Source organism: Dromiciops gliroides, chromosome 3 (genome assembly GCF_019393635.1).
Source record: "Dromiciops gliroides isolate mDroGli1 chromosome 3, mDroGli1.pri, whole genome shotgun sequence".
Taxonomy (NCBI): domain Eukaryota; kingdom Metazoa; phylum Chordata; class Mammalia; order Microbiotheria; family Microbiotheriidae; genus Dromiciops; species Dromiciops gliroides.
Window position 1 is genome coordinate 589,519,007 of NC_057863.1, and position 51,784 is coordinate 589,570,790.

A 51,784-nucleotide genomic window follows, 5' to 3' on the forward strand; every position below is an offset into this window, starting at 1 on the left:
ACAAATCTCCCCCTGCTAACCTTAAATAATTTGTCCCCAGGTTGGGAGTTTAATGTGCTGAAGAGTGTGAGAAAAGAGAATCTAACCCCAATCTTATTGGAGGCCCAACTTCCCTAGGACTTAACCCAGTCTAGACCATATGCCTGCCTCCAAAGCAGAGGGACCTTTTAGTAGAGAAGAGGGTGAGCAGAGCACCACTTCCCAATATATATCTATTTGGCCCCTACTCCTAATACACCCACTATATATCTAGCCCCTTCCAAGTAACAGTAAAATGCCAAGGTACTGGGCATAAACTGCAGGAAGAGCTCCATAAATAAAGAGAAAGATACCTGCCAGCTTTCATTTTGGACAAATGCAAGATCCCATTTAATTTATATTGTCTTTGGAAAATAAACAGAGGAGGAATATACCTATATAACCCAGCTAAAAACCAGGAAGACTCAGGAGGAATAAAGCACATGCATGTGTGTAGGCATACATTTCCCAAAGTTATTGGTTTTCACTTCCTTAGGGCTTGAAGAGACTTTGGGACTCGAATAGAGAGAAAGAAAATGGTAAAGAGGAGTCACCCCTCTGGAACTGTTATGTGACAAGGAATGAGGAGCTGCATCCTGAACTGCATCCTGGGCTGCAAGCAGGAGAAAGTGGAGAAAAGAAAAATACTGAGAACATGCACAAAAGTAGTGGGAGACACAAATTACATGAAAGTATCAATATAGCTATGTCACTCAGGTTTTGAAGCCTAGTACATCTTGTGCCGATGGTACCATGTAGAAAGAAGGAAACTCCCAATTGGAGAAGAGAATGCTGGGGCAGCTAGGTGGTGCAGCGGATAGAGCACAGGCCTTGGATTCAGGAGGACCTGAGTTCAAATCTGGCTTCAGACACTTGACACTTACTAGTTGTGTGACCCTGGGCAAGTCACTTAACCCCCATTGCCCCGAAAAAACAACAACAACAAAAAAGAAGAAGAAGAGAATGCCGATGTGATACTGCACACCTGCCATAGGGGTATAAGTGATTTGAAGGAGGAGACACATTTTTTTGAGCTACATGTGGCTTCAGACATTCTTTGGGACTGGCTCCAATGGGAAGAGAGAAAGACTGGAAACTGTCACCATGTAGGGAAATCCAAATCCCCAACACGTCCCTTATTTCCAGCTTGCCAACTATAAAAATTGGATTGACACCCCCTGCTGGAGAGATACTGTAGGAAAGCTCCGCCATGAGGAGAAGGCATCTGAGGGTAAGCCATGTGGCTTGGAAGGTCAGTTCCTTGGCATCAGGAAGTGACATTTGCTTGTGGGTACTGTTGATCAAAGCTACCAACCAATTAGATTGGAGCTGTGTGTGTGTGTGTGTACAGGATGTTTCTGGTTTTGATAGGAGGCTTCTGGGACAAAGAAGGAGCTCTCTCTCTCTCTCTCTCTCTCTCTCTCTCTCTCTCCCTTTTTCTCTCTCTCTCTTGCTAGCTTGCTCACTCACTCTCGCTCTTTCACCAGGACCTCGGGAGAAGTGAAGCAAAAATGCTGGCTCCCTGAGATAGATAGATGAAGGCATCTAATCCTCCTTCTCTCTCCTCACCAAATTCTTATGCTCCTTAATAAATGCTTAAAAGGGGGCAGCTAGATGGAGCAGTGGATAGAGCACTGGCCCTGGAGTCAGGAGTACCTGAGTTCAAATCCGGCCTCAGACACTTAATACTTAACTAGCTGTGTGACCCTGGGCAAGTCACTTAACCCCAATTGCCTCACTAAAAAAAAAAAAGAAAGAAAAATAAATAAATAAATAAATGCTTAAAAGTCTAAACTCTTGCTAAAGCTTCTAATTTACGGCAACCACTCATTAGATTTTTAGACAGTTCAGCTAGAATTTGAGCCACTTTACAGACAGCAACTATTCACCTCCTTGTAGACTTTGGAGAGAGAATTTCCCCTTGGATGAGATCAGAATCTCTCTTGGTTCAACCTGAGGTCCTATCCCATGCTCATCAGCTCTCATTAACTCCTGTGTAATTTCTGTTATATTTTATTCTGTATAGTTTCTCTATTTCTGTTTGCTTTTTTGTTTGGATAAGTGGTATTACTTGATATTTCCTGTTTGCGATGACCTTTTGTATAAATGGTATTTAGTGGGAAAAGGTCAAACTAGTGAGAATAAGCTAGGATTTAGAGACCAGAGAAGTGGTTCTTGCTTCAGACCTACTGTATCCCTAGATCGGCAATATTTAGGGTACTCAGATAGATATCATTCTAGTCCCCTATTCTCAGAGACTAGAAAAAAAGAATGACCAGTCCTGTGGCCCTTCTCGTGTTCTCCTCAAGGCAGGAATAGCACTCTCCCTTGCAAAAGAAGTGGGCAAGATTCCAGAGATATTTATCAATGCCTCTCATGAGCTACATTTAGACAGCCCATGGATAAATACATATCCTACATTGATACACACATGCACACACACTCCTTAAGCCCAGATGACATCACTATAGTTAGAAAAACACTAGAAGAGTATGAGGAGAGATTGATAAAAATGTTGGGTTGGCTAAAGGATCTGTCAGTTAACAAGTCTGTTCTCCAAAGCTTCTATCAAATGTGGGGGTCATATCATATATCTCAGCAGCATGTGAGTACCACCCCCTCCCCAGAGAAGGCAGAAGCATCCTTTAATTGGCCCAAACCACACAATCTAAGGATTTTCTAGGATTTGGTATCACAAATTGGTAAAGAAGTATGCTGCTAAATTGCTAAATGAGTAAATGATCTCATCTGTGGTTATGTGATAGAAGAGAACAATATGTATGAGGGCAAGAAAGATTTTTTTTCCCCTCCTGAATATTCTGAAGCTATTCAAAGATTGTTGGATGGACCAGTGTGGCAGGCTTTCAAAGATTTGAACATCTACCAGAGTTGGCCCATGCAGATCTAAGAAAGTCTTATATGTTGCATATCTCTTCCAACCTGGAGGAACAGTCCCTGTACCAAGAGAGAATGAGGGGGCAGCTAGGTGGCGCAGTGGATAGAGCACTGGCCCTGGATTCAGGAGGACCTGAGTTCAAATCCAGCCTCAGACACTTAACACTTACTAGCTGTGTGACCCTGGGCAAGTCACTTAACCCCACTTGCCTCACTAAAAAAAAAAAAAAAAGAGAGAGAGAATGAGGCTCACCAAAACTCAGTTGCATTCATTAGCAGAGGATTTGTTGATCATGAAAGCATCATCTCATACACAACCTGGAGTTCTTGGCTTTGATGCAGGTTGTCACTGAATAGTTCAAAGTCTATGCATATGAAGCTAAATTTGGACTAAAACCAATAGACTGACATGTTTTGACTAGTGCCAAGATTGATCCTGCTTTCCAGAACTGGACTGTAGCACGAGCTGAGTATAATTTCAGCCTCCACTTAGGCTTAGGAAAGACTAATGTGGACACACAGACATAGATGCTCTCCCTTGAAGATCGTGTAATACAAAAACATGATAATACCTAAGGAAGTGATGAAGGCTATATGTGATGCCCAGAGAGTCAGGCCTAAATTGCGTGGAAGTCCAGCCAAGATTTTTGGACTTTTGCCAGACAACATTTCAGTGGTACACAGGAACTTTATTTCAGTTGTCCATAGGTGACTGAGCAAATGCAAGCAAATGGCTGATGAAGGTCTATAAGAATAGACACAAGACAAGAAGCAAAAGAAGAGGAGCAGCTACGTGGTGCAGTGGATAAAGCACCAGCCCTGGATTCAGGAGGACCTGAGTTCAAGTCCAGCCTCAGACACTTGACACTTACTAGCTGTGTGACCCTGGACAAGTCACTTAACCCCGATTGCCCCACTAAAAAAAAAAAGAAAGAAAAAGAGTTGTCCTATTCCCCCTAACTGTCTATAAACAATCAAAGGAACATGGAAACAATAACTTATTGATCAATATGAGAGGAAGAAAGAGAGAGATTAAGCTTTTATTTATATAGCACCTATTATGTGCCAGCCACTATGCTAAGTGCTTTACAAATATTATCTAATCTTATCCTCACAGTCTTGTAAGTAGGTGCTGTTATTATCCCATTTTATACTTGAGGAAAAGGCAAACAGAGGTACATGTTTGAACCTGGTACAAACCTGGTACATGTCTGAAGCTGGATTTGAACTCAGGGTTTCCTGACTCCAGGTTCAACTGTCTATCTATCCATTGAACTACCTGGCTATAGTCAGAGAACAAGCCCTATCTTAGTGGCACACCAGAAACTTCCATGAACTAGAAGAGGGACTCAATAAAAGGAGTTTGGAAACATCAAAAACCTAGCGTAGAAACATAGGAAGAAACTCATGTCTATACATTTTCTGATGCATATATACTTTCTCTGACTCTCTCTCTCTCTCTCTCTCTCTCTCTCTCTCTCTCTCTCTCTCTCTCTCTCTCTCTCCTCTGCAAAAAAAGCAAAGCAGATGATAAATTTTGACTGGTTTTGATAACATAATCATCCATCAAAGGGCATAGGAATTGACAAGGGAAATGGATATTCTGGGACCTAATTCTGTCAAAGAGAAAACTGGTTGCAGAAGTTGAAAGGACCACTCCATCATAGAACTGGTAATAGAGAATGAGAGGAGAGTCATACATAAATTGGCATGAACCCTAGTTTGGGGGAATGTAGATATCAAAGGGTTCTGAGAAAGAATAGTAAGAGCCAATGGACTAATATTTTGAAGGGGAAGCCATTCAGTAGAGAGGAGAATCTCCCCCAAACATGAAAATTTGAAAACACAAATGATTTCAGTGAGGGAAAAGAAAAAAGGGGAAATTGTGGAAGAACAATGAGGGTGCCTTCATCAACAAGCTCAGATTTTTAAAAGACGTAGATACTAAGCTGGTAATGGACAACACCAAGAGGTGGACCTAGTTCTAACCAGTCTGGGGCTTCCAGCATTATAAAAACTGTATAAATTTCTAGGACCCCAAGAAGTCGGAGGAAGCAGAGACAAAAGTGACCCTCAGGACCTACAGTGCAGCAGGACTCAAACTTGGCTTCTATCACTGTCTCCCTCTGCCCACCCATCACCACCATGGCCAAGAGAAGAACTAAAGAAAATCCCCATGGGAGATAAGACCAAGGTGAAGGATGAAACAATGAAGAAGATCAGCAGGGTTATCTACTAAACCTGCCTCATCTGAAGCCAGGACTGAAACCCAAAAAGGTGACTGAAAAGAAGGGAGAGAAGTTAACCAAATTGGGGTGGGGGTGGGGGTGATGCATGTAAAAATGGGAACAACACTTCAGAAAATATAGGTGCCAAAACAGACCAGGCACATTAGCATGGAATGATCTGAACCCATTCTCTCAGGACCAGATCGGGGTTCTAAGATACCCCAAGGGGGTTGGGTCATCTCTCTTCTCTAAATGCCATTGGTTCAAGCCTCCACCAATTGTCTCACTGGTAAGGGGCTAATGACCAGGGCCCCAGTTCCTTTTAACCATTTATATCATTCGCTTTTTTTTTGAGGGGGCAATGAGGGTTAAGTGACTTTCTCAGGATCACACAGCTAGTAAGTGTCAAGTGTCTGAGTCCAAATTTGAACTCAGGTCCTCCTGAATCCAGGGCCAGTGCTTTATCCACTGCCCCACCTAGCTGCCCCCAATATCATTCACTTTTACCAAAGGATATTTATTTCAAAGATATAGCCAGAAAAAACATACAAACATTTTCCCTTGCACCTCCAGGACATCAAGTAGACTCACCTTAGCTTAATTCCTTCATAGCTCTCATCCTACCTAGTTCACATCCAAAGGCAGCATCCTTCTATGTAAGTCCTCTTCTCAGCTTCTGCTAGGTTGGGAACTCAAAGGTCTTACTAAAGATTATTCCTAGCTCCTCTGAGCTTCTGCATTGGATTGGATGTGATACCAGGCCTGAGCTCCAACTTCTGGATCTCTGTGGCTTGCACTCCTGACCCTCTGAAACTTCCAAGGTCAGAGACTTCACTCCCTTTACCAAAAGAGTCTCCAGGATCCCACAGAAGGGAATAAGACAAAGAGATCATAGAATGAAGCCAAAAGGCCTTTTTGAATTCTTCTGCGGTCAATCAATGAGGTTCTTCAAAACATGATCAGCCAACCAGAATTAGTTACAGAATGTCTACGTGTGCTCCACAGTATGTCTCTCTCCAAGGCACTTCCTTTACATTTCATCACCATTTCCCAGAAACAGGCTTCCTGAGTTTTCCACATGGAGAGAGTCTGTCCTAGGCCTTTGGTTCATGTGCCAGCCCCCTGTTACACACAGAAAGCTGAAGATGCAGGCAATGCCAAGGACTTTGTGTGAATTTTTTATAAACATGCACTTCTGGTGACTGTACAGTTTAAAATACTATTTTTATCAAGTTTTCTAAAAACACAGAATTTGATTTTCCCTTTTTAAAAAGTCATGTTGTTAGCCCATGAAATGCTTTGTTGTTTTGGTGGAAGGGGCAGGTATCACTAATAGGAATTCTCAGAAGCTGGGCTGAAATGAAAGGGGATTTCTTCTCTCTATAGTTTTTGAGAGTGCCCTTCTTGAATTGCAGGGGGAGGTTCCCTGATATTATCACATCTACACATCAGATGCATTGATATAAACACTAATGCTTCCAGCCTTTCTGGTGGGGGTAGGAGAAAAAAATTTTACAAATTTGTACTTCTTCTTTATCTGCTGTCAGCACCACCTTTGGTCACATACATGAGGCCTACCTGGGCCTGTCCCCCCTCCCCCATTCCTCCCTCTCCTCTCACCTACTAAATCAATTATTTTGGATACCAACCTTTTAAATGAGAATGTTTCAAATGAAATAATATTTGTAAGGCACTTAGCACAATGACTGGCATATAGTAGATGCTATATAAATGCTTATTCCTTTGCCTTCCCCTTTCAGGCAATCTAGACTTCAAGGGTGGCCTTGAGATGGCCATCCCCAAGGAAGACACAATTCCTTTTATGGTGGAGATCTTTTTGTCTAAGGGAGACTTCTGTACTCTTCATTTTTCCCCCTCAAAGTCAGGGGTAGTCTTGTGAAAAGTTGGGAAACAACATATTTTCCCTGTGAAAGCATTCACCTTCACTCTAAACCTTTCCCATTTAAATATAAAATAAGGACTCTTCGTTGAGTTTTAGAACAGCTTTGCGTTTTGGGTAGTCCATGAAGAAGAGTTTGAAAGTTATTGTATACTGTTGCCAATTGTAACCCAGGTCCTGCCTGAATTACTGTGTGTATAAAAAGTATCTTTAATAAGGAGGATACAGTCTGGCTTGAGGAATAAAAAGACATTGTTGCCCTTTTCCCCACCTCAAAGCAGGTGCAGCTGCCATTCTGGTCAACAAGGAGGGAACTTTGAGAGCTGACTTCCAATCATTATCCACTCATCCACTGAGTCCCTTAACTGGTTACTGGAAGAACTTATGGCTGAGGGTACCACAAATGATGGAAGAAGATTGGGCTTCTGATTGACAGCCTCTTGGATGAACACAACATAGAAACAGTAGGCACCATACTCCCTTTATGAGACGTAGATGCCATCATCATCACCAGCAGCAGCAGCATTTTTACAAGGTGTTCCTTAAAGCATACACCTTCGTTTACAAAGTGCTTTATATATTCATTCATTTCATCCTCACAATGATCCTGGGAGGTGAGTGCTCTATTGTCATCCCCATTTAACAACTGAGGACACAGGCACAGAGAATTTAAGTGTCTTGCCCAGGATGGCACAAATAATAATTGTCTGAGGTAGGGTTTGAACTCAGATCTTCCTGAATAAGTTCTGCACTCAGCCCACTGTGTCACCTACATGTCCACAGCTAGCTAGGCTTATATCAGGGCCTTTGACTGCCTATGCCTTTCTTTTTGGGGGGGGGGGGTTTGCAGGGCAATGAGGGTTAAGTGACTTGCTCAGGGTCACACAGCTAGTATGTGTCAAGTGTCTGAGGCCAGATTTGAACTCAGGTGCTCCTGAATCCAGGGCTGGTGCTTTATCCACTGTGCCACCTAGCTGCCCCCAATGCCTTTCTAGTGTTATTTCTTTTCTGTAACATCTGTAGACCCTAGGCAAGTGAAATGAGTTAATGTATAAATTAGAAAGCTTGCAAAAACTGTTTTATGTCCCAACAAAACTTGAATAATAGCCTCCCAGCTTGCTGTACTAGTAGCAATAGGTTAAGACATTGAATCCTGTTTAAATATTCCTATTAGGGTACATTATGATTACCTTTGCTTACCATTGCTTTCTGTGTGGGGAATAAATGACAGTCTCTGCTTCATTCATGCTATATATTGGGTACTTCTTTTATTTACATTCTTTTGGGGGGAAACCCTAGAATAGAGATGAAATTAGTAATTTTTTTCAGTAAGAAAGCTGGAGTGGGATTGATGAGCCAATAAATGTGAGAATGGGAAGCCTATTTTGCCTATTAAGAAGTCACTCTCCCCCAGCAATGAATCTAGGCAAATTGTAATGACTAGAGAACAGACAGGTACTGGTGCAGGTCACTAGGCCTGGAGCCTCAGGTGAGTGGTGTTTTCAGCTTCTATATATGGAAGATGGAATCTATAGAAGGTGGAAACAATCATGAGTAACAGCATGAATTCCAAAGAAAGTGCAGACATGACCCTTTATAGATTGTGTCAGGAGTGCAGAAATCCCATAATGAGCTGATGCTGGTGATGAAAACAACAAAAAATTTCAAAATGCTTTTTCAAAAGCAGAGTTGTTTTTGTTTTGTAGCATGCTGGAGGCAAAAGAAAGGGGGAAAAGATGGTCTACAACAGCTGCTCAGAATAGATGGGATGATGTTATCAGATGATGGTGAGATATGGCTGAACTACAGAACTCTGATTTTATGTCCGTTTTCTCTGCCAAAGAGAATCTTTGAATTTCAAAGAACAAGACAAGAAAGATTAGCAAAGAGTAGAAATGTAAGGTAAGTGAGGAAATGATCAGTATCTAGGTGTTCACAATTTGTTTGTCACAAGGCCTAGATAAATGACATCTGGGAGTACTGAAAATATTAGCAGATGTGGTTTCTGAATAGTATCATTGGTGAATTTTCAAGGATCTTGGAGAATGGGGAAAGTACTGGAGAACTGGAAGAGGGCAAATGTCCAGTTTTTAAAGAGGTAAGAGGATGGAGTCTGTAAACTACAGATCAGTTAGTGTCACTTCCATTTCTGGTATGTTTATAGAATATATATATTTTGAGAAAGAAAATTTTTATTTTTATTCATTATTTGCGTTTTACAATGGAATGATAGCCTGGGGGTATGTCTAAACAATCAAACATTTTTTAAAAAATAAAAATTACTATCCTATGCTGGAAACAGCCTTAATTTGATATTAACCATTGCAGCTCCTTGTGTAAGGATTCCTATAGATTTTTCTTAAAAATAGAACCAAAACTAAACAAAGCACTTTTTATTTATTTTCTTCTTCTGGAGATTGTGTATGTCAAATGCAATCATTTCCTTTTTTTCCCTTTTTTAAAATAATGAACATTTTTATTTAAAGTTTTGAATTTCAAATTCTATCCTTCTTTCCCTCCTCCCCTCCCCCACCCCCAGGCAGTAAGCAATCAGATATAGGTTATACTGTGCAATTATGTAAAAAAACTACCATATTATTAATTTTGTACAAGAAAACTCAAATAAAAGATAAAAAATGAAAGAAAGTGAAAAAGAGCATGCTTCAGTCTGTCTCCAATCAATATCAGTTCTTTCTTTAGAGATGGATAGTTTGTTTCATCATTAGTCCTTTGGGATTGTCTTGGATCATTGTATTGCCAAGAATAGCTAACTCTTCATCATACAATATAGCTGTTACTGTGTACAACATTTTCCTGGTTCTGTTGACGTCACTATACATTAGTTCATGGAAGTCTTTCCAGATTTTTCTGAAATCATCCTGCTTGTCATTTCTTATAGCACAACAACATTCCATTACAATCATATACCATAGTTTGTTCAGCTATTCCCCAACTGATAGGCATTACTTTGATTTCCAATTCTTAGCCACCACAAAAAGAGCTGCTATAAATTTAGACTATATTATTAAGGGAATGGTATGTGAGCCCTTAGAAAGTAAAGCAAAGCCCATTAAAAACTAGGTAGGCTGTTCATGAAGAAAAGGTGTTGCACTAGTGCAGTGTAAAGAAAGCAGATCTACAAGAACATTATGCACAGTGACCACAACTAGATACACAATGACCACAACAAAGCCAAGGAGGAAAACCTACTAAAATACAATAGAATTTAGATGCATGTAATGACCAATCTTAACTGCAAGGGACTGATGGTAAATCATACAATCCCTCCTCTCTGTAGATAGGTGGCACAGTGGATAGAGTGCTGAATCTGTGGTCAGGAAGACCTTAGTTTGAATCCAGTCTCAAACACTTACCAGCTATGACTCTGAGCAAGTTACTTAACCTCTGACTGTCTTAATTTTCTCATCTACAAAATGGGAATAATAATAATAATAATAACAATAATTCCTATATCTTAGGGTTGTTACAAGGATCAAATGAGATTTTATATATATATATATATATATATATAAAATGCTTTATAGACCTCAAGGCACCACTAGATGTTATTATCAATGGAGAGTTGTATTTTTTACCAGTGAAAAATACTGCATGTGCTATCAGAAATGGTTCCTGACTTGATTTGTTTTGCTTAACAGTTTTTGTTGTTTTTGTTGTTGTTACAAGGGATAGTTCTATAGGGGAAGGGGTTATTGAGAAATGACAAGAATATTTTAAAATGAAGTATCTCAATAACACTTAAAAAGAAAAAACAGGTCATAGCAGAATAACATCAGTTCATTTTATCAAATGTATATATGTATGTATGTGTATGTATATATATATATATATATAATATGTATATCTTTCTTATCCTGTTTAACCATCATAGACATTTCCAGATACATATAACAGTAAAGAGATTTTTTTTTAGTGAGGCAATTGCGGTTAAGTGACTTGCCCAAGGTCACACAACTAGTAAGTGTCAAGCATCTGAGGCCAGATTTGAACTCAAGTACTCCTGACTCCAGGTCTGGTGCTCTATCCACTGCACCACCTAGCTGCCCCAGTAAAGAGAATTTTTAAAAAATACATTTTATTGAAATATTTTGTTTTCACATCACCTAAATTTCTGCTGCTTTCCATCCCAGAAAACTATTTAATATAACAAATAATATTTTTAAAAGGAAAAAGAAGGGGGAAAACTCAGCAAAATTATTTGATACATTGAAAAAGTCTGAAAATATATGCAATGTTCCACACCCATGAACCTCTCACCTCTGCAAAGGAGAGGAGGGAGCACTAGAAGTCTTTTCCTATCTCTTCTTTGGAGTCAGGTTTGTTTTTGCTATTTTGCAACATTTACCATTGATTGATATGAGGCTGTTTTACTTTCAAGGTACATTGTGGTCCTCACGTGTGTTGTTTTGGTTTTTTTATCTGCTTACTTTACTCCACATCAGTTCTTGTAAGTCCTTTTCTCTGTATCCATCATATCATTAGGCATCCAAGTCAGGCAGTGGATACAGTAATAGAGTTGGAGTTAGGAAGACTCAAATACAAATTCTGCCTCAGATACTTAGTAGATGCATGTTTGGTTTTGTTTAGTAATTTTCAATCATGTCTGACTCACTGTGACCCCATTTGGAGTTTTCTTGACTGAGATACTGGAGTGATTTGCTGTATTCTTCTGTAGCTCATTTTACAGATGAAAAAACTGAGGCAAACAGGGTTAAGTGATTTGCCCAGACTTACACAGGTAGTAAGTGCCTGAGGCCAGATTTGAACTCTGGAAGAAAAGAGTCTTCCTGACTTCAGGTCTAGGGCATTCTATCCACTGTGTCAATTAGCTACCCTGGAAGATAGGTGCTATTATTATCCTCATTTACAGATGAGGAAATTGAGGCAGACAGAAGTTAAGTGACTTGCCTAGGGGCACACAGCTAGTAAGTGTGTGAGTCCAGATTTGAACTCAGGGAGAAGAGTCTTCCTGACTCTAGGCCCAGCATCCTAGATGTTTACCCCTGGGCAAGTCACTAATCTCTTTGTTTTCGTTTTCTCATCTGTAAAATGGGAATAATAGGGGCAGCTAGGTGGCACAGTGGATAGAGCACTGGCCCTGGATTCAGGAGGACCTGAGTTCAAATCCAGCCTCAGACACTTGACACTTACTAGCTGTGTGACCCTGGGCAAGTCACTTAACCCCAATTGCCTCACCAAAAAAGAAAGAAAGAAAGAAAAGGAAAAAAAGTTTTTAAAAATGGGAATAATAATAACACTTACCTCCTGGGTTGTTATGAGGATCAAATGAGTTATATATGTAAAGTGCTTTGTGAACCTTAGAATACTACATAAATGTAGTTTTATATAGCACAGTAATAAGGAAAGAAGATTGTATAAGAAACCATGAGCTGTTTAAAAAAAAACAAAGAAGTATAGATATGTTAAATTAAATCAAGTAATAATAAAATTGTTCTATTTGTGATCCTTTCTGCATTTCTTTTTATTTTTTAAATTTTGATTTTCAGTTCCAAATTCTCTCCTTTCTTCCACTTTCTCTCTCACATACTGAGAAGGCAAGAAATACAATGCCCCTTATGCATATGAAGTCATCTGCATTTTTCTTAGTATAACATAATTTCCTTTTAAAACAAATTTTTTTGTATTGACATATTTTGATTCAACATATCTTATAAATAATTTCCCTTTTGGATAGGCCAACTAAACCTTCAGGTCAAGTATACTTTAGCAAAGGATAGAAGAGGTCTGCGGTGTATTGCATCACTGTGGGAGCTGGAGGGACACCAAAGATTTTCACCGGGGAAGTAAAGTCTGAAAGACACTGGAAAGGATAGTGCCCAAGTGTATGCGGGGAGGGGGGGGGGAGTGGGGGGGCAAGGATGAAGCTATGTAAGAGGTCAGGAAGACAGGGGATTTTGTATACTTATCAAATTTGCATGCTAGTGGGTACGTTGGCCTTTTGCCTTTGCCTTTGCCTTCGCCTTCATTAGCCTTTAAGAAGCCCTTCCAGTCCGCTATTCAGTTCCGTTGTCAGGAGAAGAGGAGAGATAGACGGCTTCCCTGGCTCAGGTAGCTAGCTGCTGGCAGGCTGCTGTTTGGGGCTGTTGCTGTAACTGCTGCAGCCTGAGCTGAGTGTCGGGAGAGCTGGGGCTGTTCCTGGAGAGCAGTGCTGTAGGGGTTCCTCGGCCAGAGATGAGAAGACATCTTGGAAGTGAGCTAGACCGACTGGCCCGCAGAGGTGAGCACATAGGAGAAATAGACTGGGATCTGCTATGAAACCTTATTGGCTGGTGGGAAGGCCAGGCGACCAATCCTAATCCAAGGCTCCCCACTCCCCTCTGCTTCCCTGCTCTCCCCGTTCCAGTTTAGAACCTGGAGAGAGGGCCTAGACAACAGCATCCCAATGCACCCTCATTCCTTCTCCACAACCTGTGGCTGAGGGCTGAGGGCTGAAGATACAAATGGGCCAAATGCTTCCCTTTAATGGTTTCCCTTTGCAATTTTCTAAATATTTCCTATATCATGTAGCCACATGAAACTGTTTTCTTGTGTAATATAAATATAAAGGTTAGAAACTGAGCTATGAAATTTCCCAGCTGCCAGGTGTGTAGTGGTGAGTCATCAGTCTCTCTACAATTTTCCAATAATATGTAGCTATGGTTCATCAATCCCTGGTCTACATTCAGAACCCAGTCAATGAAGGTTTCCTTCTTGTTCAGCCCCATGAAACATGGTTTGCTTGGCAGGGTGGGTAGTTGGCATATACTAAAAGAGATATTAGTATACATGTCTCTTCTTTGGTGCATGGATTAGAGATACCTTGAAAGGATCACTGGGCTGGTGGTTTGGTATAGTACCAAGTGGTTGGGAAATTATGAACTCTTCTCCCTTATTTTATAGTTAATAGCAAACTGGTACTTTGTTTTCCCTGAGGGCTCAAGGCAGGCAGGCCACAGCTGATGTGGGCTGCTATGGCAACAGTAGAATCTCAAGCCTCATCTGGGATACCCATTAAAAGCACACAAAGCCCACACCACTGTTACAAAAGCATTTGATAAAATCTCCCATGCTATGCTTACAGATAAGATGGAGAGATTTGGGTTGGATGGCATTATGGTTGGGAGCATTTGAGACTAGCCAAATGATTGAACCCAAAGGATAGTCACCAATGGCTTGAAGTTGACTTGGAGAAAGGTCTCTAATAGAATGCTTCAGGCAGATATGTGATACACACACACACAAACACACACACATATATATCACATATATATCTCACACACATATATACACACATGCACACACGCACACACATATATATACATATATATAATGGGGGAAAGGTGGGGACACTTAGGTATTGCTCAATAAAGAATTACACTCTCAAACACAGTCCATTTAGAATTAAAATGGTCTTTTATTTGGCGCTAGAGAAAGTGACCAAGTGGGAAGTCAAAGACTTCATCCCTTGGGAAGAAGGGCTTAGAAACACCCTCCTCAGAGAACAGAAAGAAGGCAAAAGCTTTTATAGAGGATAGATGGAGTATCCACTTGAAAACTGACAAGTTCCCTTTTGGGGTGGGGTGGGGAAAGCTTGGATGCTTGTCATATTCCTGAGAGTTGAGGGGGAATTTTTTTTAAATGATGGTCCTAGTTATCTCTGTCTCCTAGCTCCAGTCAAGTGGTAGCCATGCCTAACTGACTTTCCTGCTATAGAATTTTATCTCCCCTTACTTAGGTGTGTCTGTCTGGATATTTAGTTGGTCAATCTAAACTTGAACAGTCCTTTGATTCCTCTATATCTCTGTTCTGTTATCTGGTCATCTTTGGTTTTGCTTCTCGTTGGAGAAACTTCTGGTCTATCCTGAGCCCCATATCAATATATATTATATATAATATTCCATATTGCTCAACATTTTTATCAGTGTCTTGGAAGAAAGCATAGATGGCAGGCTTATCAAATTTGCAGATGAGAGGAAGCTTTGCAGACCAGCCAACATAGTGGATGACAGACTACCAATCCTAAATCTCTGTACAGGTTAGACCAAGGGTCTGTATCAAACAAGCTAAAACTTAATAGGGATAAACATAAAGTTCTGTACTTGGGTTCAAAAAATCAACTTCACAAATACAGGAAGGGAAAGGTATGACTAGATAATAATTTCTATGAAAAACTTCTGGGAGTTTTCATTTCAATTTCAATGTGAGCCAAAATAGTTAATACATAGTGTTTGGGATAAAGGAAGGAATAGTTATCCTATATGCTAGTCAGGTCATACTAGGAGTACTTTGTTTGGGATAAAGGAAGGAATAGTTATCCTATATGCTAGTCAGGTCATACTAGGAGTACTTTGTTTCAAGACACCAAATTTTAGAAAAGATAGACAGGAAGGAGTATGACCAAAAGAAGGTGGCAGTCTGGTGAGAAGTCTGGCAAACATGTCATATAACAATGTAGAACTGGGGGAAAGGAAATAGATAAAAGCTGAATTCAAGCATCTGAAGGGCTGTTACCTGGAAGATGCACATTTAGGTTTAATGTAGGAAGAAGTTTCCTAATAATTAAAAATGAACTTCTTTGGGAGATAAAGGATTTTATCTCTCTTCAAGAGAAGTCTAGGCAGCCATTTGTTGGCCATGTTATAAGTGATTTCTTCCAGATATCTGTTGGACTAGATAGACTCTGAAATCCCTTTGCAGACTGGGATTCTAATCACTCAGACCTAGAAGGGGTTAAGTCACTTGTTCATCATGGAAGTGACTGTGCCAGTTAATAGAAGAACCTTGACCCAGGTCTTTTGACTTTTAAGGACCAAACAAACAAACATGGTTTATTTGGTTGTTGTGGTTGGTTTTTTTGTTTTTTTATGTTGATGTTAAAAAAATAAAATGAAATTCTGCCAAATAAAAAGCAATGGGTGAAGGATTCAGAGAAGCATGAGAAGACATATGAACATATGAAGCAAGAGGAGTTAGGAAAGCAATATGCATAATGATTGAAGCATCAATGGAAGGAAAAACAAAATGAAATGGAAGTGTGATTGTTCTTGCCTTCTTTATAGATGGGGAGGACTCAGTGCAGAACTTTGCATATACTCTCGGACTTGGTGATTATGATGGTTAGTTTTGCTGAACTGTTTTCCCCCCCTGGATTTCTTTATTTCTTTTTTACAAGGGACAACTTCCTGGGGAGGCAAGAGGAGAGGGATAAAATATATTTTGAAGCAAAGGTGATATAAAAAAAGATATCAAAAATGTTCAAGGTTCTGCTAAAGTTTGAGATATGCTCAAACTGGGCTAAGAATTCCTTTCCTAGGTCATTTTGTTCCCTGTAGTGTGTTTATTTCACATTTCATGTAGCCTGGGACAGCTACCTTTTCACAGGCTACTGCTGTTGGTCTAATACCTATATACCTTCTGGCATTTTTGCATCAATATTTTTTCATCTATAACATTTTATTCATTCTGTTAGTTTTTATTTTGTTTGCCCATCTCGTTGATTTTACCTTTTTCTGAAAAATAATTTTCTTCTGAGTGAAGCCATGAGTTAGCCATAAATGCTGAGGCAAACATCAAAAAACATGCCTTGACGTCAGCCTTTTGGACACAAAGGTAAGTGGTGGCTGGCAGTCAAAAACCCTAGGACAAAGCTCTAGGATATGGCAAGGAGGCTCTACCACAGGTTGAGCTTGCCATCTGGTAGCTTTACATTTTAATTAATTCTTGTTAACTAGGTGCTAAACTAAGTAATTTGTAGCTGCTAAAGTAATGTAAGTGCTGTTAGCAACCGGGACTAAGTTCCAGCCACTCCACCCTAGTTATAGCTTTGCTTTTCTGCTAATCCTGCCTTTTCTTTTTTTTTTTACTGGCATTTCTATTGCTGTTTCTAAGGGGACGTTTAAGAGCTGGGCTCTCTCTTGTATGATCTATCATTTTGCTATCTTCAGAGAAGTCCTGATTGCCTTTCTCATTTTGCTTCTTGGGCTCTGCAGAAATCCAATTCTTCTGCAAAGAGCCTTAGTGAGTATGTAGTCTAACCCTCTTTACTTTTACAGATAGGGGGAAAGACTGAGAGAGGTGATTTGCCTAAAGTACAGCTAATTAGAAGCCATTTGAACCATTTCACTTCCTGCTCAAGAAACTTCAATGGCTTACTATTGCGGATGAGATAAAATAGATGGACCTATTTGATACTTAAAGTCATCTGGCTGCAGCCTACCTTTCTATCCTGCCTTCATGCATTCTACATTCCAGCCAGAGTGGCCCACTGGATGTTCCTCCTACGGGACATTTCCATTTCCCCTGCCCCTGCCTTTGCAGAGGATCACCCCCATGCTTAGAATGTACTTCTTCCCCTCTGCCTCTGGGAATCCCTCTCTCCCTCCAAGGCTCAGCTCAAGTACCACCTGCTCCAAGAGATCTTGCCTACTTTTCCCAGTTGTTAGTTTCACTGTCTAAATTACTTTGTATTCATTTTTATTTATTTTGTATTCACTCATGTGTGTATATGTTTCACAACCGATAACGATAAGCCTCTAGAGGGTAAGAATGATGACTTTTTGCTTTTGTATCCCTACACCTATGAATATAACAGGTGCTCAATAAAAACACTGAATTAAATTGATTTAGTAGAACTCAGCTCTCCTTGCTCCATGGTTTCGTGCTCATTTCACTCCATTACATTGTATGGCATTGTAATAATAATAATTGATCATCATAATAATGATCTTATGCATTTCTTTTGTGCTTTAAGGTTAAAAAGTGCTTTTCTCACAACAAAACAACCATAGGTAATAAGAGGTAGTGTCAATATTATCTCCCTTTTGCAGATCAAAGGACTGAGGCTCAGAGACTAGGTGACTTGCCAAAGACCCCAAAGGTAGTGGCGGAACTGGGACTCATTTAATAAAGTTCCCCTTAAGATCAGGTCCGATGCAACTACGCACATCTCTTTTATCCCTTGGGTGGGTGGGAGAGCTGTAGGGTACAGTTGCCCCAGGCTGCTTCTGTCAGACAAAAGATTCTGGGCTACGGAGCCTGAGAGAATCCTGGCCCCGGGCCAGTGTTACGCTCTCGGCTTCCAGACTCCCCCTCCCCCATGCTAGTCTGGCAGGGCCCCTCCCTCGGTGGGAGAGCCCTGGGGTGCAGATGCAATCCCACCTGCTCGGCTTCGGAGTCTGAAGCCCAGAGCACTAAGCCCGGAGCCCGGCAGTAGGCTAGGCGGTGCAGTGCCACCGACTGGACAGTAGGGGGCGCGGCCACTCGGAGAGCCTTCGCTCCCTCCCTGCTCCGCTGGCCTTTGTTGCTGTAGGAGAGACGGGCTTGACTTGTTCCCGTCCACCCTCTCGGCCCCGGGGCGGGCGCGCCTGCGCACTAAGGGCTGGCCGGCTGCTTGCAGGGAGAGCTTGCAGCAGCGGCGGCGGCGGGCGGGAGCAGCCGGGGTGGGGGGGGAGCGGAGCCCGGCCCGGGAGCGGGAACCACGGGAGCGACGGGGGCCCGGGCCCCCCCACGCCGTGCACCAAACTCTCTCCCGGCCGCCTGACCTACACACGGGTATATGGGATGGAAGCGGGACCCTCGGGAGCAGGTAATGGCCTGTTTGGGGGGAGGCCTGGGTGTCACGGGGGGGGGGGCGCTGTATGTGGGTGGGGGGGTCTATGTCACTAAAGAAGGGGAGAGGAACTTGCGGGCTTGGATGTGTGCATGGGGGGCACAGGGGAGAAAGGCCTGTGCACCTGCGTGGGGGGCTGTGTGCATGGGGGGGCGGTACGTGTGCAATCTGAGGAGGGGGTCTTGTGTTTCTGGAGGAGGCGGGGGTGGGGGGGCCTCCGTGCACCTGCGGGGGAAGGGAGAGGTCTGGGTGTATGAGGAAGGGGTTTCTTGAAGTCCTGGGGCTTATGTGTTCGTGGGGGGCGGCGGGGGATCGAGGCCCGGGGTTCCTGAGATGAGGGTATCTCCTGGCTGCTGGGGAAACCTTGTGTGCACAGCATGAGGAGGGTTACGAGTATGGGTTCTGGTGGTACCTGAGCGTTGTTGGGCTTCCCAGGCCCCGAGGAATGGGGGGCGCCGAGGTGGGATGGGGGGCATCACTAGGGCTTAGGAAAATGCGTTCGTAGTGCTGGGGCGGGGGACCAGAGAACTAGGGGCCCAGTCTTAGCAAAGGGATGAGCCTTCGGGGAGGGGATGCTCCTGGTGTTTGGGCTGCGGTGGGGGAGGGGAAAGGAGGCCGCGATTGAGGCTGGGGGTTTGGATGGAGAGTGGACTAGAGGATCAGGCTCTGGATCCTGGGAGAGAAGGCGGCTCTTGTATTCCACAGCTGAAAAAAAAAATAGAATTGGGGGAAGGGGCCCGAGGTCTGGGGGCGGTGGGGAGAAGTGGTGAGGGGTGAGGGGGGGGGCAGGCCCCGAGCATGCGCAGAGTCAGGCTGCGTTGAGTCGGTTTGGGGTCCGGGTGGGGTGGGGGCGGGGGCGGCAGGGGGAGGAGACCCTTTCTCTGAGATTCCATAGGCTGTGGGATTTGGGGGAGTTTCCCCCTTCCCGGATCCTGGGGACGCCTTACGTTTGGGGTGGCCAGCATAGCTCCTTTCTCTGCTGCATAGGAGGAATTGGAGGGGCTGAAATGTAAGATTTTCAAGGCCTAGAAACTGATGTTGATTTCAGTTCGTGGAGACAGATGTGAGGGTTCAGCGGCCTGGAAACTGACATTGATTGGGTGGGGGTGAGCACTAATAGATGCTGACAGTGGTTTGGGGAGGGGCCCCTGAGATAGAAGGAGCCTAGCACTGGAATATTGGTAGGGAGGTGGAGTGTGAGGTTGGGAACCCAGGAGAAAGCCTGTCTGGCCCCGGGTTTGCCTCCAGCATCGGGACTGATTTTGTCTGCTGGGTTTTGGTTGTTGGAAGGTTTGGAAAATGCCCAGGTCCATCCGCCTCCCCTCCTATTGAGGTGTGTGAGGTTTTGGATTCCCTCTCCCTTTCGGTATGTGGAGGAGAATCAGGAATTTAAATCCATCCACAAAGGCTGGTTCCTTTGGAACGTCTTTGGGTGTCAAGATTTAAGGACATTAAAAAAAAATCCCTTTCCCAGCCCTGCCTTCACTAAGGGTCTATGGAGTGAGCCAGCCGGCGTTCTCCCCTCCCCCACCCTGAGCAGCTGTCAGGGGCCTGGACACAAAACAATCCAGGCCCCTGCTGCCTGCTGCCTCCCACCATATACACTTGGGGGGACTGGGGGAGGATGGGGCTGAGGGCCAGAGATGGGGAGTATTGCTACTAAGTTAACCCTATTGTGGTACAGCTTTTGTTGGGATGATGGTGATCAGCTTCACCAGCCCATTTTCCATGATTAAAAGGAAATGGAGGAGACAATAGAGGGAAACTGAGGCAAATCAATTCAGAAGTTGAAAATGCTGGAGTCTAGGTTCTCAGTGAGGTTTGGAGGCTATTCTGTTTTTTTCTGTTCCTTAATCTAGGTAGCCATCAGGGAATTGATGCCACAGGGTTTCTTCCACCCACCCACTAGGCAGGAGAGGCTGACATTTCTTCTTCAGGTGGGGGAGCATGAATTAGTGGACCAGGTCCAGGCAGGACTAGACTTAAAGAGAGTGTCAGTGCTAGTTAATGGGTACATTAATAGTTCACATCTATGTAAGGCTTTGAAGAGGGAAGGCTGGAAAGATGAAGTGCCTTACCCTGATGTCACAACTTGTGAGGGTTGGAGGTGGGATTTGAGCCCAGGTCACTCTTGACTCCAAGTCCAGTGCTCTTTCCAGTACATTTTGGTGCCTTTATATATTCATTCACATTTATGTAGTGTTTTATGGTCCACAAAGCCCCTGACATACAATATTTTATTTAGTCCTCACAACCATCCTACCTGTTGAGGTAGGTGCTACTGTTATCCCCATTTTATAGATGAGGAAATTGAGGTTGAGAGAGGTTAAGTGACTTCCCTAGAATCACCCATAGGACTAGTAGATAGTAACTCCATCTCTTTATCCCCAAAGTACTTTCCTAACAACAGCCTTGTAGAGCAGGACAAATCATTTCTTACCACAACCCCCTACAATTTCTCTAGCAGCTCCCATGTAAGGAGGCTAGAAATGATGATTCCTGCCACCCTGGCTCCTTAGATGCCTGTTTGCAAGGTTGTTTTAAGCAGATACCTGGCAGGCTGGGCTGTAGGCTGTTACTGGAGAATTCTTTAAGGGGGATCTTTCCTCTTCCAGCCTCATTTTCCCCATATAATAAATAATAGGTGATATTTATGTAGCACTTTTATTCCTGTCATCATAATAATAATAATAGTTGACGTTTATGTTAATGCTTTAAATTATACTACACAAATGATCTCATCTGAGATTCATGACAACCCATGAGTTCCATGTTAAAGTATCATTACCCTATTTTGCAGATGAGGAAAGTGAGGCTCATAGAAGGCTGAAGTGACTTGCCTGTTATCACAGGGCTATTAAGTACCTGAGGCAGTAATTTGAACATAGGTCTCTCCTAATTCCAGCGTCATTGCAGGACTGCCTGTATTACTAAGCTTTAAGTAATTTTCATTTTTGTAGTAACACTGTCAGTTTCCATTTAAGTAGCTATTTTTGGGGGGGAGAGTATAAGTATTGTACTCATTTTGCAGATGAAGAAGTTGAGGTTCAAAGGAGTTGTGACTTGCTCACGGCCATATAGCTAGAACTATTGTGTGGGGTTTTTTTTGTTTGTTTGTTTTTTGGGGGGTTTTTTTGGTGAGGCAGTTGGGATTAAGTGACTTACCCAGGGTCACACAGCTAGTAAGTGTGAAGGGTCTGAGACCGGATTTGAACTCAGGTCCTCCTGAATCTAGGGCCAGTGCTCTATCTGCTGTGCCACCTAGCTGCCCCTAGCTAGAACTATTAAGTGGCAAAGGCCAATATTTACTCTAGGTCATAGTGTGCTCCCACTGCCTTTACCCCAGTGAACCATGGCTCTTAGTTGGTCCTAGTGGGCACCTGATTTGCAGCAGGCTAAATGATGTACACAGCAGGTGCTTAATGTTTGCCACATGGAATTGAAGAGGGGACCAGGAGCAAAGGGCCAGTGACCCAGACCCCTTTATTCTCTTGGTGTAAAATATTTGTTTTTTTCACCTGGCTGGCAAAAGGGGGTTGGGTTACCCTTTGGAGGTGGCTGGACCTGGAAATGGGTATCTCTTAGAATAGTATTGAAATCGGGGCAGCTAGGTGGTGCAGTGGATAGAGCACCGGCCCTGGAGTCAGGAGTACCTGAGTTCAAATCCGGCCTCAGACACTTAACACTTACTAGCTGTGTGACCCTGGGCAAGTCACTTAACCCCAATTGCCTCACTAAAAAACAAAACAAAACAACAAAAAAAGAATAGTATTGAAATCAATTGACATCCAAGCTGGGTAGGGCTTCTGATTCCTCCCCCCTCTAGCTATTACTTGGAAAAGCCCCCCAGACAAGTTGTCAACTAGCTTCTGTTTGAAGACTCCCCAACCTAAGAGGGAGCCACTTAATCTAGATGGTCCGGGTTGGGGAGAACTAGAGCTACTTTCCTTCATCCTCACCCATTCAGCCCCAAGGACTTTCCTTATAGTATGTGGGGAAAGGAGGGGTAACTGAAGAGTCCCTTGGGGCCCAAATGTGCTTTGTCTCCTTACCCCAGGTCTTCTTTCCTTTCTGGGAGAGAGAGAGAGAGAGGATTGAGGCTTTCAGGTTCTGGGGCCTCTGCATGTGCCCATACATGTCTGAGTCTTTATACATGTGTGTACACGTCTGTGTTTATGGGGGCGTGTCTGTTGGGGGAGGTGTCTCATAGTAGGCATTTGATTTAGCATTGTTGGTTGGTTGATCAATTTGTGAAAGGTGATCCTTCTTCAGGCTTCAGTATGATCTTGTTCAAACTGTCATTCCCAAGAAACCCATGCCTAACACATGCCTCTACTGTCCATAGCCAACCTTTGATTTTCTTTCTTCTCCAAATCTCCAAGCACTAATTGCAGCCCCCTATCTCCACTTAGAACTATTGCTCATATAAGGAGGCAGGACTAGGGTGGGAGAATGAAATTCTGGGGCTTTCAGAGATCTGGGAAGTGGCCCCTGAGCCAGGCTTCTGCCCACCCAGGAGCAGGTGGGTAGAAGGAGCACCACAAGAGAAGAGAAAACAGGTGTTGGGGGGGTTGTATCCCCCCCTGATCCTGTCTGCTACGCCACCACCCCCCTTTGTGGGACTGGCCATTCCCCCTCCTCCCCGCTCTGAGTCCCAGGGTTCCAGTCCCTCATCTGCATCACAAAGTCCCGTCTGTCGGCCCCAGGGAGAAAAGAGAAGGTGGGGGTGGAGGGCACCCCTTGGAGTCAGCCTGCTTGCTCCTCCTCTGTCTCCCAGGCTGATGCGACTCCCCCCACCCCAGATACTCGGGTGAACTCTAGGAGTTTGAACTGCATTTTGGGGGTGTTTAGTTTTGGGGGGTTTGGGAGGTGGAACGAAGCTTGTGGTTGTTTTGTCCCAGACTAAGATTGAAGCAAGATGGCTGCTCTAGCCACCCCTGGGAGCTGGATTCTTCCCCAAGGACTGAATGCCTTGAGGTTCCTCAACCTGGACAGCCCCTCCTTACCCCAGAAGTCAGCCTGTAGGGGAAAAAAATCTTTGTGCCTGTATTCTGAGGCCCACCATCCATAGTCCCTGCAGGTCCTATGCCTGGGATTCTTCATTTTTTAGGGGGGCCACGGGCCCCTCGGGCAGGCAGGTAAAACCTATGGACCCTTTCCCAGAAAAAAAATTTGAATGCAGAAAATCAATAAGGACAACCAATTCTGCTGGCATACAGTTATCAAAATATTAGAAAGCAAATTCAGGGCCCCAGGTTATGAGGCCCTGTGCTAGATCCTGCCCTGAGAGGTAGGGAGGAGGGCCCTGTGCTGGGAGAGGGCTTTGCAAGCCGCTGTGTTCTGTGGATGTTGAAAGAGAAAGGAGGGTGTCTATCTCTCCTTTGAGGAGGGGACAGTGAGGATGTGAAGCTGTAGTGTCCTTCCTTTGCTCTGAACTCTCCCTGACCTACCCTGCCCTGTTGGAAGGGATAGGACAGTTGTTTCTGGTGTTGGGGTTGGGGGGAAGGGCCCTGCTCTCCTCTCCTTAGAGGGTGGGCTGTATCGGGAGGGGGGAACACTCTCCCACTTAGGCTACTGGGAAAAGTGGCAGATTATGAAACCTCTAGGTGGTTGTAGAAGGACCAGGGCCTTCCCTGGGCATTTTTGTCTGCAGTGCCCATGTGCCGCCGCTGCTGCTGTGTGTGCATGTATGTGTATGCATGCACACACATGTGCATGCGTGAGCATACAGGTGTTCTATGCATTGTGTTAATTGCATTCGTGGGCGTGCATGCACTGCATTGTATGTATGTGCCTGCATGTGCATCTGCTTGCATTTGTGTGTTTTTTACATTTGCATCTGTCTAGCCTGGTGTAGTGGAGAGAGCAGGTCAGAAGCCCAGGGCTGAGTGGCAGCTTTGCGGTTGTGTAACCTTGGGCCCTTCTCCTTTCCTGAGCTGGGCTTTCTTCATCCATCAAATGAAAGGGGTTGGGCTAGATGTTCTCTGAGGCCCCTTCCAGCTCCAACAGTCTGTGATTCTGTGTCTGAATCCACAGAGCTTTATGCAGACCCAGGTTTATGTGGCTCTTTGTCATTGTTCATTCACATAGTCAACAAACATTTATTGATTGTCTACTGTGTGTCAGGCACCATGTCTGCTTCTGTGTGTGGCTGTCAACTTCTGCAGCTGGGGCTCTAGCATTTGCTATCTTGTGCACGTCTGCATGTGTGTCTGGCCTGGCCTGTGCTTGGCAGGAAAAGCTCAGGGTAGGGGCACCAAGGCAGGAGGGAGAGGGAGCAAACCTCTCCCTATCTGGGGAGGTAGGGAGGTGGCACCTGGAAGCTGGGCTCTGGCTTCCCTAAGGGAGCCTTGGGGATTAAGGGGATTGAGGGAAGTAAGGGCCTAGCACTGGGGGCCTTCCCAGTTTTCAGAATGGTATTGAGTTGAGAAACTAATGGGAGAGAGCTTTGCAAGCAGGTGGATGTTGGAGGAGGAAGGAGGGTGTCTTTCTTTTGGTCTCTAAGACTAGGAGGGGTTGGGGAGAGTGTGGGAGTTGTAGGGCCCCCATTATCCCTCCTTTACTCTGAACTCTCCCTGACCTACCCCCCCTAAGCTCCCCCCATAGGACGGTAGTTTTTGGTGTTGGGGCTGGGGGGAGGGGCCCTGCTGTCCAGACAGTGAAAGCTGAGCCTGGGGGGAGGTGTCTTGTCTGTCTCCCTGAGTCAATCTGGGCTGGTTTTATTACCCCACCCTCCCCCAGGCCCTGGGACCCCAGTGAGATTAAACAATGACAGAAGGAAGACAAAGCAGGCTCAGAGCCTGACAGTGACCCCCTTCCCCCCAGCTGGAGAATGGGGCTGGAGGGGGGCGGGTTGTTCTGTGGAAGGGAGAAAGAAAGGCAGACCAAACCAGCCGCCTTGGAAACCCAGGGGGATGGAAGAGGCCAAAGCTGGCCCCGCCCCCAGGGCCCCTTCTGTCTGTCTGCAGGAATCGATTCTGGAGGGAGGGAGAGCAATGGAAGGAAAGAGGAGAAGGGGGGGAGGGGGAAGGGGAGGGGGAGGCAGAGGCAGACTTTAGGCCCTGATTGAAGTAGGGAAAATGAGACATCTAACTGGGGGGTGGGGGTGGAAGAGGGGGATGCCGGTTAAAGCATCTCACAAAGAATATCTTTCTCTCCTACCTCCCAGACTCCCTTGTGCTCTCTTCCTTTGAAAGACCCAGGGGCTCCTCTGGCCAGCTAGTCCTCTGAGGCTCCAAGGTCAGGTTAAGGGGTGGGCTGGGTCTGTGGCTACAGTAGGAGGTAAAGCATTTGAATTTGCACTGATTTTAAGTGGTAGGAAGGCCTTTCCCCAATGGTCAGACATATAAAACCCTTCAAATAGGCAATTGAGGGAAACCTGGTCTGTCTGGAGAAGACTGGGCTTCCTGCACCAGTGGAGGCTTGGTTAGAGGAGGCCAGGCCATAGTAACTCCAGTCACCTCCTCTGTACAAACTGGGCAAGGTTCCCCCAGGATACACGGTTGCTTGGGGAGAGCCCCTTTCTTCAAGGTCCAATTTAAGTATCCACTTACACAAAGCCCCTCCTAACAAATTCTGCTCCCTCAAGCGCAAAGGGATTTCTCCCATATCTGGTCCTTAGTTTGATGCACTGAATTGAGTTGACAAGATGGTGGTGGCTTCTTTGCCTGAATTCCTTTGCTTTGTTCCCCTGTAGCTGCAGGCACCTACCTGCCCCCCCTGCAGCAGGTGTTCCAGGCCCCGAGACGGCCTGGGATAGGCACTGTAGGCAAGCCCATCAAGCTCTTGGCCAACTATTTCGAGGTAGACATCCCCAAGATCGACGTCTACCACTATGAGGTGGACATCAAACCGGACAAGTGTCCCCGCAGAGTCAACAGGTAAGGCAAGTATTGCAGCCCCTTCAAACCCCAACTCTTATCCTACAAGATCTCCTTTTTCTAATTTGGAACCCCATCCTCTCCTCCCTGACTTAGAACCTGTGAGAATATTATTAATATATTTTAATAAATGTTTAATTCCTAAACTGTTCAACTGTTGTCCTAGTTAGCTTTCCCCACAAGGGGACAGATAGGGTAACCACACACATTTAGTTTTACCCATCACAAACCCCATGTCCCTCCCATCTCCAACTTAGAACTCAGTCCTTTCCCTCCCTGACTCAAAACCCTTTGTCCCTCTCCTCTCTTACTCAGAACCCCCTGTCATTTCCTTCCCTAACTTGGAACCCCCTATTCTTCTCTTTTTTAACTTGGAACTCCTCTGCCTCTTCTTTCTGACTTGGAACTCCCTGTCCCTCCTCTCCCTGACTAACATGAGACATTGAGGTCCATATTCCTTCTCCTTAACCTCCTGCCTTCTTCTTCCTCTCCCTGCCACATTGTGGGCAGCCCGTCTATTGTTTCTACCTCACCTCCTCTGCCCCTGACCAATTCTAAGGAATCAGATGAGAAAGCATAGGCACTAAGGAGCAGTCCCCAGGGATGGAGGGGGTGGGTCTGCTATCTTACTATGACCCTCTTGGGATTACAAAAGGTCCTTCTAGCTAGGCCAAATTCTGACCTCTAGAAGGAATTGTGGGGTGGAATCCCCAAATATCAATACTAACGGGTATATTCATATCCCACATGCTTTTCCAGTTGAAGGAACCTCACAGAATTGAGAGTTAAAGGAAAAGTTGGAGTGGCTACGTGGTCTAGAACAGGACTTCTTAAACTTTTTCCTCTTGCAACCTCTTTTTTTGGAATTTTTGGGGGAAATTTTGGGAAAATTTTTACATAACACTGTGTATATAGGTATATAAAATAGATATATATAACCTTTTACTGCTGCCAAAGTTTTCATGATCCTATATGGGGCCATGACCCCCAGTTTCAGAAACTAGGATCTAGAGGGACAGAGCGTCCACAGCTCTTGGAAGGAGAAGACCTGAATTTGGAATCCAGCGCTGACACGGTCTAGCTGTGTGATCCTGAGAAAGTCACTGGACTTCCTTAACCTCAGTTTCCTCATCTATAAAATGGGGATAATAATTCCTGGATAGTAATTGTTTCTCACAAGGTCATTAAGGAGGTGGAAGTGCTTTGTAAATTGTCAAGCACTCTATCATTATTGTTAAGTGCATTTGTGGCCCTGGAGGGATGTTTGCCCCTTGAGTACTAGAGATTGAGGGACAGTGGTGGGTGGTTTCTCAAGACTTTCTGTAACTAAGGATTCTATGAGCTTTTCTCTTTTCCTCCCCTACAGAGAGGTGGTGGAGTATATGGTTCAGCACTTCAAGCCACAGATTTTTGGTGACCGAAAACCTGTTTATGATGGGAAGAAGAACATCTACACAGTTACTGCCTTGCCTATTGGCAATGAGAGGGTAAGAGACCAAAAATTATAGGGGATTGATGTTTCCAGGGCATGATGGTGGGGAGGGAAGATATGTAGCCCACAGCATGGGGTTAGGTCTAAACACAAAGCATTCTTTCCTCCTACTTTGACTCAGCCCAATGCACATTGCCTAAAACAAGGAGGCTCTTGGTTCCCAGAGGATAGGACTAAGATTAGATCTAAAGAACTTCCTTCTGGAGAGTGTTGGGCAACTTCCTCAGGTCCCAAAGATTGGCTGAGCTAGGACTACAGGCCAGACTGAATAGGAAAACCTGTTCCTATAGACACCTGCTAGCTGAAGGAGTTGTTTTTCAGGATGAATTTGGGATCTGGGAGTGGGAGGGCATCGAGTCATTCTTTAAGCATGATTATCATGTTTCTACTGTGTGCATAATCCTGTGTTGGGCTCTAGGGAGATAGAAAGTTTAGGTAAAATGTGACTCCTGTCCTCATGAACTTTACAGTCTGGTAGGGGCGAGTGGGAACAGGGATATGAGTGTTAGCTAGCTCTGTTCCCTTCCTTTACCCTATTTCCTCCCAAAGGTGGACTTTGAGGTGACAATCCCTGGTGAAGGGAAGGATCGGATCTTCAAGGTTTCCATCAAATGGATGGCCATTGTCAGTTGGCGTATGCTCCATGAGGCCCTGGTCAGTGGCCAGATCCCTGTCCCCTTGGAGTCTGTGCAGGCATTGGATGTGGCCATGAGGCACCTTGCATCTATGAGGTACTTGGGCAGATGACCTCTGCTCAGTTTGTGGAGAAGGTCATAGTGGGATAGGGAAAGGAGATACCCCAGTTGGGCCGGAAGGATATTTTGGATGTTGTGGTAACAAGTAGTAGGGGCCTTGAATGAGAATTATTAGCCCTCTGCCTAACTCCCAGGGCTCTATTTTTATTCTCTAGACCTAGGAGGGTGAGTGCAAATGAGACATTCTATCTCCATCATCTCTCCCTTCCAAAGGGTTCTAAGTCCTTTCTCACGTTTCTTTTCCTTGGTGCTCCCTGAATCCATCCCTCTTGAAAAAGGAAAAGGAAACTTAGCAAGGGACAGATGCTCTCTCCCCTGGACCCAGACCAGGGAGAAGGCAGAGTTTGGATTAGAATCTGGGTGCCCAGTCTCTTGGCCCAGAGTTTGTCCTTGCTGGGTGGGCCTGGGGTTGAGCATGGCATGCCAGAGGGACCAGGTCTCTACCCATCCCTCCTAGGTACACCCCTGTTGGCCGTTCCTTCTTCTCTCCCCCTGAGGGATACTACCACCCTCTGGGGGGTGGGCGTGAAGTCTGGTTCGGCTTCCACCAGTCTGTGCGGCCAGCCATGTGGAAAATGATGTTGAATATTGACGGTGAGTAACAGAGGTGGGGATTGGGGGGCACTTTCCCAGCTTTGCGGTCAGTGTCAATGTTTCTCCACCCTCCCACCTTGTGCTACACTCTGCTCCGGAGAAGCCAGAAGTCTTTTTATCTCTAAAATCACAGAATTGGATTAAATCCATGGTTCCAAACCTTTTTAAGCATGAGGGAACCCTTTGTAACTTCAGCACTGACCCTCCCCCCCATTCTAGTTATTGTATCCACTGAGGAAGGAAATACAAGATGACAAGCTACCTTTAATTCAGTAATGCTTTTGATGAGTTTGCATTTCATCATAATAGCATCCACATGTTTGAAAAGTACTAGTACACAGAGGTGCAAGGCATAACATTTACTTAATCCATAGAAGTTATGTTTGCCTGTTGGTTATACTAAGTTATGATGCATATTTTGTTGGAGCTACATAAAGATCAAAATGAGAATGTTCTGTGCTATGGTACATGGCTTCTCAGCCCCCTTGAAATAACTCTAGATTCCAGTATGGGAACCAATGGATATGAGGAGTGCTGAATTCAAGCTTTCAATCCTGGGATTCTAAGACATATGAGCCTCTCCCCACTGGAATAGACATGCCCCCCCCCTCCCCCACCCCCAAGCAGATCTCTGGTCTTCTCTGAGTTGTCCCCTGCCCTGTCCCTGCAGTTTCGGCCACGGCTTTCTACAAAGCACAGCCAGTCATTGAGTTCATGTGTGAGGTGCTTGACATAAGGAACATTGATGAGCAGCCCAAGCCACTCACTGATTCCCAGAGGGTTCGATTCACCAAGGAGATCAAAGGTGAGTATTACTGGTGATGGGGTTGGGGACAGAGTGGGTTGCACCAGAGGGGGAGCAGTGTATTGAGGTATAAAAATTAGCCTTTGTCATGTTGGGTAGATTGAGGGGATGGGGGTAGCTGAGCCCATTCCTGGTGGGACTCCTCCCTTAAAATTTCTCCTATTTCTCCATCATCTCTCCTTCACCACCCCCCCACACCCCCCCCCCAGGCCTGAAGGTGGAGGTGACCCATTGTGGGCAGATGAAGAGGAAATACCGAGTGTGTAACGTCACCCGCCGGCCTGCCAGCCACCAGACGTAAGTGGGCAGGGTTGTTGGCTCACATCCAGGAGCGGATGCCGAGTGATTACCCAGCTGCTTGGATGGGGGCATGAGGGAAGTGGTGGAGGGCCCAGAAACCTGATAGCCCTTCTTCTAGATATGAGCCCTGGGATTTGGCCCATCTGTCTGTCCTGGGGTGGTTGTGTGATCTTGTAGTCCCTTGGCCTTCCCACCTGTCATACACACACACAGACAGAAAGAACCCCCAGCTTCTCCACAGACATCTTTCTGCTTCCTAGCCCCAGACCTTTCAGTAACTGCTGGGATTTTTCCTGAAGCTGGGGCAAAGGACTCTGAAACTTTCCTGGCCACCTGGGGCTGGGAGAGGCAGGGGCAGTAAGGGTTTGGAACAGAAGGGGCGAGGCAGTTGGCCCTTACTCCAACCTCATTAGCTTATCTTTGGAGCTCAGTGCTATGCCTGGCTTGTGTGTCTTCTCATAAGACTCCAAGTCTGCCTCACTCTTCTCTCCTCTATCTCTAGCCTTAGCCTCAACTACTTTAGCTCTTCCCTTCATATTTGAGAAGGTAGCAATGGTAGAGAAAGGCCAGCCTAGTATCTCTAGGGGGAGGGGAAGGTAGGGATGTTGTTCAGGGGGGATAACTTGCTAACATGTTTTCTTCCCCCATAGATTTCCCTTGCAGTTGGAGAGTGGACAAACAGTAGAGTGCACTGTGGCCCAGTATTTCAAGCAGAAGTACAACCTACAACTTAAGTATCCCCACCTGCCTTGCCTGCAGGTTGGCCAGGAACAAAAACATACCTACCTGCCTTTGGAGGTGAGGCTCCTCTTTCCATGGATCTCTACTCCCATCCTTTCCTAGCCATCCCCAAAGCCCTTCCCATCCTCTTGCCTTCTTTTCCTCATGTCTCCCATTTTGCAGATGGAGAAACTGAGGGGTCTGAGTGGCTTCTCCAGAGACATTAGGTAGATCAGGGAAAATGGAATCTAGTCCTTTGGTCATCTCTACTTGTCCCCCAGACCACAAAGCTGCCATATTTTCATCCTCACCCCAAATCAGTGGAACAGCCTGGATAGTTTAGTGCTTAATAGTGGACTTGTTGAACAGTTTCTTCAAAGACCTACACCCTTCCTTCTCACCCTTTTATTCTTCCCTTCTTTCTGTAACTGGATGCGCCACAGGACCTAAAACTTTCTGGCCATATAGGTGTGCCTTACTCTGTCAAAGAGATGTGCTTCCCAAAATGTTAACCTGTAGACTGAGTTCCTTTTTCCCAATGGCTTTTGCTGAAAGATAGATGTATTCCTTTTGAAAAATAAAGGCCACAAGCTAGGATTACATTTTGCTTTAAAATAGCAAATCTCTAAAAATCATATAGTTACAAAAGAAAAGCAGTTGTCCTTTACATCTAATACTCAATACTTAAACATTCATATATAAGTTACAAAGTATCCCCAGAGACAAATGCAGAGAAGGTGAGCTGTCTTTGCTTCAGTGCACCACTACCTCCCACCTAAAGGTCTACAAAGAGAAATAACTCAAAAGGTCCCATGTGCTTTTCTTTACTGGATCTTCCAGCAAGAGTCCAGCCCAGCTCCCTTGGGTATCTCAGGCTTTTTCTTTCTGCTTTTTTGGGGGAACTGTGAAATCTGCAGAAGAGCAAAGCTGCTGAAGGGAGGGGAGAAAAAATGGGCTCTAAGGTCACTTCCAAGGTCAAAATCTAGTGATCCTTTGAGACAAAAGAAACCCAGAAGGGAGTGAGATTCCAGAGATAACAGGAAAGGAACCAAGAAGGGGAATAGAAATAAAGTGCTCAGGGGGCAAATTTATTGAAAAATCAGTGACACTGGGATGGAAGTCATTGGGGAGCACAGTCAGTGAGTGACATGGGCTCTGCAAAGTTGAATATTAGAGAATATAGAGAGTTATTGTCAGCTCTGGGGAATAAAGATTACCAAGTTAATTCTGTTTCTGTTTACATTGTTACTTTCAAAGAATATCATTTGAAAGCTCCTGCCTTCTTTTTGACTGCTTGTGCCTGTCCATTATAACCACAACTTTTTGGATTTCCACACCAGCAAGCTAAATATAACCAACACCTATAGGCCACTGTTGTATTGTAGAAACACTGGACTCCAAAAGCCTAGGTTCAAGTCCCAGTACTGACACCCCCTACTTGAGTGTCACTGGGCAAGTAACAATGTCTCTAAGCCTCACTTTCCTCACCTGTAAAATTGAGATAACCGTGCTCCAATAATGGGTTTCACTGGCTTGTTGTGAGGACAGTGTTTTGTGGATCTATGAGCTGTGTTTTTTGCTGTTCTCTCCCTTATAGGGTGGTCCTGAGAATCCAATGAGATCATGCATGTGAAGATACCTTGTCAACTTTATAAAGCTATAAAATTGTAATTTGTCATTATCAAGGCCTCCAAAGTTTTGCTTTCCTCAGACATTTAACCAGGATCATAAGAATGTAAACAGAAGTATCATTTATTAATTTTCTTTCAGTTCTTCCCTGCCTGAGCCAGTAGCCTGGTTAGTTGTTGTCTGTCATTCTCAAAGAGGACCAAAATAACATCACTGTGTTGGGGTCCAGATACAGTGTGTCTGACTGGGACTGAGCAGACCAATATGAGGTTGGAGTATGAACTCCACCACAGGTCAGGGACAGATCATCCATATGAACACTTGGATTGGAGTCTCTAGATTTGCACATCTCCCCTTTCTTTTGAGCCACTTCAATTCTACTCTGCTCATAGAGCACAGCACCTTCTTTGATATGGGCATGCCGTGCTGGGTGGTCCTGTCTGTGCCAGCATCTCCCAGGTCTCACAATCGATTCCAGTTCTTCATAGAGGCCTTGAGAGTGTCCTTGTATCCCTTCTTCTGACCTCCATGTGAGTGCTTGCCTTGTGTTAGTTCTCTATAAAATAGCCTTTTAAGCATTTGGCATTCATACAGCATGGCCAGCCCATCAAGGCTGTGCTCTCTGCAGTAGAGTTTGAATGCTTGGCAGTTCCAGAATTTACCTGTTGTCAGGGCTGCTGTCTAAGTGGACAGAGAGTCTCAAATATTGTCTGTCCTCCTAATCGGCTAGTTGTGGGTGAATCACTCTGTGGATTCTTCTTTTTAAAATTTAATTTAATTTTAAACTTTTTCCCAATTATATGTAAAGATATATTTTTGAGTTCCAGATTTTTCTCTCATTCTCTCATTCTCTTTTCTCCCTTCCCTGCCCCCTCCCAAGGCCAGCAAGCAATTTGATATAAATTATACATTGCAATCATGTTAAACATATTTTGTGAATTCTTTTATAGAAAATAATTGAGCTCTGATTAATAAGTTTCTGTCTCCCTTCCTCTTCCTCTTTCTCTCAGCAAGCTTCAGGGCCATATTATCTTCCCTTTCCTCTGCCCGCTCCCCCCGCCCCCATTCCTTCCATCAGTGTTTGAGCCCAGAGAGTGCTATTAGCCACCTGAGCCTAGTGTGGTAGGGAAGAGGCCTGTGGTGGGGGGACATGATCAGAAAGCCTTGCTCAACTCAACAGGTGTTTATTAAGTGCCAGATGTATGCAGTGCCTTGTGCTTGGTGTTAGAGGCAACAGAGAGACCCACAGAGCTTACTAGGTAGTAATGCTCTCATATCCTACTGGGCGAGCCTCTTTCCAGAAAGGGTAACTCATTCTCAACCCCTGCCCATAGGGAACTGTGAAGGGAATTAGAATTTCTGATAATTACAGAGCTTACACAGGTTGTCTCTTGGCTCCATGTGCAAGCCTTGGGTGGGTGGGGGGACACATAGTAGGAGCATTTCCATTCAATGGATAAGGTAACTGAGTCTGAGAAGAAGATTGGCTTGCCTAAAATCACCCAGTCAGGACAGGGACTTGAGCCCAGGTTTCTGAATTCTCTTTCAAGTCTATCTAGTTCTGTATCTGGGCATCCCACTGTAGAATAAGAATGCTAAAGCAAACCAAAAAGGGCAGTGAGATGAGTGCATCCTGAAGCCTTGGAGGTAGGATACTCACTTTGGGGATTATGTCTATCCATCCCATTTCATTAACGTGAAGAAAGAAGAGATAACTAAATATAATTCCACGCCAAAGCTGAGTATAAATCCAGCTTCTCTAATGAGCAAAGGGAGTTGGATATTTAGAGGAACCTTTTGTGAACCCTTTTGTAAGGTGAAGAATTCTTTTGTAATACAAATATCATCTCTTAATTAATCTATTATCTAAGTTTTGATTTTCATCCATTTGAAGTTCTCTTAAAGTGGGGCATACCTGCATGCCAGAGTGGGCTGCTCATACAGAAAGTTGTTCTTCTGTCCCTTCTTGGGACTGAATAGGAAGTTGAAATCAGGTCTGAGTCCTGGGATCTCATCTTTTTATGGAAGCTTCCAGAAAAGGATGAGGAGACATGGGTACAAGGGTGGGAGAGGTCCCAGAGCCTTGTGTATGTGTACACATGTGCACGCTCATGCCCCTGTTCTCCAGGTCTGTAACATTGTGGCTGGACAGCGCTGCATCAAGAAGTTGACGGACAATCAGACTTCAACCATGATCAAAGCTACTGCAAGGTCAGCCCCGGACAGGCAGGAGGAGATCAGCCGCCTGGTAAGAGGGCTCTCTAGAGAGGACAGCTAGATTCTGCTGCTCCTGAAGAAAATCTTGAAGGGGGTGGTAAAGGTGTGGTTTTGTCCTGGGATCCTGACTCCAGTGCCATCGAGCTTACCCTCAGAGGTAAACGTGAGCTTGACAAAATAGAGTATGGGAGACTCTCATTTCTATTTGCCTTAATTCTTCAGGCTGAGGTCTCCTTGTCTTCTCCCCTTGCTGATTCTAGCTGGTTCCTTCCCATAGCAAACCCTCTATGAACCCCTATCCCCAGGTGTAGACACCCTCCACCACATCTTGGTTCAAAGGCAAAAGAGAGGGCAGAATCTTCAGTGTCATTGATGCTCTGCTACCTGGTTTTAATAATTCTTCCCTAATTTCCTACACACACACACACACACACACACACACACACACGCCACTATTATCCTCGACCTTCACTTTCCTTGCTCTTGTTTTCCAAACAGATGAAGAATGCCAGCTACAATCTAGACCCCTACATACAGGAGTTTGGGATCAAAGTGAGAGATGACATGACAGAAGTGACCGGCCGAGTGCTCCCAGCTCCAATCCTGCAGTATGGTGGACGGGTGAGCTAGGGCAGGATTCAGTGAACCAAGCAGGGTCTGTGTGGCCCCAGCTTTAATAACAGAGAAGATCTTAGGCCAGGGAGTAGGCCAGGATCACATTTTGGGGGAGGGGATGGGAAACATAGGCTCCTCCAGTGATCTAGCTTACTTACTAGGGTGGGGAAGAAGGAGGAGGGATGGCAGCCTGGAGGGCTGGTCCTCCCATCCTGGGGTTAGGTTGGGATGCCCCAGGCAGTAAGTAACCAATGCTTATCTTTTACCCGTGCTCTCAGAACCGAGCCATCGCCACGCCCAACCAAGGTGTATGGGACATGAGAGGAAAGCAGTTCTACAATGGAATTGAGATCAAAGTCTGGGCCATTGCCTGCTTTGCACCCCAAAAGCAGTGTCGGGAAGAGGTGCTGAAGTAAGGAGCTAGAAGCTGACTTTGGTTTCTGGGTTGGGCCTTCTTTCCCAGGGCTTCTCCAAGAAAGAGAGCCAACACGATTGGGGCGGGGAAGGGAAGCTTCTTTCTTCAATGTCCCTTTCTCATCCCAAACACATTCTTGGGGGCAGCTTCCTTCAGACCCTCCTCTCCCCCACCCCCACACACATATACCCACCCATCACCCATGGGAATTCCTTGAGTTTGTAAGCTGACCTTGCAGGAAGAGATTCTGAAGTAGTTTAGTTCTAGTTCAGGCCTAGAACAAGAGGTTGTCCACAAGGCTCATTTAGGGAGAGAAAGGGGGTTAGAACTTGGTGTATACAAGTGACCAACACACTGAGAGAATTGTTCTGCCTCTTGATGGAGCCCTCTGTATTCCAGTCTGGTTTGGGTTTGGGCCTCTGCCTCTCCGATGCCCCGCCTCTATCCCCTGGGGCCCTTGTTATGAAGAAAGTTCTTCCTGAGAGTGAGCCAAAGTCAGCCTTCCTGTGACTCTTCCCTCCTTCTCCTCCCTCTCCCCATTACTCCTAGATCTGCCCTCTAGGTCTCAAAAGAACAACTCCAGTATCTTTTTGCATAACAGCTGTCACTGATATTTGACAACAGTTATCCTCTCTTCCAGAAGTCTTCTCTTCTGTAGCCTCAGCATCCTTTATTCTTTCAAATGATTCCCTCATATGACATAGTTGGCATCCTCTGTCCTTGCTTTCATGGACACACTCATCCTTAAAGTGTTTCCAAAATACAACACAATGAGGGCTGCCCAAGGAAGGCAGCCTGATTGTTGCTTCCTTATTTTGGAAGCGATTAAATATCTGTGAAAGCAGCCCAAGCTCCATTTAGACTTTTTTTTAGTAGCCATATTATACTCTTGCCTCATGTTGAACCTGCAGTAGCTCAAACTCCTACTGAAAGCCGGTGTCCAGTGAACTGCTTTTCAAGTGATCGTGTGTGGTGTTGTCCATACTCTAGCACCCCCACCCCCAGCCCCAGGGCAGGGCTTCATGTTTATCATTGTTTGTTTGGTTCCATCTTATTGGCTGTGGCCCATTCAGCCTTTCCCCACTTTCAGGTCCCAGTTCTGTCATCTGGCCTGTTAGCCATCTCAGTGTGATCCTTAGCCGTCTGCACCCTCCCAGAGGTATTGGAATTTGTACAGTAATCATAGGGTTTGGATTGTGGATTTAGAAAGAACTGAAAGGGTTCTTAGAAGTTATTTATTCCATTTCCCTCCTTTTACATAAGAAGAGGCCCAGAGACATAAAGAATCGTCCAAGGTCAAATAGGAGAGTGAGGGGTAGAAGCAGAATTTGACTACCACTCTTCCTCTTCCAAATCCAGGGCTCTTTTCCACTATGTTACACTGCTTCTTGAAGCCTTAAATCAAATGGATGAAGCTCTAGTTGGGCAGTTTGAGGGGGGAGATGATTCTTTGAAATCTCAGCCCAATGGCCATCTCCTCCAGGGAAGCCAGGGCTCACCTTCCCTCAGATGAGAGGGGCTCTGAGCCCTGAGGATGCACTCGGCCGTTCTTCTAGGCTGGCAGGCTCTTAGTGCTTCCCTCCCACTCCCCCCTCCCTCTTTCCAATGCCCTGCAGGAACTTCACAGACCAACTCCGTAAGATTTCCAAGGATGCAGGGATGCCCATCCAGGGCCAGCCTTGTTTCTGCAAATACGCGCAGGGTGCAGACAGCGTGGAGCCCATGTTCCGGCATCTCAAGAACACCTACTCGGGACTGCAGCTCATCATTGTTATCCTGCCCGGGAAGACGCCTGTGTATGGTGCGGCTCCTCCTGGGGGAGGACATGGAGATAGGGGTTTTGAGTTTGAGAAACCAGCCCCAGTGGCTGGGAGGTCTGAGGGCAGAATCCAGGCCCTGGAGAGGGCTCCCACCCTGAGAGGTTGAGGAAAGTCAGGGCATGGGGAAAGAGCCCTTGATTTTCTGCTTTAGCAAACTCTAGAGTGGGGAGGGAGCCAGGACACATTGTAGCCTCAGGGCTGGTAGATGAGCTGCCTGGATCTGCTCCATTGGGTTAGTTCTCGACTTTGGGGTTACAGGCAGCAGCCTGCCCAAATTCCTCATGAAGAGCACCCCTGGCCCGACCTTTCCCTTACTCGGGAGAGGACACATTGCCATAAGACATGGCACAGAGGTGTAAACAGTTGGTAATGTTGCTGTCAGCTCTGTTACCAGCAAATGGCCAGTCTGCTTAGCAGACTACATTCTTTTCCTTCCTCTTTACCTCACAATTGCTATCACTTTCCCATCCTTTCCTCTACTGGGGCTCTTGAGTCTCTCTTCTCCAGGCCCTGATTCCATTACTTATTCAACAAACATTAAGTGTCTGTTCCAAGACCCTGGGCTCCTCTGAATATGCAAAGATGAGTTCAGAACACAGTCCCTGTTCTCAAGGAGCTTACAGTCTAATAATGTGGGATAAGATATGTATAACAAATAGCTTTGTTATCACCCACAGTGTGACAAGTTCATAAAAGAGGTGCTGAGAGAAATTGGAGGAAGGAGAGGTCATTTCCCACCTCTTTTCAGGTCCCTTCCCTGTGCCTGTGATCAGTCATAAGAAAAAAAGTTTAAAAGAAAAACCCTTCCCCTCAATCCTCCTACCCTTGGCTGACCATCCTAGTATTCTCCCCCCTTTTACTAGCAAACCTATCTTAAGAGTCGGCTGTGCTCAGCCCTCCACTTGAAGCCCTTGCTTCACCACCCACCTGCTCCTTAACCTTCACCCCCAAGTCTGCATTCTCTTCTCATAGCTGCTAAAAAGCCTCTTGGAGATGGCCTCCTCTCTTTGCAGGGTCACCAGTGAATTTCCTTATCACCCAGCGCCATTTCTCAAGCCTCATCCTCATTAACATCTGCTTTTGATGTTCACCATTCTCTCTTGGCTTCTCTTCTTTTGACATCATACTCCTGTTTTCCTGCCTCTCTGATCATTCCCCTCCTTTGGCTCCTTCACTCGTTTCAGTTCCTAAACAAAGGCATTTCCCAGTGTTCTGTCATCTCACTCTTCTTTCCTTTCCTACACCCTCTTGGCAATCTCATTCACTGCCATAGTATTAGTCGCCACTTCTTTTCAAATTGTTCATATATATTTCATATATATATTATATGTATATAATATATATAGATTAAAATTTCCACTTCAACCTCTCTTTCCCCTCCCCTTACTTCCCCTCCCCACCCTTCTCCCTTCCTTTCCTATCCCCTCTTCCCTCTTCTCCCTTCTCTTCTCTTCCCCTCCCTCCCCTCTGTTCTCTCTTTTCTCCCCTCTTCTCTCTCCTCCCCCTCCTTTCTCCCCTCCTCCCTTCCCCTTCCTCCTCTCCTTTCCTCTCCTCCCCATCTCTCTCCTTTCTTCTTCCCTCCTCTCCTTTTTCCCCTCCCCTCTTCTCTCCTCCCCTCCTTTCTCTTCCCCTCCCTTTCCCCTCCCTCCCCTCCTCTCCTTTCCTCTACTCTCTTCTCTCCTCCCTTCGCTTTTCTTCCCCTCCTTTCCTCTCCCCTTTCTTCCCCTCTCCCCTCCACTTCTAGTTACCTGCTTCTCCACAAATTCAAGATTTAAAACATCTCATCCTTCTTCCCACCTCCACTCCTGACATTGTCCATTTTCTGTCCCACTGTCTTGAAACCTCAGTCATCTTTTACTGTTCTCTCTCTCCGTCACCATACACACTCTCATTTGCCAAATCCTACTGATTTTTTCCATCTAAGTATTTCCCTTCAATTCCTCCTTTTCCTTTTCCATTCCCTCAGTCCAGGCCCTTAATGCCACACACCTGGATTACTAAGTAGTTTTCTAATCAGCTTCCCATCTCCCAGGTTCTCTGGTCACCACATGGCCCTGTCACACACCCATATCCCCCACCAGACTGATCTCCCTAAACCATTGTGTCACTCCTTTGCTTGAAAACTTTCATTCATTCTCCAACTCCTCATAAGTAAAGGCTGAACTACTTAGGATATCATTTTAGGTCCTTCACACTGTCCACAATAATTATCCCTAGACTTGTCCTACCTGAAACATTGAAGGATTCCCTCCTCAGATATAGCCCCACCCCTAGTCTCTGCCTATTGAAATCCTAATTATGTTTCTATTATTTAGTTATATAATTATAGTTCTATTTGTACAGACCCTTAAGGCTGATAAAATGCTTTCTTAACCCTTTGAGGAAGAGGAAGAAGTATAAATATCTCTAAACAGAAAAGATAGTTGACTTTCACTGGCTACAATGTGGGAGATGGATAAGTCTACCAAGATGATTGGTCTGCATTTTGTTTTTTAATAATGAAATAGCCCAACAAATATGCCACTTTGTTACAGGGACAAGTTGAACCCAGGGTCTGTAGAAACCTTGTATTCAAGACATTTTCATACCCTGCTCTCAGGAAGGTTGACCCTACTCTCCATTAGTGCCCCCTGGTTAGGATTTAGCTCACCCTCCATACCCTTCTTTACTGTCACTTCCTTACCTAAACAATAGGAGACGTGCCTTTCTCGGCAGAAACTCCTCAGAGGGTATTTGGAAGACAGGCTACCTGACATGTAAGGAAAAAACCCAGGAAGATCTTGGATTTGTAGAAATAAATCTTTTGAACTGCAGGGACCTTAGGGACCATCTTATCTAACTTTCATTTAGCAGGGAAACTTAAGCCAAAGGGTGGGAAGCAGTTGTCTGAGGTCACTGACTAAGGAACAGAAGTGCATGAAAGCTATCTTCTGAGGAACTAAATATTTATTCCTTTGCTGACTGCCTATGTTACTGGTAGGGAAATTGAGGTACTTGGCAGAGAGGACCAGTACTATGCAGTGGTCTCACTTTCACACCACTGTCTCACAGAAGGGTCATGCCAGCAACTGTAATGTAAGCATCTTGGCTTCCTAGGTGGGGACTCAAGCTCACAGCCTCTTTTCTCCCCTCCCTTGTCTGTCTTTCTTTCCTTGACCCTCAGCGGAGGTAAAGCGCGTAGGGGACACGCTGTTAGGCATGGCCACTCAGTGTGTGCAAGTGAAGAATGTGGTGAAGACATCTCCCCAGACTCTGTCTAATCTCTGTCTCAAAATCAACGTCAAGCTTGGGGGAATCAACAACATCCTAGTCCCTCATCAGCGGTATGAGCATGGGGGCATGGGAGAAATGGACTCCACTTGGAGTGTGGACAGGCTGGGTAATGGGAATGAAGGAGTTGTACCCCTGACTTCTCTATTTTTTCTCCTTAGCTCAGCTGTCTTTCAGCAGCCTGTCATATTCCTGGGAGCAGACGTCACACATCCTCCAGCCGGGGATGGGAAAAAGCCCTCTATCACAGCTGTGAGTGACTCCTCCTTATCCTAGCTTTCCTATGTGCAATCTCTCTCCCCCTCCCCACCACATGTATGTAATACACCCTGCAGCTGCTCGCCCCCAACATCACTGAGATATCTCCTATCCTCCTCAACTTCTTTGATCCTCCTTCTCTTACCTGCTGTCAGCGTCTCCCCCCGACTATAATTCTTTTTTTTTTTTTAAATAAAAAGAGATTTATTAGGAGAGGAATATATGGCTGGGGAACAGATCACCTTGGTGACTGTCCCTATGGAGTACGAGAAGACCTGTTTTTTGTATCTTTACAAAACAAAAGGGGAGGGGAGGGAAGGGCATTAAAAAGAACTGGGAGGGAAATGCAGGGACCCCTGATAATTCTTTTTTTAAAAATTAATTAATTAATTAATTTTAGTTTTCAACATTTGTTTAGATAAGATTTCCAATTTCAAATTTTTCTCCCTCCCTCCCCCCTCCCCTAGACAGCAGGTAATCTGATACAGGTTTTATATATATATATATATATATGTGTATATATATATATATGTGTGTATATATATGTATGTATATATATGTATATATATATGTATATATGTATGTGTATATATATATATGTATATATATATATATAAAATAACATTAAACGACCCCCGATAAATCTTAACCCTCCTATACCAACCCCCCTCTAGAGGAGGTCATTATTGGAGGGAGGTAATCTCTTCATACTACAAAATCTTGCATATGCTCATACAAACTCTTTCTCCATTCATGCTCCATGGTGCATGGTGCATCCTTCCCTGTACCCCTGGAAAAGGAACCAGGTAGGGGAGATAGAGTCTACTAAATAAATAAATAAATTGCCCCTGCTTTGGAAGTTGCCAGCAGGTGGTGCATTTGTTCCAAACACTGGCCTGACTTGCCCTCAGGGAGTGAGGGATGAGAAAGTCATTCCTGGCAGAGGTGTGTGTCTCAGTCAGTCTCCCTCCCTGGGTTGCCCACCCCCTTTCTACCTAGAAGAGCACTGGATTTAGGACAGTGATGCTCCTATATAAGCCCCCTCTTCCTCCCCATTCCCCACCCTCACCCTCACTCCCTGGCTCAGGACTAAGTTTCTGAAAAATCAGAGACTCAGTTCCCTGCTTTAGGCAATGGAGTACTTTGGTCTATTTCCAACATCAAGCCTTGGTCCTAACCCTCCACTCCCCTATAACACGCTGCCTCACTTAGGGGAAGAAAGTTTTCAGACACCCTCTGAGCTGATGTTCTCTTGCTCTGATCATGGTGTTTCTTATATGAGGAAGGGAAGGAGCAAGGCTTAACTTTGAATTTTCCCTGCTTTCTCTATCTCCAGCTCTTCCCTCTCATCCACCATGGTAGGTGCCTTGAGCAGAGACCTCTTTCTATATCCCTACACATTGTATCTTTCCTGTAATTTCTTCAGGGCAGTGGTTTGCACATAGAGCACTCTCCCTGCCCCTATCCCACTTGCTCCCTTTTGTCACATCAGACTCCATCTCAGCAAGGTAATTGGACGAACCTGCAGCTATTTTGATGACTATGGAAAGCCCAGATCATGTTCAGAAGCCAAAGTGTAAGCAGTCAGTGACCTGTTCCAGATGAGAAGAGGCCAGCCCATATATTGTACTATGAGAACATGTTCCCAAGAGCCCTTAAGTCTTGACACAGTGTTGAAGAGAAGAACGGGGCTAAGCTGGGCTCTCTCCTTCTCCCTGGTCACCCTTTCTCAGGTGGTTGGCAGCATGGATGCTCACCCAAGTCGTTACTGTGCAACAGTTCGAGTCCAACGACCCAGACAGGAAATCATTGAGGATCTGTCTTACATGGTGCGGGAGCTGCTCATACAGTTCTACAAATCCACCCGATTTAAACCTACCCGCATTATCTTCTACCGAGATGGCGTCCCTGAGGGTCAACTCCCACAGGTGAGGGGTCCCTGGGATGGGGGCAGATACTCTGGGGTATAGCATCCAGACCAGGGTAGACCTCAGAGGAAGTGAAGTACAAAGAAAGAACTGGCTTAGTTTCTACCCTTACCCTCAATCTCCATTCTATAGATGAAGAAACTGAGGCCTTGGTTAAGGCTGGTGGAGACAAACCTAACTTACAAAAGTGGGGAGAGAAAATCCAAGTATTTAAATTCCTCCATCCCAACCTGCAGGAATATGATTGGCAGGTACTGCATCAAAGGTTATGGCGAGCTTAGTGATTTTTAGTGTATCATTCCAAATTGGGGAAGGGTGCTTATCTATTTGCTGCTTTGTCCATAGTACATTTTTCCTTTAAGATGTCTCACATCTGTGCTCTGTCTTTTCCCTGGCCAGTTCCTCACTCTGGGCCTTTTTCTTTCTAATTCATTTCAGAGATATAGCCAGATTTCTGTTCTTAACACACTGTGCGGATCTCATCAATTCCTTGCCCAGATGCCTTCAGTTGTTCTCTATTGCCTATGAATAAAGTCACATAGTTTACTAGTTGGAAAGTCTCCTAGGAGACCATCTAGTCCATACCCATTATGAATAGATACTTTGGTTCTTTATTAAGTGCCTACTATGTGCCAATGTGCTAAGCTCTGGATCAATAAAAAAATTAGTTAAAAATAAAATGAAAACATCCCAGACTAGGGTCATCTGAACCCCTGTATGAAGACTTCTTGATGGGGTAACTACTACCTTCTAATGCAGCCCATTACATTTTCCCATGGTTCTAATTGTTGATCATCACTCTTTTAAAGTCATGATTGGCCGGTAGCATTGATCAGTTTCTCATGTCTTTCCAGGTCCTTTTCCTTCACAAGATATCTTCCTCATCTGAACCTTAATTACTTTGAGTCCCTTTGCCATTGACCCATTTCCTTGTGCCTTTCCATTTCCCATTTCTTTCCTTCATTCTCCATCTCTGTGCATTCTGGGGTATAAGTACATTTTTTAGACTTTTTCAAAGGGGAAATTAGAATATACAAAGAGATAATACCAGAAAATAAGATTGCACGATTGAACTTAAATTTTTAAGAATTGTATAGCACATAAATCTGTGAATGTAAATCCCAGACTCTGTGGTCCTAAACTTAAATTTTTCGTTTACTAAAGTTTAATAGTCTCCCTACTCCTGCTAATTTGTCTAGCTAGACTGACTTTATCTATTATTCAAATTCCAGGTTCCTTCTTAATCTATCCAATAACATAATAATAACATAAGCTTGTGAAAATTAAAAAATTGAGCTAATTTTACTCTAAGAATTTGGCATACAACCTCAGCTGAGCTCTCACAGCTATTCAATAATCACTCTTCTCTTACCTTATTACCATCTTATCTCATTCCCCACTAATGTTTGTTGTACTTTTTCTTCATCCTTGACCCCCTTCAACCAGACCCATCATGTTTCACATTTGTAGTAGCTGACTTAGTCTCTTTCATAGCTGAGAAGATTTAAAATTAATTCCCTCAGTTTTCTTTTGCTGCCTCTCCCAACTTAGCATCACCCTCTCTCTTTCCTTTATTTCCCTTAGGAAAAAATATATTTAATTTTTTTCAATTACATGTAAAAACAATTTTTAACCTTCATTTTTTATAATTTTGAGTTCCAAATTCTCTCCTCCTATCATCTCCTTCCCCTCTCCCACATTGAGAAGGCAAGCAATTTGATAAAGGTTACACGTGTAGTAATGTAAACTATATTTCCATATTAGTCTTTTTGTGAAAGAAACAGACAAAAGAAGACCAAGAGGGGAAGCTAGGTGGCGCAGTGGATAGAACACTGGCCCTGGAGTCAGGAGTACCTGGGTTCAAATCCGGCCTCAGACACTTAACACTTAGTAGCTGTGTGACCCTGGGCAAGTCACTTAACCCCAATTGCCTCACTAAAAAAAAAGAAGAAGACCAAGAAAATAAAGTAAAAGAAAAAAACAGTATTCAAACTTTATCAGTTCTTTCTCTGGGGATGGATAGCATTTTTCATCATAAGTCCTTCAGAATTATCTCAGGTCTGTCTTTGTATTACTGAGAATAGCTAAGTCACTTACAATTGATCGTTGTACAATATTGCTGTTACGGTGTACAATGTTCTCCTGGTTCTGTTCACTTTGCTTTGTATCAGTTCATGTAGGTCTTTCCAGGTTTTTCTGAAAGCATCCTGTTCATCAATACAATAGTGTTCCGTCCCAATCATATATCAGAATTTGCTCAGCCATTCCCCAATTGCTGGACATCCTCTCAATTTCTAGTTCTTTGCCACCACAAAAAGAACTGCTATAAACATTTTTGTACGTATAGGTCTTTTCTTTTTTTTTTTTAATATCTCTTTGGGATACAGACCTGGTAGTGGTATTGCTAGGCAAAGGGTATGCACAGTTTTATATCCCTTTGGGAGTATTTCCAAATTGCTCACTAGAATGCTTAGATCACCCTCTCTTTTTTCCTGTGCTCATAGAAGTAGAGAGAGCCCTACTTCTTGCTCATGGTATTCCATCTACCTGTATCCTTTATCTGATTTCTGCCAGCAACCTGCACCAGCAGTCATCCCTTTTTTCTCTCTCACATACTCTTTTTTTTTTTTCATTTTTTTGGTGAGGCAATTGGGGTTAAGTGACTTGCTCAAGGTCACACAACTAGTAAGTGTTAAGTGTCTGAGGCCAGATTTGTTTTTTGTTTTTTTGTTTTTGTTTTTTGCAGGGCAATGGGGGTTAAGTGACTTGCCCAGGGTCACACAGCTAGTGTCAAGTGTCTGAGGCTGGATTTGAACTCAGGTCCTCCTGAATCCAGGGCCAGTGCTCTATTTACTGCACTACCTAGCTGCCTGCCTTGAGGCTGGATTTGAACTCAGATACTCCTGATTCCAGGGCCAGTGCTCTATCCACTGTGCCATCTAGCTGCCCCTCACATACTCTTAATCTGGCTCTTTCCCATGTACCAAAAAATAAAGCAGGTCTTCCCAACCCTCAAAAATCCTTCCCATGACTCTACCGTGTCTTCATACTGTTCTAGACCTCTATTCTTCTTCAGTACTGATCTTATTGAAAAAGTTGTACCAACTGGAAGTGTCGGCTTACTCATTCATCCATCCTCTCCTCAGCTCTTCATAAACTGGCTTCTATCCCCCTCACTCTATTGAATATGCTTTCACAGGTCACCAAACTCCTAACTGTCAAAACTTAATGGCCTTTTCTTATTTTTCATTTGCTTTGACCTCTTTGTGGCTTTTAATATTGTTGGCCACTTCCTACCTTTGGATATTTTCTTTTCCCCTGGTTTCTGAGACACCACACACACTTGCCTGGTTTTTCCTTCCTTTAACTTTGCCTTTTCATTTCTCCATTGTTGGCTTCTCATCCTCCTCCTGATCCCTTAATATAAATGTTTATCAAGGATGTGCCCTGGCTCTTTTTTTCTCTTTATTCTTTTCCTTGGGATTTCATTCATTTCCATAGCTTCAGTTACTACCTCTGTCTGGAGGAAATCTCTAAGTCATACTTTTCTGTGCTTCAGACCCATATCTTCAACTGCGTACAAGGATATCTCCATTTGGTTGTTTTATTGACACCTCAAACTGAACATATCCAAAATTAAACCGATAATTTTCCCTCCCAAACCTCTTTTCCCCTTTGACCTCACTCTTTTTGTCTGTTATTGACCTCTACTTGGTCTCCTAAGTTTGTAACTTGGTGTTTACTTGGACCCTTCCTTTTCCCTCATCTTATATCTAATCACTTACTAAATCTGTTGATTCCAGCATCTTTGGCATCCATTTCATCATCTCTATTGCCACTGCCTATTGTCTAGATAGACTATTATGTATTGGGATGGATAATCACCAAATAGGTATCACCGTTGCCTCCTAAAATCTTTCTGCATCTACTCTTCTCTCCTCTGATCCATCTTTTGCTCTGCTGCTGGAATAATCTTTTATGCATAGACATAGTCATCTTACTGCTCAAAAAGCATGAGGTGCTGGCACCCTCTCAGCTCCTGGATTGAGTTTAGCTTTTCTTTGCTTGACATTCAAGGTATCCCACAACCTGAAATCAAACTCTCCCTTCCTAGCTTTATCAAATGAATATGCCTGAGCTGCAGCCAAGTTGGTCCCCTCTCTGTCTCCCAAACTTGTCCTGTGATTTCTTTCTGTGTCTTTGATAACATTGTTCCTTGTGCCTGGAATGCCCTCTTGCCTTCCCTCTCCACTGCCTCCTGTTTCATTTATCAGGTGTGTAACAAAATTCCTTCCTTTTTGAACTTCACAGAGAAATTTGCTATGCAAACATCCTTCTCTCATGAGATACTTTAATTCCATAAGAACAGGGACTGTGGCGTAGCCAAACATTATAATCATATTTTCCTTGTACCTAGCTTAGTACCCTTGAGTGGAGGTTCATGCTAATGGAATATTAAATGACAGTGCTCTGATTGTCTACTCATATTGTTACATATGTAGCTAATAAGAACCACTAGCATTTTTATACCTTTCCAAGGTTTGTGAAGTGCTATGCAATTAGGATCTTATTTGATTCTCATAGATGCCCTAGGAGGGAAGTGCCATTATTATCCCCATTTTACAGATGAGGAAACTGAAGTTGATACAAAGGAGGTTAGCTAAATGTGTGTTAACTAATACACAGTGTGTAAGACAGGATTAGAAGTTGGCCTTGACTCCAAGTCTAGCATTCTTTCCACTGTGCCACCTAGAGCCCAACACATGGGTCACCCCCAAGGCTAACAGTAATCAAGACATTCTTTAATTCTGCTGCTCCAGATCCTCCACTATGAGCTGCTGGCCATCCGAGATGCCTGCATCAAGCTGGAGAAGGACTATCAACCAGGGATCACTTATATTGTGGTCCAGAAGCGCCACCACACTCGCCTTTTCTGTGCTGACAAGAATGAAAGAGTAAGATGCACATAGCCCCTGGTCCAGTTTTTTCTCCTTCCTCTGTGTGGCACAAAAGTACTCACCTGCCTGCCTGATGAAAAGTTTGCTTTCTGTCATGTGGAGAGGTGTTTGAGAACATGATGGAGAATATCTGGAGTGAAATCTTGTGATAATTCAGCCTTAGAGATAAAAATCAGGCATTCTCTTAGCCCTTCCCAGACACCATCCTCCTTAGTATCTAGCCTTTGCCCTTCAAGGCTCTTTGGATTAGCTTTCTAGGCTTGGCCCTAGGTTACAAAGGACAAAGAGCTCTCAAGAGCACTGCCTTGACTTACTTTAGGACCATATAGAATCTGTCTGCAACAGGTTAGGGACCAGGATCAATTTCCAAGATCTTATTTGTGTTTTTCCTCCACGCAGATTGGGAAGAGTGGAAATATCCCAGCAGGTACCACTGTGGACACCAACATCACTCATCCATTTGAATTTGACTTCTACCTGTGTAGCCATGCAGGCATCCAGGTAGTTAGGCTGATCCCTGGGGACTTCAGGCTCTTGGTGGTGGTAGTGGTGTGGGGATGATGATGATGATGATAGGGTAAGCTAAGAATTGATTAAAACCTTACTAAGTTCATTGATTAGCATTCATTTGTGTAACTTTCCTATTTGAGATTTGTGAACAACTCATGTTTTTTGGGTTTTTTTGATGAGACAATTGGGGTTAAGTGACTTGCCCAGGGTCACACAGCTAGTAAGTGTAAAGTGTCTGAGGCCAGATTTGAACACAGTTCCTCCTGAATCCAGGGCCAGTGCTCTATCTATTGTGCCACCTAGCTGCTCCCTGGACAACTCAGTTTTAATCCTATGCCATTAATTACAAATGTAACATGAGATTTGAATATAGTGGCGATGGTTTTTTAGAAGTGATGGATTTTAATCCCTGTGAGGCTTATTTATAATTCATGTGTCTGCCAGCTCTATATTAGGGAGCCTTTTTTGATTGCCCTTCTAGAATTCCCTGTGCCCCCTTCCCAGGGGCCATGTGGTACATAGACCTCCTCACTCCTTCATCTTCATAGGGCACAAGCCGACCATCCCATTACTACGTCCTCTGGGATGACAACCGTTTCACAGCAGATGAGCTGCAGATCCTGACCTACCAGCTGTGTCACACTTATGTGCGTTGTACTCGTTCCGTCTCCATCCCAGCACCTGCCTACTATGCTCGCCTTGTAGCTTTCCGGGCACGCTATCACCTGGTGGACAAAGAACATGACAGGTAAGGTCCCTGGTTGGGGAGGAGGACTGGCTTAGTGATGGAGGGGCAGCTTTGGCAAGTTGGCGGAGTGTTCTTTGAAGGGCAGGCAGCAGGATGGATGAGAGAGTCTCAGCAGGGGGACTGGCAGAGCTGGAAGGGGCTGTCTAGTCTAACTCTGAACTCCTTTTGAACAAGAAACTTAGGCCAGAAAGAGGGACTGATGTGCCTACAGTTAGACAGGAAGCAGTACTGGGCCCAGGATCTGGCTTCTCTGTTGTTCCAGGCCAGCAATGTTCTAGTCATTTTGTTATGCTCCCTTCTATCAGCCCTTGCCCCTTACTCCCCAGGAGAGGACTAAGAGGGGAGGGAAAGACAAATAGGGGAAGCATCTCTCCCATGTCATAATCCTGCATACCTTTGTGCCTGGACTGTAGCCTTAGAAATGAGGAGGAAGGGGTGCTATGGGCCATAGGAGAATAATGTTACAAGCATCTCTGGTAACCATCCGTGGGGGTGTTTCTCTGTCTCCCTTTTTCTAGCGGCGAGGGGAGCCACATATCAGGGCAGAGCAATGGGCGAGATCCCCAGGCCCTGGCCAAGGCTGTGCAGGTTCATCAGGACACTTTGCGCACCATGTACTTTGCTTGAAAGGCAGAACGCTGTTACCTCACTGGAAAGAAGAAAGCTTTCAGAGCCCAAGGAGCCATACAGATGGAAGGAATCCCAAGGAAGAGGAATCCGGGGGAGTGGGAGGGGGATGGGGGCAGGCTGGGGGGAGGGGGGATGAGGGGCAGGAAAGCTTGTTTCCCCACTGCAGAGCAGAAGCTGCATCACTAGGGGGTGGGGGGATGGGAGGCAGGGCTGGCAAAAAGGGAGCACCAGCCAGAGGCCCCTGACTCTTCCCTTGCTCTGCCACATCTGACCCGACCCCAGTGGACCAAGAGAGAGGCAGCATCGTCGCTCACAGGTGCCCATTTTAAAATGCAATACTAAAGACTTGTGACTGGGAGGGCTCCGTAAGGTCGGCTCTACAGCTGCGGCTCAAGGGACAGAAGCTGGTAGGTTTGGGCTCGCTTCTTTTAGAGGGGAAAGTGTTGGCTTGGAAGAGAGGGTGGGAGGAGGAGGAGGAGGAGGAGGAGGAGGAGGAGGCAGAGGGAAGGATTTTGAGGAGCCTTAATCAAAAAGGTATAGATTCATTTAAGAAGAAAAAAAAATCCCAAACCAATATTTTAGAATAGTAGAGGTTTAATGGGTTTGAAATCCAGTTTGTAGGGAAATTCTACCACCAGTAGTTTGGGTTGCTCCTTCCCCTAGTTGTCACCCCTCCCTTCTGCGGCACACCTTCCCCCATGGCACCTTCCTCCCTCCCCTTCCCCATCAGATGGAAGGCACTATGGCACTTAGTCCAAATTGACACAGCCCTGTCTTCCTTCTGCCCCACTGGTGGGTGACCAGTGCCTTCACTGTAATGCTGCAGAACTGCAACCTTTTTGTACCTTTTTGTGTGTGTGTGGGAGGGGGAGAAGGGGGATATGGGAAGCAGGGGAGAAACACCCCAAGCCTCACAGGCCTCCAGTAGGTGACGCTGCCAGCTGTCTGCATCAGAAGGAGTTGACTATGACATTCACAGAGTGAACCCATTGCTTTGAGATCACAACCTCAAGATGGTTAAAATCCATTGAAGACATTTGCACTTTCAAACGTGACAAGTTTCTTAGCTGCTGAGATAACTGACCCTTGCCCTCCCCCACTCCCACCCCTCTGTCCCCAGGTTCCCAGAGCGTTATTTCAATGGCATCCTTTCCTCCATGACAGTTGAGTCTCCCATGTTTCAACACTTCTTTGCTGGGCTATCTTAGAACAAAAGATACTTAGGTCTAAAAGAAGAAAAAAAGAGAAAACTAAATGTTATTTTTATACAGTATCTTGAGTCTGTTGCCAAAACTTGCAGGTGACTCTCATGTCCTCTGAGTTTACATCCCAGACACACTGAGCCGTCCGTCCGTATGTCCATAGAAGGGTCATGCACCTGGGTCATTGTTCTGCCCAGTTGACAGGGTGGGGTTGGAGCCCTGTTGTTTATTGGTTCCCTCCCCCCCTCGATGCATCATCCACCATTCCCTTTTGCCCCCTTCCCTGAGGATCCTGTTGTCTCCTCTATTCTTAGTTGGAGCTCAGGCTCTCCATCTCCAGCATGGCCTGCAACACACTTGTTGATAGC

At 44.8% G+C, this 51,784-nt stretch overlaps 1 protein-coding gene across 2 annotated transcripts; it reads left to right on the forward strand.

Annotated features, from left to right (window-relative positions):
- Nucleotides 1–18,423: 18,423 nt before the first annotated feature.
- Nucleotides 18,424–50,310, forward strand: LOC122751649 (protein argonaute-1). Of its 2 annotated transcripts, XM_043998775.1 has the most exons (19): nucleotides 18,424–18,646; nucleotides 26,367–26,550; nucleotides 27,917–28,037; nucleotides 28,592–28,773; nucleotides 29,255–29,391; nucleotides 30,062–30,196; nucleotides 30,406–30,493; nucleotides 31,147–31,294; nucleotides 34,974–35,093; nucleotides 35,561–35,683; nucleotides 35,956–36,089; nucleotides 37,709–37,893; nucleotides 41,076–41,235; nucleotides 41,344–41,434; nucleotides 43,174–43,368; nucleotides 48,189–48,323; nucleotides 48,726–48,827; nucleotides 49,385–49,584; nucleotides 50,103–50,310. In XM_043998775.1, exons 1-19 carry the CDS (start codon nucleotides 18,622–18,624, stop codon nucleotides 50,209–50,211), a joined length of 2,574 nt encoding a protein of 857 aa, XP_043854710.1. In that variant the 5' UTR covers nucleotides 18,424–18,621; the 3' UTR covers nucleotides 50,212–50,310. The 2 variants fall into 2 exon arrangements, with proteins under 2 accessions (XP_043854710.1, XP_043854711.1); XM_043998776.1 differs by lacking the exon at nucleotides 18,424–18,646 and having other exon boundaries at nucleotides 26,423–26,555.
- The last annotated feature ends 1,474 nt before the right edge of the window (nucleotides 50,311–51,784 follow it).

What these genes read in the sequence shown, in the direction of transcription:
- LOC122751649 (XM_043998775.1), top strand. Translation starts at nt 18,622, where the DNA reads ATGGAAGCGGGACCCTCGGGAGCAG. An exon ending in AGCGGGACCCTCGGGAGCAG is followed by an intron (nt 18,647 to 26,366) that starts GTAATGGCCTGT and finishes GTTCCCCTGTAG; the next exon opens with CTGCAGGCACCTACCTGCCC. An exon ending in TGCCTATTGGCAATGAGAGG is followed by an intron (nt 28,038 to 28,591) that starts GTAAGAGACCAA and finishes TTCCTCCCAAAG; the next exon opens with GTGGACTTTGAGGTGACAAT.